We start from the raw sequence: 72089 nt of genomic DNA on the forward strand, positions 1-72089 counted from the left end.
AATTGACCTAAATCTAGATGTGATCGCAGCGACAACCGATGGTGCAGCCGTCATGAAGAAAGTTGGCAGATTATTATCAGCGCACCACCAATTATGCTTCGCACATGGATTGCAACTCGCTGTACTTGAAGTTCTGTACAATAAGAGACAAGAACAACAAGAAGAAGAAATGCAAGCTGAAGTACTCGGAAACAGACCAGATAATGAGAGTGATAATGAAAGTGAAGATGATAACGACGAGCAAGGTAATTTTTCGGTAGAGGAAGAAATCCAAGCAGAAGAGTTGCTACCACAATACAGAGAACTTATTCAAAAAGTGAGAAAAATTGTCAAGGTTTTTAGTTCAAAATCTCCTGTAAAAAATGATCTGCTGCAACAATACATCAAAGCAGAATTTGGCAAAGAATTGCAGCTTATTTTAGATTGCCGAACGCGCTGGAGCAGTCTCGCATCAATGTTGTCGAGGTTCAACGAATTCAAACATTGCATATCTAAAGCACTTATTGACCTTAAACTGACATCATCTTCATTTTCATTCACAGACGAAGAATATATGACTTTGACTCATATTGAACAAGCTTTAGAGCCAGTGAAGCTCGCTGTAAACGTCTTATGCCGCGAGGATGCAACATTAATTACCGCAGAAACCACATTGCGTTTCATGATTAATAAACTGAATCTACAAAACAGCAGGTTAAGCCAGGAACTTGTTGTGTCACTGTCTCGCCGGATAAAAGAACGCCGCACATCAATAACTGCTGTGTTGCTTTACTTGGAAAATCCAAAAAAATATCTAGAAAAAGATTCAAGGTCTGCAAGTGTAGAGGACAATCCATTCTTTTATCCAAGTAAAGCTACGCTAAGAACTGAAATGAAGTGTTTAATTGAGAGACTGATGTCAGACGTGCAACCTGAAACTGAAAACCAGCAAGATGATGACAGTGAAGAAGACATGCCTTTATCGAATCTGCCTTCACATACACTAGAAGAAGAATTAGAGCGCAGTCTCCGTACTGAATGGGTGGCAGAGTCTAGAGCTGCTGTGCGTGTACCCACTCGAGATAATTCAACTGATTTGATATTGAAACGTGAGATGACACTTTTTGAATGTGGAGGGAATAAGGGGAAGTATTTGGAAGCTGTTTATACTTATGTAAAGTCAATTCCGCCTACAAGTGTGGAAGCCGAGCGTGCTTTTTCCGCCGCTGGCTATTTATGCAACAAGATAAGATCAAATCTAAAAGATGAAACGTTAGATACTTTATCATTTCTTCGAAAGTATTTTCAAAAAAAATAAGCTGATTTTAAATGCCTCTAAAACCAATGAATATGTTCTATTTCAAATAAAAATCTAAATATGAAACGTGAAATATTGTGAATATTGTATTGTCTTAAACATCATTATATTTAATTTATAATATAAGTGATAACTTTGCTTCATGTTGATAAGAATAATTAAAAATATTTGTGTGTATTTTCTTTCTTTAAATTACATGAAACAAAAATAATAATAATTAAAATCAATCCCGCAAATCCCGCGGGATCCGCGGGATTGATGATCTTAATCCCGCAGGCTTGCGGGATCGCGATTTTGATGCGGGATTGGATTCTCTAGTCAAGAGTAAGCCCATAACGTAATAAAAAAAAAAATATAAAAAAAACTTACAACTAAAAATATAACACAAGTTAACCTACTTCCAAAAAGGAGGTTCTTAATTCAATCTTTTTTTTTTTATTGTTAGAGATACTGTAAAGCAAACTTATTTTTAGCAACAAAATATTTAAATGTTAAATAGAAAAAGTTGTTAATTTTCTTACATGAACTGAGATGATTATCCAAGGTTTCCATTACTGCTGTGTCTTCCTTAATTATTTATGCACTGATTACAAAACATCTCATCATATTAAAATAAAATAAACACACTGGCACTGGAGTCTCTTTCGTCGTTTGTGTATCAATCAGCCAACAAACAATTTATCGTCCTAAATACCGTTAATTGTTTACTATAGCAATGTCGAGTGTTGCTAGAACATTAGGATAACCACGCTAAGCCATCACTATTATATGTTTACGTGTATTAGATTAATAAATACGCGGCTATACTGTACAGTTGTACACAGTATCAGACGTACGCGCACACGTCCGCAGAAACTGAGCAATGAGCGGCGCCCGCGCGGTCGCACATGCATTTGCACTCAAAGTTATTTCAATACGCGTACAGAATTTGCAACTTCAAAGATTCCGCGACGTCAATAAGGGTAGCAACAGCAAGCGAGACCGTCTACTTGTATTACTGATATTAAAAGCTTTAGACATTGAAATTATATAACAAACATTTTGTTATACAAATAAATAAAATTATAGTGTCTGTTAAATGCATATGGATGTCTACACGGTACACCAAAATACCAAAATAGCATTTTTTATAATTTTTGTCTGTCTGTCTGTCTGTTTGTTCCGGCTAATCTCTGAAACGGCAGGACCGATTTTGACGGAACTTTCACTGGCAGCTGATGTAATAAGAAGTAACTTAGGCTACTTTTACTTTAAATTTTTATTTTATAACTTTCCGAATTAAACAAATTCGCGGGCACATCTAGTTTTGTTATAAAATTGAGTTAGTCTCGATTCCTTGAATTCCATAGTAAAAAATGTAAGCATGTGTAAGTCATGAATTCATGACTCAACTCTTCTTTTTTGCAATACAATGCAATAAAAGTTGATTGTTTTAAAGTATCTTAAACGCATGATAACGCGATCGTAAACTGTTGTACCTATTAATTTAATGCGGACTTCGATCCCATAGTGTGCACTTGTAAACAACGACAATTATAATATTTTTAACCGACTTCAAAAAAGGAGAAGGTTACTTAATTCGAGCGTGTATATATATTTACGTATGTTCGAGGATAACTTCGTCGTTTATGAACCGATTTTAATAATTCTTTTTTTGTTGGAAAGGAGATATCCCAAGGGTGGTACCACGGTAAGGAAACAAGGCTCTAATTATGGAATCTGAGAGAAATCGAGGGGAACCCTTGGAGGATCTCGAAGGAAAGGAGGATCCCTTTTTGAAGTCAGTTAAAAAGACTTCATTTACTTGTTTTCTTACTTTTAAAAAGCACGTCAAGAAAATACGAAATAGTCCGCCGGTTATTCTTTCATTTAATAATACTTGAATTTTTCCATTCCTGTTCCAAGAGTAAGGTCAGCTATGCCGTGAACACGAGATACCTATAATCCTCAACTATCTTTATAAAGCAAAAAATATGAGTTTAGAAACGTTAAAATTAAATATTTTAACATAAAGAGTAACTGTTAGGTGTTGATTACAGCGTCAGGACCTCGTTGTGACGTTATGACAGTCAGGTTCCGCTAGAGATCACCTCTTTAGTTCTAAATCACGAAACTGTACGCCCTATGATCACAAAACAATGAAACAAAGTATCAAAGTAAGACTGACTCAATAACATAATCTCTTAGTTTTCACTGTCTAAATATCCAATAAAAACTCTTGAGTTTCTACGCCTTATTTACATAAAAAATAGGTTTAATTTTAAAATAAATGGTATATAACATAATTATACTACATACAAAGAAACAAAATATTACATATTTTTACCCAGAAACAAAAAAACTAACTATACATGTTTATTTTCGGATTTCATTTCTTCCCTTACAATATCATATTCTAATTTGATGAATACAAACACTGTGGAACATGTCCTATGAACTCTCTCTTCTTGTACAAAAAAATCTTAATTTATCTGAGAATGCACCAAAAAAGCCGATTTCGTGAACATAGAACCGACCATAGATTCTCATTAAGTACCTAAGTAGTCGGAATAATACATTTACACAAAATAAAAATATTTTTAAAAGGCCATAATTCTTCAAAATTCGAACAGAAAAAAGATATTATTATTTTATTTAACTTTTAAAATATATATTTTTAACCATTATCTTTGTTCTGGAGGAAACTTTAAACTTAAAATTGTATGGACACTACAAAATTTATAATGGCTTCAAGAAACTTACAATCCTAAAATTGCTACTATTTACATTTCGATGCAGCATGAGAGATGTTTACGATCCATAACATTTCTTTTCCCTCCAAATTGCATAATTATCTGAAATTGACAAACCTTCTAAATGGAATGTTTTCAAAAAGTTTTTACAACTTATTAACTTTTACTTCCAGCTACTTAATTTTGATGTAATGTTTTATATCTAGACATTAACATTACAAGCATAACTAAACATGAGCATCTACTTTACATAATATTTTTGTGTAAGTTGTGCAACTTCAGCAAAATTTCAAGAAAGCTTAGGTATGTGTTTAAATTATATTCTACAAGCTGACCTGAGGAACTACGTATTGCGTTATTTTTTTCTCTTAAATATAGTAATTACATATGTATATCAGAATAAAATATAGCCTAACTTTCAAGTTGGTTCAAACTGCACACGGTGTGCAAATTTGATTAAAATCGGTTAAGTAGTTTAGGAGTCCATTGTGGACAAATAACGTGACGTGTAATCTTATATATAAAATTCTCGTGTCACAATGTTAGTTAACATACTCCTGCGAAACGGCTGGACCAATTTTTATGAAATTTTGTGTGCATATTGGATAGGTCTGAGAATCGGCTAACATCTATTTTTCATAACCCTAACTTATAAGAAGGGGGGGGGTTCAAGAGGATTAATAACATATATGGCAAAACAACGTTTACGGGGTCACCTAGTTTATATGGCTAATTGGCTAGCAAACACCGGTGCAATCCTGGCATGGAACAAATGTTTGTAAAGACCAATACAGATGTTTGTCGTAGTCTAAATGTTAATTAATTAATTCTTGGGTTTAATGGCTTTTAGTTGTAGTCTAAATGTTGTGTTGTGTGTTTCCAGGTTATATCTTTATACATGTTTCACAGTCTAGTGAAGGTGCAGTAACCACGTTTCACTGGTTATGTACAATTTTGATGTTATTACATTCTTTTTATGATTGTAATTGTAAAATATATCAATAAAACTACTTTATTAAACCTATATTAATATTTTAATACAATATATTTATGATACTAACGGAAGTTTATTAAACCTATATTAATTTTGTAATACAATATATTAATGATACTAACAGAAGTATCACCGCACCTAACGTGCCGACTGCTCAGTCTTAACCGCTTGGACATCCGAATAGTTGTTGGCACGATTACCGGCCACATGGCACTTAATCACCAACTATTCATTATGAAAGCAACGGACAGTCCTCTTTGCAGGGGATGTCTGGCTGCTGAAGAAACAGCCGCCCACGTAATCCTGGAATGCGAGGGAGTGGCCGCACACCGGGCTACCATCCTTAATGAAATAAGGATGCTCCGAGAAGCCTGTGAACGCCCCAGGAGGCTTCTGAACTTCTGGAAGGAGCTGGGCTGGCTGAATTAGCCAGCCCTCTTTTCACGCATAACGGACCACCTTTGTGTCTAAATGCGGAAAACCGAGCCCACAACAATACAATACAATACAATATATTTAGATTAAATAAATCGAAAATTATAGGGTTAATTTCCTTAAATTTCGATATTTATACTTAACAGGCTTTGACCTAAGAATGGTAGTTTGTATAAGTGGCTTTTATGGTGAAAACGTTCAGCTTAAAATTATTTACATAGCTAGAAAAATTTTATATTGACTTTAATCAATAGTAATACGAATGTAGCTCCGCTAAATATAAACATTTCTATATTAAATGTTTCACTGCCATTGTAATTGGCAGGTCTTTTAAAATTGCGACATAGTCTTCAGGACGTAAGTATTTTAAACAATTGAAGCAAATTACAATAGAAGGGTAAACACAATTACTATTCATAAATGTTGTTTAAAATATTTATTCATTTAAAATGTATATTGGAGTTTATTATTTTTAACTATCTATGTGAGGAATTTCTATTGTAGTATAAGCAAATGATTAAAGAATAATGTATTGAAATTAGTAATGTTAACCAGACTTGGTGTAAAATAGTAAACAAATTAGTAAAAAAATAGAATCATAATTACATCATCATAAAAACTACTATTAAATATATATATCAAAAACCATTATTACACGTATATTGCACTCATGTGCATTAATTTAAAATAAATCTACATAAAATTTTTGAAAATAATATATAAGTAAAGAAGGTGCAAATTAGAAGGTGCAAATTTTGATTTCAAACCAACAATTTCTTAGGAATATTTAAACTTATGATTACATAAGTATGTTGAAACTTATTTTAGCATGTTATAAACAGACTTATCACATAGATAAAAAGATTTAAAACAAATTACAAATCACTCAAATGTTGTATATATTGTTTTTATTTTTAATTGTGTAAGCATAATTAAAGTAACGTAAAAGTTAAAACAATCTTGTCAAATTTAAATATATTTACATATTTTGTGTAATACATATAAAATACCGTAATTAGATAAAAACATTTTCTCCCATAATAATGATAAAAAAAACTTTTATAACGATATTAAACGTTTAAACTCAAAGCGCATTAAGTAATTGGCGCGAATCATTACAAGGATAGATATGTATCAAAATGAAATTAATATATGTATAATGATTATTACCTGATCTCTGCATAATGAAAACGATATCGGAGATATTATTTACATCAAAAACATGTCTATCACACTAAATTCAACAACACTTCACGATACTGAACTGTCAACAGTTACACCCACCCTTGGACCGGGTAAAAATTGATTTTTGAATAATATTGCCATTTTATGTAATAAAAGCATCAATAACGTATTTTCTTACAGTTTGTGACTTTGTGAAGTTTGTGAGTTGTAACTTTGTGATTAAAATTTTTATATAAGTTTATTATAATAAAATGTTATGTATGTATTTTTTATTATAACTACTACATATTTTCCTCCAAAAATACATGAATGAATTATTTCCAGTACAATGATTTCGATATTTCTTTTCAATTTAATTTTTTTTATTAAGTATAATTTAGATAAGTAAAAAAAACGACGCGGGTGTTGTGGGCGAATTTTATAAGTGGAACGCATATTTCTCGCAATATAGCGGCATGGTGAAAACTTGATGTTCACAATTATTTTGATGTTGGTACCTAAGAAGATCTAAAAGTTTGCAATAATAAATAATTTTATAATATTAAAATAAAAAATATTTAGAAGAATTAAATAATGGGTTCAAGAATTATAACACTAGAAGCCTTAACGTTCCAAAAGATCTTTAAAAATTTTTACAAATCAAGCATTCCACAGGTAGGTAGATTATTTAATAGGTTTTCTAAATAATTACATTGTATTGCGAGTGGTATGCAGGGTTATGGGGGACTTCCTCCAAGCCCTTTCACCATCTATCGCCCTTAAATTCGTGTCAAACGATTCTAAATCCAATCCGGTTCGAATCCCGTTTGGAATGGATATTGTATTTTGTACAAATATTTCTTTACATTTAGGATGTCTGTCTTGTGGGTCTCCCCACCGTGCCTCAGAGAGCACTTTAAGCTGTCGGTCCCGATTGTTATCATGTATACCCGATAGACGATTGTCCTCATAATAGGGAATATATCCTCCAACCCGCATTGGAGCAGCGTGGTGGATTAAGCTCTAATCCTTCTCCTAATTGGAAAGAGAGGCCTATGCGCAGCAGTGGGATGCTAGAGGCTGGATGCTAAAAAACTTAAAAACTTGTAATAGATAAAAATAAATAATATTAATAACCTTTCTTAGATTAAATTTGAAATTATTTTTCAGATTATGTTGTGTAGGACACATACCTTTACATTCTCTGGCCTTTGGTTTTTATGGCCTACAAATGCAAACAAAAATAGTTCAAATGTAAAGGAAATTAATTTAATTCCATCCATAACAGAAATGGCTGACAAAACATTTGAGATGGGTAAATACGAGGAAAGTTACAATTTACTCATAAAATATAAGGTGATATATAATATAATGTTTACTGACAATATCTTTTTAAGTATGTAATCAAAAAGAGTACATCCAAATATGTGTGTATAGTTGTTGTGGTGATATGGTCAAAATATAAGTAAAAACTCTGACCATTTTCAATTTCATATTTTGCATACTAAAAATGAAGATACATATTTCAGTATTTCTTCAGTACAGATTCAAAATGATGTAGAAATAAAGTGGAGGATATGCCGTGCTCTGTACAATATGGCAAAAGATCCAAAATACAACAAAAAAATTAAAAATGAATTAATTTCTCAAGCTTATGACATTATAGTTGAGGAAGTTCAAACTAACTCAAATAATTATGCTATTCAAAAATGGTATGCTTTAATATTGGATGCTAGAAGCTCTAATGAAGGTATCCAAACAAAAATAGAAGAATTAGAGAATGTCAAGAGACACATGGATGTAAGTTCTATGCACAAATTAATGATAAATAATTAAAATATTTTAAATACTAATTATTCAATACTAAAACATAAATTGTTACAGCTAGCTGTTAAATTAAATCCAAGTGATGCTGGTCTTTTACATATGCTAGGTGAATGGTGTTACCAGATAACAGAATTGCCATGGCATCAAAGAAAAACCGCTGATGCTATTTTTGCTAAGCTACCCCATTCTACGTATGAAGATGCACTTCAGTATTATTTAAAAGCGGAGGAAGCACAGCCAAGATTTTACAGTATTAATCTTCTCAGAATTGGTCGTTGTTACCTTAAGCTTAAAAAAGAAGATCAGGCAAAATATTATCTCAAATTAGCTGCAAGTTACCCTGCAAAATCTGATGATGATCATCGAGCAAATAAAGAAGCGACAGAGTTGTTAAAAAAATTAAAATAATGATTAAATATTTGCTTAAAGTATGACATACATTCCAGAAGTGGATATACAAGGGGAAGTAAGGTTATTATTATAAATGTTCATTGTTTGAATGATTGATTGATTCAACTGTAACATCCCACTGCTGGGCATGGGCCTCTTTCTCACCCTCTTTCTGCCTTCACCCCCTTTTTTCTCGCCCTATTTCTTTGAGCTGTTTGCAATAAAATTGTTAGTTTTACTGGTTTTCTCATTTTTAACCAACGTCAAAAAAAGGAGGAGGTTCTCAGTACGATTGTATTTTTTTTATGTGTTACCTTAGAAATTTTAATTGGATGGACGAATTTCGATAATTCTTTTTTTAATCGAAAGGTGGTGCTTGTCATGTGGTACCATTTTAATTTTATAAAGGTCCAACTAGTACTTTTCTACTATATTATCAACTATGAGCCAAAAAAATCATAATAATCATTCTAATTAACTACTAAATATTATTCTATTTTTTTTTTTATGAATTGCAAAAATAAGAACCTAAAAATAACAAAGAATCCAATGTATGATCACATAACCTGATTCTTGATTGTATTGTATATTTCGTTCAAAAGTTAGAAGTGAAAAGAGAGCGCGCATTTGATTTATCTTATGTAGGAATGGAGGCCAGTAGGGTATAAACAGAATTAACGTAATGTATATATTTTATACTTTTGATAGATAAAAAAATAAGTATAAGTTGTTTTATTTCAAATCCCGAAAATCCCGGAACTTTACAACTGTAATGCCGGGAATTATATCAAGAAAAATGAGCCGGGATCCCGAAAACGGAATTTCCTAATTATACATGCCTCAAACCTTTTTACTGAGTATACCGATTAAGATGATTCTTAAACGGTTTTATTTAGCTCACCCCGTTTGTTTTATTTTTTATTATTCTTGGGTCAAATTTAGTAATTCAAATTTCACCCTCTTCCTGTCAACCGATTAATCTGAAATTTTGTATACACTTTGGATTTTGGTGACAATACAATTACGTTTATTCATTAACATTATAAATTCAAGATGGCCGCCGCTACAAAATGGCGGATAATTTATGTTTTATTAATCCCATCAATATGGGTATCAAATGAAAGGGCTCAACAAGCAGAATACAATAAACTATAAAAAATTGAAATCCAAGATGGCGGCCGCTACAAAATGGCGGATAACGTAGGTTTTATCGATCCCATCAATATGGGTATCAAATGAAAGGGCTCAACAAGCAGAATACAATATACTATAAAAAATTGAAATACAAGATGGCGGCCGCTACAAAATGGCGGATAACGTAGGTTTTATCGATCCCATCAATAAGGGTATCAAATGAAAGTGCTCAACCAGTATAATCAATGTACTATATAAAATTAAAATCCAAAATGGCGGCCTCTACAAAATGGCGGATAACTTAGGTTTTATCAATCCCATCAACATGGGTATCAAATGAAAGGTCTCAACAAGTAGAATACAATTTACTATGCAAAATTGAAATCTAAGCTGGCCGCCGCTACTAAATGTCTGATAACAATTTTTTATCAATCCCACCAATATGGGTATCAAATAAAAGGGCTTGACAAGAAGAATACAGTGCACTATACAACCTCAATATTTAAGATGGGCCTTGCAATAATGAAGCACTAAATGAATTAAACAGAATGCGAAATAAAAACTAAAAACTAGAAAATAAAAATAGGTAAAAAAACTTTTTAAGTTAAACGGTTATATGTTAAACATACATTGCAATGTTTAAGATAAATGTACTAAAAACCAAAAAATAAAAAATAGATACAGTCGTGGGAATTATAAACATAAGCATAGACTAGACTAAAATAAAACCGTGGGGCACGTCAATTGTCTACAAATTATCGACTTAATGTGCGATAGAAGAATCGTTTAATTCGTCGTTAAAATAGGCAGTTAGCTCGCAGACGGTGAGGAAATTACTTACTATTTTCTTGCTCATGGAAATTCCAATAGTTATACACTCCATGTAAATAAAAGAGATGTTTCAACTAGTTTATCGTTGGACATTCACACTGCTGGCTGGCGAGGAATCGTTTCACTGCTCGTAGTTTGTCTTTAATCGACAAAACATATGATAAAAGTACTACTCGCTCACCACCATGAAACCCTAAAACTCGCTTATAATCGAGCTTGCTAGCTTGTTTCCACATTCTAGCCCTACTTATCACACGTCCATCGTTGTCGGTTGAACAACTGCCTAAATAAAGTGTAACATTACAAAACAAACATTTTAATCAACGATTGTAGACAATTGACGTGCCCCACGGTTTTATTTTAGTCTAGTCTATGCATATGTTTATAATTCCCACGACTGTATCTATTTTTTATTTTTTGGTTTTTAGTAGGTATATTTATCTTAAACATTGCAATGTATGTTTAACATAAAACCGTTTAACTTAAAAAGTTTTTTTACCTATTTTTTTTTTTATTCGAAACCGGATGTGATTTGAGATTAGTACTTTTTACTCGTAATCTTTGACAACACGTATTTGCTCGACTATTTTTTCATCTTTCTACATTGTATTACTTGTAGATGTAATTGCAACTAGTTTTTTTTTTTTGCAACCATTCATAATTACTTACGTGATATGTCCTCTAGTGTGATAAGAAAACTAGTGTCTGACTGAAATGGGTTTTCTAGCTGAAACCGAAACTTACCTAGACAAATAGTGTTTAAATAGATGTGTATTGTATTTTTACAATTTAATTGCTGTCTGTGGGTATACAATTAATTATACACAGGCAATGATGAATATTATTGTATAAAGGCATTTAAATGGTGTTAAATGAAAGATAATGTAATAATTAAAGTACCAGTTTATATACAAATCTTAATCTATAATATATATAAAAGCGAAAGGTCACTCATCACGAAATCTCCGAAACTATAACACCTACAAACTTGAAATTTGGCAGGCGGGCTCCTTATAAGACTTAGACATCCGCTAAGAACCGATTTTACGAAATTCGACCCCTAAGAGGGTAAAACGGGGGTTAGAAGTTTGTATGAAAGTTCTGTTTTGAAGTAAGAGACTTGAAATTTAAAAGTGCTCTATAGATAGTGAGAAGGTATTCAAATAATTTATCTTTAGAAATCAACTCCCTTTTGGGGTTAAAACGGGGTATAGTAGGTTGACTCACTCATCATTAAATCTCCGAAACTATAACACCTAAAAACTTGAAATTTGGCAGATAGGCTCCTTATAGGGCGTAAACATCCGCTAAGAACTGATTTTACGAAAATCGACCCCTAAGGGGATAAAATGGGGGTCGGAAGTTTGTATGAAAGTCTTATGTTTTTGAAGTAAGAGACTTGAAATTTAAAATGTATGCTCTATAGATGGTGAGGAGGTGTCCAAATAATGTATCGTAATTTATATATATAAAAGAGAAAGGTCACTAACTCACTCATCACGAGAATCGCTGGATGGTCTATCCATCCAGGTTGGACAAAGATAAAATTTGGCAGGGTAGTAGATTATAGTTAGCAGACGTCCGCTAAGAACGGATTTTACGATATTCCACCGCTAAGGGGGTTTAATTGGGGTTGATAGTTTGTATGAAAAATTTACAGCCTGAAAATAAAACTAATAAAAATGAGGTGTATAGAGAGATTTTATAAAAATAACTATTAAATTATACTAAATTGTGCCTTTTAAAAAGTTACTCAGCTTGATAAGCATTTCAAGTGACTGAAATAAAAAATAATTTGCGTTAAACATCTTAATAGTAATGCATATCTTCATAACCACGCGGACGTAGTCGCGGGCAACAGTTAGTGTATTATAAAACAAAGTTCCTAAAAGTGTATGTGATCGATTGGCTCAAAATCTACTGAACGGATTTTCATGCGGTTTCACCATTGGAGGGAGAGTTCCACCATTGGCAAGAGGAAGGTTTACGGAATGGCTAAGCCGATTTTGATGAGAGTTTCACTGGAGGTTTGCCGGGAAAACTTTGTGACACACTAATTTCAACGCGGGCGAAGCCGCGGACACAGCTAGTATATATAAATCTCGTGTCACAATGTTTGTCCTCAATGGACTCCTAAACTACTTAACCGATTTTAGTCAAATTTGCACACCGTGTGCAGTTTGATCCAAATTAAAAGATAGGCTATATTTTATTTTGATATGTTATGTTATTATTATATTTCAGAAAAAAATAAGGTGATACGAAGTTCGCCAGGTCAGCTAGTAAAATTATATAGTTTTTTTAATGTTATGAATTTTCACCATAACACATGTAACAACTTCTATCTTCTCTAACTAATATCTATCTCCCGCTCAACTTCCGTTCCTCTCGTAACGCTCCCATCACGCTTTCACCAGCTTACTCCCCAAATCAAGCGCGTGTCAGATTATTTTATATTAAGTAATGAAATAGTTAGTTTATAATGTATCTATCTATATAGGAATGTATGTATGTCTATAGAGATGTTCCACATTATTATTGTTACTGTTGCTTGTTTATTTTATTTCTTGTTTGGTGTATACTAAAGTGTAAATAAAGAAATGTGGGTAGGACTATACTTTTTTGTCGTCGTCTATAAAACGAGTGTTCGGACTCGATGGGGGATTCTTGTTTGTGACTTCGACCGGTGCGGAGCTCTCGGGGAAAAAGATAAGTATTATTATGTATTAGTTATGGTATACATATAATTATAATGAATAAGTACTTATGTAATAATATTGGTGATAAATTGTTACAAGATATTTAATTCATTATACGCTTCTTAAAGATAAAAGTATTTAATTTCACTGATCAGATAATAATTCTTAAATTAATAAAGTATGAATATATTATAAATTGTTTATTATTTATATTTTACTTTCTTTTTCTTAACACGTGCGTAAAGAAATTTTACATCAATAAATAGTAATGAAATAATAAAATTTAACTTTTAATGGGTGTAATTGTTTACCATATTTTGATAATTTGATAATATACATCAAAAGATATAGGGGCTAAGATCTAGACTAGGTAAAACCGAATTAGAAAAACCGAATTATGGGGTTTTTGGGTGTGGAGGGTGAAGGGTGTAGAGGAATCTATACAAGGTAACAATGTCACACCTCAAAACCCCATGGTTATGGAGATATCCATGGTTAAAGTTTTGAGGTTAGAAGAAGAATTTAAAGCTATTATAATACCTTTGAGCTCGTACTGTTTGCATTGTGTGACAAATCGACACTTTTAAACAAAATAACGCGTCAGACATAATATTCTAATAAAATTAGTAACATTGCGTGCTAGAATATAGGTTTAGAAATTCGAAAAATACCCAAAACCGAATCGGAGCACCCCACTGTCCACGTGGTCTTGGTCTGTCCTACCCCTAGTGTTTGTTTTTGTGCCGCGGAGGCGCGGGGGGCGCGGGGGGTGCTTTCGCACGCAAGGGCGGAAGGGCTGCACTTCCCGCAGCGCCGGAGCCAAGCGTTCCTCTAACTTTCGAAATTCTTCTTCTAACCTGAAAACTTTAACCATGGATATCTCAACATTTTTGAATATCATATCAAAAATTGACCGCTCCAGCGGGATTCGAACCCGCGTCTCCGACTGACCGTGTCGGCGCTCTAGCCAATTAAGATATGGAACGATGTACCCGCTAGAGCGAAATTTTTGATATGATGTTTTTTTTTTTTTTTTTTCGGTTTAAGCGAACCGTGGCGCCGTCTATAGTGAGTTCTTTACAGAGACCCGTAACTATTCAAAGTTTCATATTACAATGAAAATCTTTGATAGGAGGCGACACCATGCTATTTTTAATATGTACGATTTTATTTTTGTGTTACCCACACATTAGGAATTCTAAACATTTTTGAATATCATATCAAAAATTGACCGCTCCAGCGGGATTCGAACCCGCGTCTCCGACTGACCGTGTCGGCGCTCTGGCCAATTAAGCTATGGAACGATGTACCCGCTAGAGCGAAATTTTTGATATGATGTTTTTTTTTTTTTCGGTTTAAGCGAACCGTGGCGCCGTCTATAGTGAGTTCTTTACAGAGACCCGTAACTATTCAAAGTTTCATATTACAATGAAAATCTTTGACAGGAGACGACACCATGCTATTTTTAATATGTACGATTTTATTTTTGTGTTACCCACACATTAGGTATTCTAAACCTTTTTGAATATCATATCAAAAATTGACCGCTCCAGCGGCATTCGAACCCGCGTCTCCGACTGACCGTGTCGGCGCTCTAGCCAATTAAGCTATGGAACGATGTACCCGCTAGAGCGAAATTTTTGATATGATGTTTTTTTTTTTTCGGTTTAAGCGAACCGTGGCGCCGTCTATAGTGAGTTCTTTACAGAGACCCGTAACTATTCAAAGTTTCATATTACAATGAAAATCTTTGACAGGAGGCGACACCATGCTATTTTTAATATGTACGATTTTATTTTTGTGTTACCCACACATTAGGAATTCTAAACATTTTTGAATATCATATCAAAAATTGACCGCTCCAGCGGGATTCGAACCCGCGTCTCCGACTGACCGTGTCGGCGCTCTAGCCAATTAAACTATGGAACGATGTACCCGCTAGAGCGAAATTTGGATATCTCCATAACCATGGGGTTCTGAGGTGTGACAGTGGTACCAGGGGTAGCGTTCCCCACCCTCTCCCCCCCTTCCCCCCACGGTCCCGAAATTCGGTTTTACCTAATCTAAAGCTTTACCGATATAGGAGTTTGAAAATATTGATAAATGAATTTTTTCAACGACTTTATTGATTTTTAATTAAATAGTTTAAGGCAAAGAGCAGTTGCTCTATGGTTTAAGGTAAGCAATTTAAAAGGACAACATAGTTGAATTGACGCATTGAAAATCCATCGATTAGTATTTTTTTTATTACAAATATCATTATTTTGCATGCTGGGGTGGGGTAGGTATTAGATTAATAGCTTCCAAGAATTATAGACTTGTCAATTATACATATATGGTCTGTGCTCACGCTTGACAATAGAGATAGAGACGTCATTTAAATTTGAATTCTGAAAATCAAGTCGTTATAAACTCGAACTATTTAATATCTATGAATGTATAATATAAACACGTTTATAACTAATTAAAAGTTTATATTCAAAATATTGTAATTAGTGCTGTGTGTTTTGTTTATTAATATAAATGGCCCAGTGCAACTCACACGAAAATCTCAGTGATGATGAAATATTTTTTGGAAAATTATCACTAAAAGAAGTGAAAAAACGTCTTTTGCCTGATAATCACCGTCAAACTATTATGTTCGTATTTATTTGTTTCTTAAGATTGATTATCATGGTGTATATTACTTTGTTAATAATTCGAATTAAAAACCGTTTAATAATATTGTTAACTTATTTAAGGTGCGGTACTGAAACTGTTAGAGTTTCGGATGACGAAAGCGTTAGTATAATTGAAACTCATTCAGAGCCGGATATGTATTCTGTGAGAGACACAATCACATCTCTCGATTACTCTAATGCTAGTTTTGCTTCAAGGGCTTCTATGGGATGGGACATTAAATCCGCAGATGATAGCTTTTTAAAAATTGAAGAAATGGTAACTGAGTTGTGTATTTCCCCAAATAAAAATAAAAAGGAGGAATTAGACAATACTTTAGAAGTAGTTGAATTTATTTTGAATAATGCACCTTTACATGACAATAGAAATAACAAAACTGTTCCAAATGTAAATGAAAAAGGCACAGATGAAATTGTTTCCAAAGTTACTGATAGTTTGAAAAATTGCTCAGAAGTAAAAAATGAAAACGTGAAAACCATAAATACAGCAAATGTGGATACTATTAATTGTTCAAAAAGTTGGACAGAAGAAAGTAATGAAATTGTGGGAACTGTAAATACAACAAATATTGACACAAGAGTTATTATCTGTACACAAAGTGGCACAGAAGTGATAAATGAAAATGTGCAAACTTCAAATACAAACAATGTTGATAGTAATTCCCACATCAAAATTGAAACATCTCATGAAACATCACCAAAAACACCCTCAAATTTGAAGAAACATATTCAAAATTATAAAATTAAAGGTATATCAACTCCATTGACTGAAATTAAACAAACTAAAGATGTTTTTAAGACTCCTAAAAATCCCATACCTAAAAAGAATCAAACACCATCTTCAAAGAAAACACCAGGCAAAACAAATGCTTTTCAACACATAACCAGCCCTGTAGCATCTTATATAAAAAAATGTCCGCAAGTTCCGTTATTGAGAGATGTACACCCAACAAAGCCTCTTCCTGGTACCTCATCTATTCCTAAGTTTATAAAAAAGGCAAATGGTGACAAGGGGAAAGAAAATACTACCCTACTTCCTTCAATTGCTTATAGAAGTGCTAAGAAAACAAAAATGGTAAATATAAGATAATGTACTTTTCCATGTCAAAGTTGTATTATTTCTAAATGTGACTTGAAAGAACACAGCATTAGAAAACTTTATTTTTAATAGAAGCCTTTTTTCATTTTACTTAAACAGAATTATTTTGTTTTGTTAATGCTAACCTGCTGCAGATCAAAACAAAACTTTTTTGTAACATTATATAAAAAGTCTTTAATTTGTTGATTTGTGTTATTTATTTTAAGGTTGTGTACTTCATACATTATTTTTAATAAAAAATAATATTGTTTTATTTTAGATAACAATACCAGATAAGGAAAAACTACCACAAAGTCCATGGGCTAAGAAGATAGCTTCTTCACTGCCAAAACCTATTGTTATTACACATGATCATAGAGAAGTTACTTCTGTGAAAAAGCCAGTATTCAATCACCAAGAGGACAGTTTTGCCAATCTTTCACTTCACCAAGCTGATGTATCTGTTTGTACTCAAAAATCTGCAGTATCTAAATAATTGAAATAATAAATTTTATACTTTGAATTATTGTATGTTTGTATTAATTTATTAACTCTAAAGTTACTATGAACACTGATAGCCAGGGACTATGGAGAACACATAAATTAATGTAATGATAACACAATTTGTATATATTTTTTTATTTTTTACACAATAAAACATAAGTATCAAAACGAAAGTGAAAGAATAAAGTTTTAATAATAGTATAAAAATCTCATATCCACTACTAGAATGGATACTATGACAAGAAAAAGCTTTATTTTACCACAATATTAGAAAATATAATAATTATTAACATTATACATTGAATAATAAACCAGTAATATAAAAAATGTAAAATATATTCATAGTCTTCAGTTTTTAGGTAATTTTATTTATATTGCTCATTTTAAAAAAAATTATTACATTTGAAAGAATCATATTAAAGTGACTAGTAGAAACCCAAATTTAATAAAATTCATGATTTTGACTATGTTACGCTATTTGCAATTATCAAAGCAATATTTGGCAAATAAATCAAGAATATAATATATGACTGCTTAAATATAAAAAAAGTAAATATTTTTTAATTAAATCATGAACATTTCATTGAAATAGGAACATTATAGTAATAAATTGTTGATTTTTCATGTGTCATGCAAAATAGTCAAATCTATAAAATATCTTGTTTTAAAATATTATCCTTTATAATAAGCATATTACCCCTATTTATAATTAATTATCATAACAGTTGGCCGCATCAAATTGCATTATTAGTAAGTATCAATGGCACTGCAATATTAATTTGCATCTGTTACGTAAATGTCTATAAAATAAATCATTGGACACATAGCCAAAGACTGAAAATTACATTTCGAGTACAATAAGACAATCAACTTTAAAAAATTAAGCATACATTTTTTAGTGTTATTAATACAGATTTTTTTGTAAAAGCTTAAAATAAAACATGCTTTACGCTTAAAAGTTAATGCAACTTACAAAGCAAATTTTTTAATTATGACAATATGGAGAAATCAAACACTAAATGTAAAAATATATCAAAAAATACTACCTTTTCATTTCGTTCAACAAAATTGTAAAACATTTTTAGGTTTAAATATATTCATAAGTGAACAAAATTAAGACACATGCATTTAGATTAAAACTTTTAACATAAGTCCTAAGAAAAAAAAAAAAAACATTTAATTCATAAGTTTTTAGTACCATAGATTACATTTATTTGTATAACTATTGTCCTTTAATTTTTAATTGTATTTTATTACATGTATATAAAGTTACAAAATCTTACAACTACTAAAAATGCAAAGAATAAACATTAAGGCAATAGCAATTTTAAAGCTAAATAGCTCATAAAAAACATTGTGCTTAGTCTTAACAACCATATTATATTTGTATATATATTCTTGCGTAGTGCTTCAATAACATAGTTGGTAAACATGATGCTATGTAGTATATAACCTCGTTACATTAATTCGTTTTAAAGATTCATGAACAACCATTATTCAGTATTACAAAATAAGCTGTTCAGTGAGTTATACTCGTGGTAGAGTGTTATGTATCTTCTAAAGGATATTTATAGCATACCAATCCCATCTCGTTCATTGTTTCCAGATTTTTCAAAGAACATGAAATCCTGAAATGCAGGAAATAAAATGAATATTTTTTTTGTACAAAATTAATTTGTTTAATAAACATAATTATTAGTTAGTTAAGTTATTAAGTAAGTAAGTAAGTATTAGTTAGTAAGTAAGTATTAGTTAGTAAGTAAGTTTAGTTAATTCATGTGAATGTGAAAATGAATTAAATGTTAGTAAAAGGTTAGACTATAATAATTATATATTATGTATATTATAATAATATAATTATATATATTCTTTATTGCACTTAAAAAAAGGTACAATAAAAAATCATATTTGTAAAAAAAGGTGGCAAGGGCGAACTTATCTCTTTAAGAGATCTCTACCTATGGTGGTGAGAATTAAAGACCTCGGGGCACAGTAGTACAAGAGTAATTAATATTGATTATAAATCTAATAAACGTATTCAAAATTAATAATATAAAAAAGATACATACATTAAGACATATATGAGAGGTTCATGAATAATCTTAATATATATAAATCTCGTGTCACAATGTTTGTCCTCAATGGACTCCTAAACTACTTAACCGATTTTAGTCAAATTTGCACACCGTGTGCAGTTTGATCCAACTTAAAAGATAGGCTATATTTTATTTTGATATATTATGTTATTATTATATTTCAGAAAAAAATAAGGTAATACGAAGTTCGCCAGGTCAGCTAGTTTATATATATAATGATTAAAATATCTAAGTGTGATTAGGTTTGATAAATTAAATCTTAAAGAGTGTAGACTGATATTTTATTCATTTTTAGTCTACAGAACACTTGAAACATAAAAGGCGTTTATTAATTATTCGACTTTTGCAATGTAGGAGATAATTGCAACATTATTAATTTGTTATCTTGAATTACAGGTTCGAGCAGTGGCGTTGCATGGTTTTATGCCACCCAGATCCCACCCAGCGGAACGAAATAATTTACATTAATTTAATATGGCAACTTTAGGGTAATTTGCTTAATATACTTACAATTAAGAAACACGCTCCAAGTAGAACTGCTTTTATCCTGACATCCAAATCCATCGGGAAAGTTATTCCGAAGTAATCGCTGTCTGTGAACATTTCCCGAGCTAGACCAGACCAATTTTTCGTTATTTTACCAACCTTGGTTTCACCGTCCTTCGAATACACCTGAAAAAAGGTATTTTGCTCTCTTAATAATCTAATTTAGTTAGACCATTATAATATAGTTTGTTTTGATTTGTTACTGATGGACTATTTCACCACTTCTATTAGTTGTAGAGTAATTTTATAGGGTTATATCTTTTCGCAATCATTGAACATAATTATAATACAAAAATATCCTCAGCCATAATTTTCATTTTGCTGTAACTCTTTTTAATTAAGTATAGTTTTTAAATACTTTCCGACTATTTTTTGTACAAATAAGTTTATTATAACATACAAATATTTATTTCTGGTCATTTAATAGTAAATATAGAAAAGTTATAATGTACGTAGCGGAGTACTATAATGCATTAAGCTAACTCTTTCTTTTTGAGAGGTCTCCCCGTTGTAAGTAGGCGCGTTTAATGACTATTTATGTTGATTATTATTTTAATAAATTAGTTAGATTTCCAAAAAATAGCTACATTTATAGTAACTTAGTAGCTTATCTCCTGCACATTACATGACCTTCGTAGCGTAGTTTTAGCAATGTGTGAGTTTATAATAAGGAGTCATTTACCTGCTAATAAGTTTAATCAACAATTCAAGTGAAACATAAACACGATTGAGTTGACAAGTTCAAAGGAATGTATTTTTATTATCGCGTATTTATTTGCACGTAATAACGAACGATTACGGCATAAAATACTGTCTTTCTTTAAGTAAACTCACCCATTTTATTAAGTACAAGGAAATGAAATTTTCTTAGGAGATAATTTTATCTACTCTAATATTACAAGGAAAAAATATTTAGCAGTCTTATTATAAAATTTGAAATTAGGTATTCAACCGGTTTTAAAATTTATTACACAATTACAAATATTCTAGAAAGTATCCGGAAGTAACAGATAATTAAAAATAAGACATTTAAATAAAGGCTAGACTAAAGTTAAAGTAGGTGAAACTGCAAAGTACGCATTGTAACAGTAGTAGTAAAAAAATGTGTGCGTAAATTAATTTAACACGATGATTAAACTTTTTGAAGTTATACTTCTTTTGGCGCGTTATGGAAAAATGATGAGCAAAATTTTTACGATGCGCGGCGCTCACCGTCACAAAAAACCCGACACCCTGAAGTTAGCTAGTCAACGAAGAAGAAGTTAGCAACGTGAAGTTAGCTAGCCAATGAAGTATAACTTCTTACGTGCTTACATACACATCATGATCATTCCTGCCTGTCATATCATCTAATCATAAAAAGTTAGTAATATTCCTAGTTTTTTCAGATTATATAACCATTACTTTAGTATCGTTTAAAATATATAGGTATTACATATTTTATAATTAAAAGTCATTCTTCTGAATGCAAAGTTACCAAAGTGTGATACAAAAATTTAATTTTGTAATTTTTATATAAGTTTTGAAACAGAAAAATTTACAATTCTACTACTTCCGTATATTAAGCTTAGACAAGAGTGAACTGCTTTCTATATACTTTTTAGGGAATATAGCATATCAAAATCGTTTAACATACATTTTTATGAAAGATTCATTTTGGCATTAAGTTTTATTTCTTTAATGATAAGAATTTATAATCCCGACTACTGTTATCGTTTTTTTTTTGTAATTTACATAAGTTTCTAAGCTTTCAAGCTCAGTCAACGGTATTACTAATACAAGTCTCACCCGTAACCACGTCTCACCCGTAACCACGTCTGCAGCCGTGCAGCGTCGCCGAAATATCGGGAGTTTGTATATATATAGAAAGTATTTTTATGAAACAATTAAAATTTTTTGTAGAAACTTACATGAAATTCCACATCACCGCAGATAGAAAACGTACAAACAGGTCCCTTGATGCGTAGAACCACATCGCCCGCTGCATTCTTGATCACATAACAGGGCTTACATATCGACCACTGTTGTTCGATGGAGCCGATGACGGTGCCAGGAGGGGAAGATACCTCCATACTTTGCAGCCAGCATGGACACCAACAAGTGTCACATGCTAGAGGACGGTGCAAATTGATAACCTATGGAAAATACAACTTTTAAACATTACAAGGGTTTGCAAACAAGCGTACGGCCTTGATGCTAAGCAGACTTCGAAGCCAATGGATGGCTGCTACACTAGAAGCACTGATGCGCTTCAAAACACCCTAAGAGCTCTGACTACCTTACTCGTCACAGAAACACAACACTGCTTGACAGCAGTATTATTTGAGTGTTACGGTTAAAGTAAATCCCCAGTTAGACATTTTTTATTAATACAAGTAGGGTGGCAAACATGCATATGGGCCACCTGATGATAAGTAGTTACCGTAGCTCATAGACGTCTGTAACACCAGAAGCATCGCAAGCACGTTGTCAACCCTACTCAGTAGCTCTGGAAACGAAACCTTACTTACCACAGGAACACAACACTACTTGAGTGCAGTGTTACTTGGCTGTGATCTGCTGTAATGTTGAGGCACTTCCCTAGTTAGGCTGTTCCAGATTTAGAACTAGATATTTCATGTTGTGCCATACCTTAATAAATTTACTACATTGCTGTGATTCAAGTCATCTCAATGCCTAGTGTTGTGTGCGTAAAGCCTATAATAAGCATTGACCCATGCAGCATTACAGAAAAAAAGAAAGAAATAATAAATAAATAACAATTTATAGAAATTAAAACTAATACATTGTCAGAACTTCCAGTTAGAGAAAGTCGGGATAAACGGTCGGTCCCGGCGGCCGTGTATTCAGTTACCCGCAATTTACAAAAAAATGTTTACGATGACGATACGTCGTGGTAATTATTATTAATTTAGTTAACTATTGTTATGTTCCCATAATAAATGCTAATGTAATAAATGTATTGTAATCGTATTGCCCATATCTGATATATGTGTAAATATGTTATACATGTTAACTGTAATGCACATGTTTCTGATATCTGTATGCTGAAGGAATTTGTAAATGTTTGGCGAAAATAAATAATTTCTTATTGTATTATTAAAACGTCTACGTTAGTATAGTCAATATGATACTTTAACGGTTTTTTTTTTTCGTATTTCAAAAACTAGTCTGAGCTACTTTATTACAATTTCACTTATACAACAACTTTTTAAAGAAATGCGTCGAAAATAGCCTGATTTAAAGATACAATCTACTTTTAGACTTTAATGCATGTTAGTTTTTATTTACTCTTTTGTACTCTTATCAAAACGATAAGAATATCTGTTGGTCGGACGGAATTTGCTGTCATTGTTTCACAAATTAAAGCACCCACATCTTTGGCTTTTTACGCTCTACCCGAACAAAAAAAAAAAAAGAAATTAAAAAAGTAAAACAAAAGATAATACTTAAGTCATTACTGGTAAACATCGTAAGAGGGTAACATCGTAAGAGGGTAACATCGTTTATTGAGGTAGGGCACAACAGGATATATTCTGCTCAAAATAGTGAGCACTCGACTAAGACTACCTCACCTTCACAGCTAAATACCACTGCTCTCACGTAGTATTGTGTTCCTATGAGTAAGGTAGCTAAAGCTTCTGGGGAGGGTCCGGGGTAGGATCGGCTATAGTCCACGTTAACTGCTTACCACCAAGTAGTCCGTACGTTTATTTGTCGACCTGTTCGTATAAAAAAAGGTAAACATCATCAGTGTCGGATCACCTTCTGGCACTAGGCGGCACTAGCTTGTTGATTTAAAGTAATTTATCAAATTAATTGCCTGTACGAGAAGCGTAATACATAGTACGGGCAATTTAGATCCCAGGTATGTTGCTTACTTTACTTAAAAAAAAAAAAAAATACAGACGCAGGTCGCTACGTATGGTTTGGAAACAGAAACATACTATTTCCTAAAATTTACTCAGCCTTGTTAAATGGTTTCAAAATACCTCATTACGAAAATTATCCATGATCTTCATGTCGAAGGGACGCATTGGTCCGCAACAGTTCCTGGTGCAGCAATCGTTATCTTCCACAGCGTAGTAGACCTTCTGGCCAAGAGAATTCTTAATAGTATACTTGTTGTTCGTCTCGAAACCAACGAAAGCTTCGAGCAGTTCTACCTTCTGGTGAACGAGTAGTTGATCAATCATAGATAGGTATTCCAAGCCTGGCGGACAGTTCGAAAGTCCTTGCGGAATGGTCATCCAGCCTCCTGAAAGATAATATCATTAACACAATTAACATAAAATACTGGTAAGTTTCAGAATGAGTTATACAAGGATATTAATTATGCGGTAGTCGATTATTAAAACATATTCAGTTTTTAAAGATCTAATTGTTAGTAGTACATAATAGGTGTTTACTTAAATTTTAAGTAAATTAAATTAGTAACGTATGTATATTTAATTTAAATAGTCTATAAAATACTTATTTTTAAATAAGCTCATTGACATTATAAAAAAATTTCTAAATTAAATTCTAAATGTTATCCTATTACGTGATAATAATTAGATGTGTTTCATAACACGTTAAACGCCGGCTTGATTTTTTAGTCTTTCTGTATATGGGCCATGGGAGACACCATGTATGTAGTCGACACACAATTGTCACGACATGAACGCGAGACCAAGTCAGCTTAAAAAATATGACTTAGATAATTGTGTTTGCAGGCAAACGAAGAAAAACCGACTTCAATTATATCGACAAGTAATACAACGTAGGTAGACGAAAAATAGTCCAGTAAATACGCATTATCAAAGATTACTCCAAAAGTTGTAATCAGATCTCGATGAAATTAAAATGTGACCACATGATAAACATCGGCTTTCGATTAAATTAAAAATCATCAAAATCGGTACACCCAGTAAAAAGTTAGGTATGCGGATTTTCGAGTTTCTCTCGATTTCTCTGGGACGACGGAGTTATCCCCGAACATACATAATGTATATCTATATTTATACCGTCGAATTGAGTAACCTTCTCCTTTTTTTGAAGTCGGTTAAAAAAAATATGTCATATAGTGTAAGGAAAAACAAGTAATATCTTTAAGAATGGGTATGGTAGTGCAATAAAAAATTATCATAAAATTTTTGTAAATAAGGACTTCAGCAGGCCTAGCATGCACGCCACGACAAAATTTTGTCGACCCCTTTTCTCGTATTATCTCTCTATGTCTACAGTAGCTAACATGCGTGCACGCGATACTCTTCTCGTTACGTCAAGAAGAGATAATCATTAAATTTTAGTGATCTGTGATATTTATCTCTACGGAAGCTAACATGACATCGTAATTTTGTCGAATTTTGTCGTTTTAGGAAGAGAAACTTCTCGTCTTCAATATTATCGACGAGAAAGACGATAAATAAAAAATAAATAAAACCGGGTGCCTATTTTTTGTATACCATGGCGTTTCCCTATTATAATTATATAATTTCGGTATACGAAGAGCGGGAAATGCGAAAAGTCGAGTGAAGTGTGAAATATAATGACACAAAAAACGTATTTGCGCCCTGTTGCTTCTTATTCTAAATAATAATAATAATAATAATACTTTATTTTAGACCAAAGTATAAGTCCATATTGGGTTAGTACAACAAGACAAGACAACATTCAGAATAAAAAACAAAACAAAATTATATTAAAAAAATCAATAACTAAAAATAAAATTAAATAGAATAAAAGTAAAATCAATAATCAAAAAAAAATTCAAAAATTCAAAAAATTTTAAAAATTAAAAAAAAAAAAAAAAAAAAACAAACAAACAATGCGTGATAGAATTACAATTATCTAATGTGCGACGAAGATATAAAGCACAACACGAGCATATTGTTTTACATATATAATTAAATTCATTTACTTACGCCGTTTTATTTTCCATATTAGAGTTTTTTAAATTAGATATACACTTTTTATCTTAGCCAAAAGGCCGAGAACATTTTTAAATAAAACATGTGTCACTCGTTTGAAATTGGTCAATAACCTTGTAAATTCAACTTTACGACATAAGAAATAAGAATGATATTCAGTTGTGATTATGGTTGATAATGTTTCTCTACTCGACAAGGCGAAGTCTTCGGAAGAGAATTTTGTCTCTCGTAGTGCGCATGTTAGGGTAATCGAGAAAATACTCGATGTAGACATTATCTTTCTCTCTCGTCAAGAGATATCTCGTTGTATGCATGCTAGGCCGGCTGAACTGGAGTTCAACTTGTTAAATTCAATTGTTAGTATTATTGTGTTATTATTTGTAGATGCAACCTCGTAACAAAATAATTAACTATCTTATCATACATAACGATACAATACAAAACATATAAATATGATATTAGTATGTTTATGGTTTACGTATGTGGTATTAAATTACAATAGTATATATCATTATATTGAGTTACAATTTAAGGATACAATTGTACGGATCATGATCTGGATATCACCTTATCGGACAAAAAACAATTCATGAATTACGAGTCGAATAACTAATAGTAAAACCACAATACTGGTTAGTAAACTATTTAGCCTAGATAGCTATTAAACTAAAACATTACTAACACAAAAAAAAAAAATTATATTCCCTCCACCACACTTATATAATCTAGTTTGTTATTTAACCTCCTTTCTTCATCAGTCATTAACTGTTCATATCCACTTGAACGGTTCTTAAACAGCTTTGTGTAAAATCTTTTGATTGTTCTTTTAGCACTAGCTACTGTTAATGTTTCAATGTACACACTTTTGTCTTTCACGTCAAAAATCCTGGCACACTTTTTTGAAAAATATTTACAAATTTTATTCGAATTTTCAGAATTTAATTTATTTGTATAATTATCTTCATCGAACGTATCAACATTAAAGTCGATTTTTTTCATTATTTTAAATAATTTTTATATGTGTAATTTTAATATTAATTGCAAGCAGAGACTTCAGCAGCACTATTAAATAACAAGACAGTAGCACTATAATTGTATTACTATCAATGTGACTCGTATTAAAATGTTTTTAAAGTAAACAACTTTATCGCTTTAAAGTAGTAATGATATATACTTAACAATAAGTTAAGCACATTAATCATTTATCCGACTACCGTCTACCTACTTAAATAATGATGACGTTGAAAAGAAACGAATCTTAATTTACTTTTAAATTTGATTATTGAATGAGGAAATTTATTGTTTTGAATATTTTTAGTGTCAAGAAAATTTAGCGTAAAAACGTAGTTTTTTTTTTACATTGGCAAATTATTTTATTTTGAATAAAATAGAATAATTTGCGTTTATGACACCGATTTAAAAGAAAATTATACATATAACGCTAGATTTAAGCAAAAATAACATGATTACAAATGCGCATAAAGCATTTCTTTTGTATTGAATGATCTATTATTGAATGAGACTAAGCTATAAATACTTTATTACTTCAAAATATGTTTTATGTTCGAAACAGAGAACAATCAAGTTTACAAAGAATTTAGTTAACGGTACCAGTAAAGTAATTATGTACTTATTTAGCGTAGTGTTGCTTGAATAAGTACTATTTGTGGATAAATTATAAACCAGTTTCTCCTCAATTAATAAGCAAGATTCCACCTTAACAAACATACATGCATACTTACATACATATATGTAATGCAAGTTAAATAAACCACCGTAAATTTGTCCCGATCATTTTAAGTAAAACTGATCATTGATACTTTATTACAGTACCCTAGTTATTTTTCTTGAAATACATGAATTCTACGTTACTTCTTATACTATTAAGTATTTGCTCGTGAAAAAATTGTCGAAATAGGTATATTTCGTAAATCAGCCCAAACAAATAAGATGGAAGAAATATAAAAAAAAAAAAACGAGTGTGCTTTAGACCACACGACTGAAGTAAAACTTCTTTAGCTCCATCTAACTTATATATATATATATATATATATATATATATATATATATAGGAGACGAAAAAATAGCCAAGTAAATACGCGATATCAAAGATTACTCAATAATTGTGTTTGCTCGCAAACGAAAAAAAACCGACTTCAATTACATCGACAAGTAATACAACGTAGATCGACGAAAAAATATTTATATGTGGCCACATGATAAACATCAGCTTTCGATTAAATTAAAAATTATCAAAATCGGTACACCCAGTAAAAAGTTATTACGGATATTCGAGAGTTTCCCTCGATTTCTCTAGGATCCCATCATCAGATCCTGGTTTCCTTATCATAGTACCAAAGTAGGGATATCCCCTTTCAAAAAAAAAAAAGAATCATCAAAATTGGTACATCCAGTAGAAAGTTATGCGGTATAATACAACGTAGGTCGACGAAAAAAGCGTCAAGTAAAAACGCATTATTAGATATAACTCGAAAAGTAGTTGTTAGATCTCAAATAAATTTAAATGGGACCAATTGGCACACACCACCTTTCGATTAAAACAAAATTTGTCGAAATCGGTCTACCCGGTCAAAAGTTCTGATGTAACATACATAAAAAAAAAAAAAAAAATACAGTCGAATTGAGAACCTCCTCCTTTTTTGGAAGTCGGTTAAAAAGTTGTTATCAGATCTCGATGAAATTTAAATGTGACCACATGATAAACATCAGCTTTCGATTAAATTAAAAATCATCAAAATCGATACACCCAGTAAAAATTTATGCGGTATAATACAACGTAGGTCGACGGAAAAATAGTGAGGTAAAAACGCATTATTAGATATAACTCGAAAAGTAGTTGTTAGATCTCAAATAAATTTAAATGGGACCGAATGACACGCATCACCTTTCGATTAAAAAAAAAAAATGTCGAAATCGGTCAACCCAGTTAAAAGTTCTGAAGTCACATACTTTAAAAAAAATACAGTTGAATTGAGAACCTCCTCCTTTTTTGAAGTCGATTAAAAAAAACTCCAATTTGTTGCAGTCGTTCGAAAGTTATGCGCGTACATACATTTTTATTATATACAAGTGTTAAGATTTTATTAAATGTTTATATACTTTCCGGTAATCGTATATGAGATCAAAATCTACGATGAAACAATGCATGCGATGCATAATTTCATTATGTAGTTTTTATATTCCTCGTTATTGATTTCCAATAAGCTTTCTCTTTTCGATAAAATCAGAAAAAGAAACCGAGTTTCTTTTTGTGTTTAATATCAAATTAATAAATAAATCGAGAGCATACTTACTTTAGAGAAATTCCACTACAGAGGGCTTTCTGTGTTAGTTAAAACTTCTTGCATTGTTTGCCTCACTATATAAAACACTTACTCAGGACCGTGGGTTGACTGGAAGAAATCTCTTTCAGAGATAATTAGTCCACCTTTGCCATAAACATTACTATTATTTTATGTTTCTATATGTATTTTTGAGTGCAATTAAGATTATTTTATCCTGTTATTATATCGCAGAGGATCATCGCGGTGAGAGTGATCCGGGGGTACCGTACGGTATCGTGGGCTGCAGCTACTGCTCTAGCCGGCGACCCCCCGTGGAAGCTCGTGGCAGAGGTTCTTGCCGAGACCTACTCACATGTCTCGGGTAGGAGGGTTCTCGGTGAGAACCCAATGTTGGACGCGATCCTACGGGTACGCCGGATGAGGCAAGAAGCGCTAATGCGGAGGTGGGGGGGAGGACTTGGCGGAGCAGCCGTATGGCACACGCGTAACGGCTGCCTTGCGCCCGGTCCTTGAGCGGTGGATGCGCCGTAAGCGCCAGCCCCTCACCTTTCGTCTGACGCAAGTTCTCACCGGGCACGGCTGCTTTGGTGAATACTTGAGTCGGACGGCCCAAAGGGAGCCGACGACTGGATGTCACGATTGTGGCGTGGCGGTGGACTCGGCTCAGCATACCCTCGAGGTGTATCCGAGATGGCCGGCGCTGCGTCGCGATCTGACGACAGTCATCGGAGGGGACTTGTCATTGCCGAGCGTCGTCATCGCGATGCTCGACGATGACCAGTCCTGGAAGACGATGGTCTCCTTCTGCGAGACAATAATGTCCCAGAAGGAGAATGATGAGCGGATGAGAGTGGAGGCCACCGACGAGACCTCCGTCCGCAGACGACGAACGGGGTGAGTAGGAGGCGCTACTTAATGCGTCTCCAGTAACGCCCCTGTGGCCGTGTCGGGCCGGGATGGGAACCCGGCCAGTAGTGTAGACACGGCGTCGTCGAAATTGTTCAGAGGTGAGCCGGACAGTCCCCATGGAGGAGAAGTCTGGCCTTTTCGCCGAGGCCTGCCTGTCGCTGGAGGGATCCTGTTGCCTGCAGATCCGGGACCCTCAAATTAAAGCGGCTGAAGGCCCGCAAGGGTTTTGGTCGGTATTGCACCCCTAAGTGCTGAAGCCGACATACGGTCTAGGAATGCCTACCGGGCATCCTGGATATACCGTAATACCCGTAAATGGGTTCCCCTGCGATACCAAAACAAAAACATGTTATTATTGACGTCACTCCGAAATAGTCATAGTGTCCACGAAAAAAATTAAAGAATGATAAAGAATTAATGTTGTTAATAATTTTTAACCGCCTTCAAGAAAGGAGGAGGTTACTCAATACGACCGTATATACAGTGAAACCTGGTTAAGCCTGGTAAACCTGGTGGTGGTTAGGTTTGACTTTGATATCTTACACTCTGAGCACAGTTGATGACGCGACTTTCCATAATCATAAACTGATCTCTTGTTTGTAGGTCAAAATTTGAGATAGTACTGACAAACAAAACACGTGCGAAAGAAATTAAAATGTTTATAAATAATCGTGTCGAAACATGTCCCAACCTGATAAATTGTCTCACTTATAAAGGGAATTGAGCTCCAGAGTTCCAATTATAGAGGTAAACATCAAAAAAATCCTGTACATCAAATCTTATTTAACCAGGTTCGATTTATTTATTTATTTATGTGTCTGTGTTCGTGAGTAGCTTAGTCGTTTATAAACCGATTTTGATAATTCTTTTATTTTATTTTTTTGTTGGAAAGGTGATATCCTAAGCGTGGTACCGTGATAAGGAAAACAGGATCTGATGATGGGATCCCAGAGAAATCGAGAGAAACTCGAAAAACCGCATAACTTTTTACTGGGTGTACCGATTTTGATGATTTTTAATTTAATCGAAAGCCGATGTTTATCATGTGGTCACATTTAAATTTCATCGAGATCTGATTACAACATTTGCAGTAATCTTTGATAATGGTATTTCCATTATAAATCGGAACAGTTAATACTAGATCTTAACCTTGATTAAATCAACTGTATTTTATTTTTTATTATCTATTTAAATTTAAAAATAATGTGACGTTATTAAGTATTTAATTCTAAAGAATGACATTATAATATATTAATTAATAGTAAAGAATGACATTGTAATTTAATCTTATCATAAAAGCTGACACTACAAATGATTGCAGGTTTACTTTATTTTTAAACAACTTGATAAATAATAGGTGTGGGTGATGGTTTCCTTTTTCTTAAATTCTAAATTTTGTTTTTTAATTTACGAAATCATCGAAAATCGGCTATAAATAAGTTTTTTTCTTTTAATCTTCTATTATTTTTATTTTTGGTCAATTATTGTGAACATGTTATGACATTTTGAAAATGTTACGATTGTGAATTTATCCCGTAACTATCCGGTACCCAGCCTATCAGGCCTTGTTTTCACTATCCGGCCGGATACCGGATAGTAATTCAGTATCATCATCATTGGCCTTAGTCCGTCTATTGCAGACGATTAAGACGGTGTCAGACAGACACTGTGTCGCCTAGAACACTCTTCAGGAAAATGCAGAGTTGCCTAAGCTCTGCGTCACGCTCTCTACCTCACTGGATAGGCCCACAGGAACGACGAGTCGATACGTGTGGAGCCAGTTCGGCTGCAGGAATCTTTCGCATTTTAGAGCTATGCCACGAATGCTTGACAGAGACCCATTTCCAGGTTTCAAATAAAGTTTTCCTTTTCCAGGACCCTGATGATTTTGAGCCAGGTTTATACCTCGGTCGCCTTTTACAACCCCCACGGAAAGAAAGGCAAGTTTGTGTGTGCTTGCGATACACCAAACAGCCAAGTTCCGCCGGATATTCGGCTATTCGGCAACATGTATTCGGCTATTCGGCAACATGTATTCGACTATTCGGCAACATGTATTCGACTATTCGGCAACATGGTTGGCCGAATATCCGGTATCCGGCCAAACTGTTACCGTTTCATCACTGGTTTTTATTATAATTTTATTGAGTATTGTGTAATTGTGTATATCTATTGAAATATGGAGGGGTTCTCTTGATCTTGTAATGTATTATAGTTGATTCTGAGTTTCCTGATATTTGTTCTTGTTTTTTATTGTTTTTTGTTACTGCTCAAATCAACTAAAATTGTTCATTTATTGACTATGTTACACTTTAGATGTTTTCTGTGTCCCTATTTGTTATATTTATTATAACAATTTTTTTTATCATTGTCTTAAAGACCTAAGAAATTGTTAAATTATTAAGTTAGCCAAACAGTAAATTCCTTTTAATCTAGAATAATTTTATTTTACTAATATAATTAACAAATGCGACGTTTTGAAAATTTGCTAACATTATTGTACAATCATATTTAAATGTGACTAATTGTAAAAATATGTATTACTATGTGATTGATTATTTATTCGAGCGTCATTATTGTAAATGCCGTGCCCATCTGTAATTGCGGGTACACGAACATTTTAACAAAATGTACGTACGCTAGATAGTTTGTTGTGTACCTTGCGTTACTGAGCCTTGAATAAATAAATAAATAATGTATTACTTGTCGATGTAATTGAAGTCGGTTTTTTTTTTTCGTTTACCAGCAAACATAATTATAAAATTATACTAAGGTAGGACCAGTGGCGTAGCGAGAGAAACTCGTGACCGGGTACTATACCTTTTTAGCCCTCCTCCCCGATCCTCCTCCTCCAATCGAAAACAATATAATATTACTAGCTGACCTGACGAACTTCGTATCACCTTATTTTTTTCTTAATTATATCTAATAATTAGTAAATTTTACACACCCACACATACATATATATATGTATGTCCGCACTAGCGCTGTCATACGCAATTAGCAAGGAATTTATAAACAACAAGAGGGACCGATCACGCCACCTAGCACATTGTATCCTGCTATTAGCTTAACCTAGACTCTTTTAATAATTAATTTGTGCAAACGAACGGCACCTGCAGGTGAAACCATCGAATACTAAGAAGTTCGGCCCCCTTCCCGTTAACTTATAACTATCTTTTGTTACCTCATGTTGATTGTTTGTTTTTGTTGATTGTTTTACATTGCTTGGTCTGTATATGAAAGAAGCGGGTACCAAGAGCTCCACTTCAAAACATATCGTCCTGGCCAAAGCCCAGTACTCCATTCGACACCGTACATATAGACACGCTTGGGCCATTACCAGTTTCTGAGGGTTACAAATTCGTGCTGATATTAGTAGACTCCTTTACCAAGTTCTGTATATAATACCCGATGTATCGTCAAGATTCCAGTGAACTCCAAAAGGTAACACAGGCTATCTCACTGTTTGGCCTCCCAAGGATGCTAGTCACCGATCGAGGTCGTATGTTCGAAGCCAGAAGTTTCGTCCAATGGGTATCTGAACTTGGGGACGATTTGAATTACATTACCCCAAGAATGCACAACTCAAACGGACAAGTGGAAAGGTACGTGCGGACGGTCCTAAATATGTTACGCGTCGAAGCAGGCCATCGAAATGTCTCCTGGTCTGAATCTCTCTGGAAGCTCCAGTTGGTCCTGAATATTACAAAGCAGAAGACCACCCGAGCTTCCCCAATAAGCTTAATGATAGGTACCGAAGCCACGACTCCAGTTATACGCCTTCTGGTACGAGATGTTGCCGTCAGTAGCCCCATGAACAACCGAGGAGCTCTGAGAGAAGTCAACAGGAACTGTGCCGCTGAACTTCTTCGAAAGAATCAAGAAAATCAAGATTCTTTAGTAAACCCGTCGAGACATAAGCCACTGACATACGCTGTTGACGATCTAGTCTTCGTCTTTAAAATACTCGCGATCGACAGGCAAGCTGGATCCTGGAATGCGAGAGCCGTATCGAGTTACTAAGGCTTTACCAAACGGGCGTTATGAATCGAAGTTACTCAGCGGTAGCAAGGGAAAATCGACTCAAGCCGACGCCCAATACATGATCCCATGGAGAGGCGAATGGTGCCCCGAGACTTGTGCCCTATTTTTCGATGGTAAGGTTCTCAAACTCTTTAATTGCTTTGCTGTGTCCTTGTTTTGGTGACTGTTTTCAGAAGCAGTTGTGAGAAGTGACGCTCGACGTCACTTACCGAGATGCATAAGGCATCTCGTGGATCTGCTGCTCTGTAGCCTGGCTGCACCCTCACCGAACACCACCGGCGTTAGTCGCCACTGACGTTAGTCGTCAATTGCGTTAATCGCCCACCAATGGTAATACACGGTGAGGATGTGAAATAGTCGGGACGCCGACGATTTTACATCTTTACTTTCGGTATTCACTGTTATTGTTGTGTCTGTCTCGCTTTCATTGCTTTATTAATGTTATTTTGACGTTTGGACTCCAAACTGATACAAACAATATCTTTCAGATGACAACAATGATACTTTGACACCAGAAAGTGAGCATGACAGTGACCAGGGCGCTCTAGATGGACCGTCTATGCCTACTATGCTTGAAGACGAGGGTCAGGAAAGTGACCAAGCGAGTATTCCTTAGAACGATCTTTAAGTAATGTGGTCGAGGACGAACCAGAGTCAGGAGAGGCAGAGTAAGAAAACACATTAAATCAAAAATAAAAAATATAAAACTGCCGCGCGCTCATTTGTCGGTTGTCGCTCGACGAGGTAACATCACTCAAGTACTTTAAGTGTCAGTGTTTAAGTGGGTAGTTGTAAGGCGAATACTCTGTAAGTTAATTTTTGTTATTTGAAGTTCACTGGTGATTATTTTGTTCCATGTGCTAGCTTTTATGTTGCGACTTGGACATTGTTGTTCTCCTGTATTTTTAGCAAAAATTAGAGTCCGGGACCACTCTATTTGTGAGTGTGGTTTGGATGAAGGCACATTGGATCACATTTTCTTCTCTTGCCCAAAAAACCGTTCTTTATTCGACTATCTAGCTCCATCTATTCCCCGTCCTATCGATTTTAAATCTATTCTGTCGCATGTAAATACTCCCTTAGTAGATATTTTAAGTACATTTATTTTACATAACAATATTAAAATGTGATGTTTTTTTTCTAACATACTAACATTGGTTGTGTTTGTCTTTTTTTAGAGGAATAAGTGGTGTGAAGCAAACCGTACATAACCTTGTAGTATCACAACGCTAATCTTACGAGCAGAGTCTTCAAAGTAATTGATGGAAAACACTCTGACTTTGGCAATTCCTATGGGAGTCCAATTATAAAAGAAGAAGAAGAGAAGCTTTTATGTTTGTTTATTAGAATAAAAAAACTGATTGTCACTTTAATAATTGTCGTATGTGTTTTTTTTTTTATAAATTTCGAACCTAGAACCTATATATATATATATATATATATATATATATGTGTGTGTGTGTGTGTGTGTGTATATGTATGTATGTTTTTAATTTAAAAATTTGTTTATTTCTATGAAAGTCGGAGTAGTAGCATTGACATTACTTCGAATTTAACTATTCACATCAATCTTATTGTATTTACCTGGACCTTGGGGAGCAGGCTGTTGTACCACTGGTGCTGGATAGCCGCCCTGAGGGTGCGGGTATCCAGGAGCATATCCAGGTTGAAAGCCAGGCTGGAACCCAGGTTGAAAGCCGGGTTGAAATCCAGAGTGCATTCCAGGTAAGGGCTGAGCACCAGGTGGGAGCGCCGGTCCAGAAGGAGGTCCTGGATAGCCTCCCTGTGGTTGCATCGGATAATCTTCATTGCTTTTATTCATTTCTGCAGGTGGACCATAACCTTGACTTTGAGGGAAGTTTGGACTATATGGAGTTTGCTTGTGTGACATGTTTTCTAAAAAAAATAATAATTGGTAATAATACAAGTTTTTAATTAACTTTTAGAATTAGAACATTCACATTAACTATTCACCACTATCAGTGACAGTGATTAAAACCAATCTAGAACAAGCTAATATTGTATAAAATAAGCATTTATCATACAGCTAATATTGTCCTTTCTAATTATAGTTATAGAGAAATTGCATTTTATTTGTGACCAACTGTTACAAATAAGAATATAGTAGCACACTTTACCAGTGATTGATTATTTTCATTTTAACTTTAGGCATAGTGTAAAAAAACATATATATATATATATATATATATATATATATATATATATATATATATATATATATATATATATATATATATATATATATATTGTATATTATTTGTTAATCTCTGTAATTGTAAGCTTTGATCCTTCTCCTACATGGGGAAAGAGGCCCAGTAGTGGGATATTACAGGCTGAAGTGAAGCGATATTATTTGTTACTTAGGAATTTATAAATCTATACATATAATAAAATGGTAGGAAAGTCAAAACTGTACATTGAATATTTTTTTAAAAGAATACTTGGGGTGTGATTTAAAATCGATACCGAAGCCAAAAATATAGTTTTTAGAATTTTTGTCTGATTGTCTGTATGTATGTCCGAGACACACTCAAAAAGTACTTCATGGATTTACTTCAAATTTGGCACGAATATTATGAAGAAGTCGGGTCAACATGTAGGCTACATATTATCACGTTATCACCTACGGGGAACGAGCAGTGAACCTTTAATTCTTCAACGCATTCCTTAACAACATGTAATCTATCGATGCATATTTGAATGTTGTTGTTATTATGATAATAACTATGCTATAAGCTAGCCTCACACTATAAATAAGGACATTCTGTAGTATATTTAGTACCAGCATTGCATCTGTGCGAAGCCGGGGCGGGTCGCTAGTTTTATATATAAAATTCTCGTGTCACAATGCTAGCTACCATACTTTTCCGAAATGGCTGGATTGATTTTTATGAAATTTTGTGTGCATATCGGGTAGGTCTGAGAATTGGCCAACATCTATTTTTTTCATACCCCTAAGTTATAAGAAGGGGAGATTAAGGGGGTTAATAACATATATGGCAAAACAACGTTATATAAATGCCCTAAATGACTTCATTAAATCATCATAAAATATCAAGACATTGTGCTCAATTACCACTATTTCTTTACATCCTCATTTGTATCTGTGTTATTTACTTTCGTCGTATAAATTAAGCAATATATTTTGATATATCTAGCTATAGCTTATACTGATATTTAGAATTTTTATGGTAATTTTTTTTCTTTTTGTAGAAAGATTTTAATGTATAAGATAAGAAGTTATTTCAATTTATCTATATAAGTATATACTATACATACTATTTCTTAATACTCATAAATAAATACACAAAATCATCATCAATAATTGGCAAGTATATGTTGTACAACATTGAGTATAATGAACTACTGATTATGACAAATACATCTTTATAAATTAAGAAATATATACGTACGAGGCCTGGTTACATTTATGAATGTGCAAATAAGATTATGTTAAAAGCTGAGAATATTTTTAGAATGAGGAGCAAAAATAATATGGTGTAATACTATAATAAAAATGAAATATAGTTCAACAAATTGCAAAGATGACATGGGATAAGGAAGATGTAATAATAATTACAAGAAGTATTACAACCTTCTAATTCTGATATACTTCCTCTTTATAAGGATTTGAAGGCAACTACTGCACTATAAGGAAAATTGTAAAATGATTGCCAGTAAAAGATTTAATAATGCCAAGAAATAAATAATATTAAAAATCAAAAACATACCCATAATTAAATCTCGTCAATTGCAGAGGAATTAACTTAACACTTACATTTTAAAAATTGTCTAAAAAAAATTAAAAAATTTTAATTTGAGTATTACATAAAAAATTATAGCACACGACACAATACTTGACGGTCAATTAGTCTACCAATTAAATGACATGAGGGACTAATTGACCAAAAAAACGACTTGTTACCTAATAATTTAGTCAAGGTGATTATTATCTATGATAAAATTAAAAAATTATTTCATAAAATGACTCATAGTAGAAATTATAAGTTAGTAACAGTTATGAGTAGAATTGTACATTGATATTTAGGTAATTACACTAATGACTAATAATAGATTTGAAAAAATATTTGACTTAAAATAATTTTAATGGTAAATCAAGTATGTAAATATTAAATAATATGTATTGTAGATAAATAATACTGTATGAGACCATGGTTTAAACAATTAAATTTATTTTAATAATAATTTCATTAGAGTAAAAATAACAACTATATTATTGATGTACTAATATGTTTAATAAAGTAGTAAACACCAAATATTGACTATTAGATACTAAATAATGTACAGATAAAAATATCTTAAAATACACTACATCACCGTGATAATAATGTATTAATAGCCATCACAGGCTTTCTAAAACAAGAATTTATCCAATTCGTCGTTATCTTCTTGTAGTAGTGAATATAAACTATCAATTTCTTCATACGTTTTATATTAATAACAATGTAAGAAGAAATTGTTTGTTAAAAAACAATTTTTCAACTTTATTCTTTAATATGTGTTTAATTTCTACCTAATGTAACCTTAGGAAATAATAAAAACATTTATAGTTACAATAATTTTTAAGTACTCTTTTTACTTTCGTGATACTTCTTGCTACAACGAAGTATGTACGAATACAATTTATTTACTCAGCCGGGACGACAGAATTCTATATTAAGCATCCTTAAAAGTACCTTGTGCTATGTTTTGTGCAAAAACTACTTAATATTCAGTCTTGAAATTGTACGTATTCTTTTATAATGCGTTCTTGTATATATTAATACTTACTGTTTATATATTAAGACTGCTGCTAAACGTTTATAGGTTGAAACAGTAAAGTTAATATGATGCAAGCATATTCTTTGCTAATTTATATCTCTAGAGATTTAACAAGAAACAGATGTAAAAGTATTTAATTAATGGTCTAGTAACAAGACACTTAAATATCCACCGGCTAAATTATGACCTAACCACCTAGACTATGACGTAAATAAAAATAGAAAACGTAAAATTTGGAACTAATATTACCATAGAAAAAATTAAAATGTATTTAATATTTATAGTTTTATACTACTTAAGCAAGTAATACTAATGTGATTCCATTTAAAAAATATTAAAATTTATCAGAAGGTTATTCAATGTAAACTAATAAAAATAATATTTTTGATTAACAATTTTTTTTTGTAAGTAATATAAATAGCACAAAAGTTCTTAAACGAATTTCAATGTAGACAACATTAGAGATGAACTTCCTGTAGAGTGTTGTTATATCGTATATTTTTCCTTTCAAAATTACCAAATAAAATCATTATTTTCTACTTTTCTATATTATAAACTCAGTTAAATAAAAGAAAGAAATAATTTTTAATATCACAAAGAAAAGAAAGTTTAAATATTAAAAAATATATATGTATACATTGATATAGAAAAAAAAAATATTGTTTTTGGTATAGATAATTTAATATTTTAATTTTTATTATAATTAAATTGTTTGTGATCATCTTGTTAAAAAAATAACTATAGTATTATTCAACATCTCCCTAAAAATAAAAATGAATGATAGATAGCTGCAACACTGGTATCCGGTTGACAGAATTTCCATTCACCAATCAAACTGTTCCATTGCAATAGAGTGCATTGACCAACCTGCTCCTGGTGCCAATTCTAGCAAAGAGCGAGTCAGTTGGATAGATGTTGCTTCCGTGTTTGTACTATTGAGTGTAAAGTGAATAGAAGAGTACCGAGATGCAATCAAAGTTGTTTTGCCACTCATCTAACTAAAATGGCGTCTATGTTTATCATTTAGTTAACATTCTTTATGTGTTCGTTTCTCAGTGATCACATCCGAGTGAGTCATTAACCAACATAGCAATGACATTTTTATAGCACAAAGTGAGAATACGTTTTTGAAACGTTTGTAGAAGACTGGCAAGTGTGATTTGTACACCATAATAATGCGCGAATTCAAAGTCGTCGTGCTTGGCTCGGGTGGGGTCGGGAAGAGTGCTTTGACCGTTCAGTTTGTGTCTGGATGTTTCATGGAAAAATATGATCCTACCATAGAAGATTTCTATAGGAAAGAAATTGAAGTGGATAATTCTCCGTGCGTTTTAGAAATATTGGATACCGCCGGCACAGAACAATTCGCATCCATGCGAGATTTGTATATAAAGAATGGCCAAGGATTTGTAGTTGTATATTCATTAACAAACCATCAGACTTTCCAAGATATCAAGCCAATGAAGGAATTGATTACACGCGTCAAGGGATCGGAACGTGTGCCCATCCTGCTAGTGGGAAACAAGGCCGACTTGGAACATCAACGCGAGGTTTCACAGGCTGAGGGCTCAGCGCTCGCCCAGATGTGGGGCTGCCCGTTTGTGGAAGCATCGGCGAAGAGCCGTACCAACGTCAACGAAATGTTCGCCGAAATAGTGCGTGAAATGAACGTTAGTCCTGAAAAGGAAAAGAAACCTTATTGTTGTTGTACAGTGCTTTAATATTTAGTGTGTAATGTGGCATTTATTTCTCGTAAGACTGCAAGGGCGAGGAGGGAGTGAGCCCACCTCGGCTGACGGCCGCAACCTCCAGCGGGGCCTGGGCAGCGGCGCGCCGGCCCCGATCGCTGGACTTTCGGCGGTCGTGATGCGCGTCATATCACGTTGTTAATATCTTTGATACATACCATTGTCCAATCGAGGTGCTTTATCTTATATTTTCATACTTTAGTACTGGTAGATACTCCCGCAGTAACCATTATCATACAAAGTAAACAAAATGTTTGTGTATGTTCCGACGGGACATTATATTTAGCTTCAAGTAACGATCATGAATAATTTTGTATCAGTCTTCAAAATCAAAGGTGGAATCAAAAGCTGTATTGGAGTTTTAAGCAGCCGTAACATTTGTAATGTAAAGTAATATTAGTCAACTTTGTATATAATTTCATGAGATTAATGATGTGGAAGGACAAGGACGGTTTTAGAGAATAAAAGGCCATCCAAATATGCAATAATCTAATATGATTGTGTAGAGTGAAGTGCGCTGAGTAAGATTTTACACTAAGTCATATTGCAGATTGTGTTTAATTGTGTAAATTATGTTTATATGAGAAATCAGTAATCAAGGAAATACAGACAAAGATTTGTCAGTTGCGTGATTGTGTTTTAAAGTCTACCAGGATTTGTGATAATACATATAACAAAGTATCTATAATAAAAGTTTTAAGTGGGAGATTAAAAGTGAAGTTTTATTCATCAGACTCCAAGGTAACCAATTTGTTTACTTTAAAGACAATGAAATTATATTGAAATTCCATATTTACAACAGTATAGAACATACAACTTTTGAATGTAATATTTTTTGTTATTTTCTTGTTTAGTTTTCTGAATTTAATAAATTTATACAATCCTACGTCAGACCAAATCATTCTTTGTTAAGTATATCAAAGTAAATATTAAAAATTGAATGAATCATAATTCATTTACTGCAATCATGTTTTTCCAATGAATCATAAAAAACATATATTATTCCTCATTTTTACATATTCACAAATAAAATGACATAAATTATTGTTTAAATAAAATCCTAATAAATAGTTACCATTTTATTTAAACAATTTGTTGTTTTTGTTTTCGACTAAAACAACATTTTAAAAAATTACTCTCGATGTAATTGATTTAACGTGATTCTGTTCTTGAAAGAATTTTTAGACAAAAGCTGTACTAGTTATCTACACTGATCTCATTATTGAAGTAAAACTTCTTTATGGATGCTTGACATGGGGAGTAATCTGGTGAATGCGCCACGAGAGTGTTACGAAAAGTGTAATCGGCCAAGCGAACGGAAGTTGAGAGGGTGATATAAATTAAATTACTAAAGATAGAATGAGAGAGAGTTACGTTTCGTAAGTTTTACTTCAGTTGTGTGATCTAAAACACTTGTTTTCTTGCCAGCTTTTGTTTACTTGGTTTAATTGTTGGTAGACTTTGTTCTAACTTTACCCACACTAATTTAGTGTTGACAATTGATGCACACATGAATTTATGGCTAATATTCATTTACAATTTACTATTAAATTAACTGAAATAACTTTTATAATACTTTTAAAATAAAAGGTACAGTTACTCATCAACAGGTTCAGATTTTTTACAATTTTTTTTTTTCCTGGCTTTAGTGAGACACTAATAATATACTTAATACTATATATTTGAAAGTAATATATGCATCAGCTGATAGCCTGCAAATAAACCAAATGAAGCTAAAAGTATAAATTTGGCAACCATATTTTATAAAAGAGGTGATTTTTCCTCAGTGAGATTGTCCTTTCATTGGTAGTGGTGATGATATCACATTTAATGTCATTTACCGCAATAAAATCAAATTTACTAAATATATAATATCTGTTTATTTACTATAGATATAGCATACCTAATTATGTTAAATATTATTACTATACTAATTTAATTATATTATAAGTTATTGACAATTTGCTTTTTTTCAAGGTAATCACAATTTTTTTTCTAATCCAGATTTGACATTTGGTTTTTAAATAACAAGTTGTGTTGCAAAATACACTACTTAGTATATTTAATGAATATTGAGGCAATCAAAGCATAAATTGAATGCTAATGCATTAGATGTATATGCAGTTCACTTTTAAACCTAAAATATCCAAATACCCTATTGCTTAAAAAAATCATTAATAAATTAAGTATGTATCAGCTAATGTAATGTTACATCCTCAATTACTTAATGGTATTTTAAAATTGTACAATACAAGTGATTACTGAAGTGGCTTGTATCATTCATTCCACAGGGAGATCATGTGATATATTTTAAGGGCTCGTTTCGCCGGTTATTTGACAGATGACAGTATTTAACTGATAAAAGTTTATGATATACTTTTTCACCATCAAATCCCACTATTATACTAGTCACTATATATTAAATAAGTATTATATTAATGGCCTATTCTTCCTTCAGTTGTTTAAATATATTTGTAATTTATGTATTGGATAAATTTTATCCACCACCAGTGAAACAGGCATTAAAACTGATTGGTTTCTATTTTTGCCAGCATTTTATATAGTTGAAAATGCATAAAAAAAAAAAAAAATTATTAATAGATAACATCCACACAACAATTTTTTTTTCAATTTTCTAAATTTTAAGTCTATTTATTAATAGACAAAGAAATCATCTATTTTATTTTTTATAATATATAGATATTAATGCAATTAATTTTGGCGAAGGTCTAGTAAATTTAGGACATCTATTTAGCTACTGTTAACAAAATCAGAAGTTCCCCAAAAAAAAATTCTAATTGTCCTGTAGTACCAAAAGTAGGGGATAATTTATTTTTTGTTTAAATGTGCTTACCGCAGAATCTACTAGTCATTGGTTTAAAAAGACCTCCTGGATATTGAATTATGCAAAGATTGGGCTATAAAACAACGCGTTACGACATCTAGGAGCGGAGTAGAAACTAAACAGAAGTGAAATGCAGCAGATAGCTTAGTACATTTTGATATAACAATAAAATCAAAATACAATAACAGAAAAATGTTCGAATACATATCAAACCAATCATTAAATTTTATTTAGGTAGGTAGTTCTCATTATCACTGAACGCGATTTAGTACACGTGATATAGTAACGTACTTAAAATAGTCAGAATTCGTATGTATTGTCAATTACACGGAACTAACGGGATCCGCTATATAAAGTGATCGCAGACTGGTACGAATAATGATGGAAATGCATACTCGCAAACGGTAGCGTGAAGTTGTCTGTTGGACCGTTACGATGTACGCAACCATCTTCGTTCATACAATAGTTAACTAGTTTATTGCTGTAAATTAACAGACCACAATAGTTCGAATTTTTCTTTTAATGCATACTATTACCCACGTTGGTAAATAGTATGAGTATTTTGTCCCAATCGAGACCGTTTTATTAAATTATTGTAATCTAAGTAAAATATGCACCAAGCCATCACGTATTAGTAATAATTACATATAGTTCTGTACAAACAACACAGTTGTATACAACAATATAGCGTTACATTACACATAGCACACTTGCTTCCTGGTTTACATATGTTAAACTTTAGAATCACTTGCTAAAGAGCCCATAAAGTGAAGGTCATGGTTTGGTTATTCAGTCATTTTGAGCGCTACTGCTGTTTAGGTTCCGTTACCGGCCCAGATAAATCCAATTTACTAGCGCCAACAGCAAATACTGCGTTGTATAATTTATTTTAAACCTCTGCTTATTCTAAAGTTTCCATTTACATATTACAATAAAATATGATTTACTAGAAAAAATGTGTATTAGCTGCCGGAAAATGATTACATCGAAATAATGCCGAATAATAAAACACAGTCATCTAAATATCATAATTATAGACTGAATAATGACACTTATTATATCTATTATTTACTTTTTGCATTTGCATGCAAATTTGTTTTTAAGATCTATCTAAAAAACAAAGGAATACGAGCCGTCCCTACTTTAAACGCTTGTATCTTATAAGCTGTGTTAAATGTTATTTTGTTTGAAAACTAAAAAGAACATTCTCGAACTATAACTATCATGCTTATTTTTATAGACTAAGAATAATAATAATATCAAAGTTCGAATACATGAAGCATATCTTTGAACAGATTAGATAAATAGTTATCCTTGACGTCATGTTAAGGTGTCTGATGTGTGAGTCACTATAGTTATCCTTATTTACGTTTCCTTTACATGCATTTCGGTATTGAATATGTAAGATGTCATACCAATGTTTTTAAAGAAAGAAAATATAGCGAACGTTCATATGCATAATAATACGATGCACTTGAGATCGTAACTTGTTATTCATTCAGATGTAATCGAGTTTCATTGTACCTTTACATTTATATTCAGCTGTTCGTCCTTTCGACCCTCGCGCTGCTTTTAGTCGATGAGTGCCAGTTTCTATTATTATGGTTAGGCTATGAGTTTAATACTATGCTTATTATAATTAACTCTTATAGGGTAAGTGTAAGTAGAGCATATAAATTTCTTTATTTTTTATTTTATATATAGTGGAGTTGTAAAAAGTGGACGGTTTTAACGTCATTTCTCTCAATATAATTGATTTTATTCTCATTATTACAAGTACATAATAATAAATTAGGACAAATTACATTTAATAAGTATATGAATTCATGTAAGACTAATAGTTTCGAGTGTGCCCGTGTTAGTGTAGTGAGAATAAAAGAATATTTTTAGATTTCCCTAACATTACATTACAGCCTATACGGTCCACTGCTGGACATAGGCCTCCACAAGTTTACGCCAAAAATAACGTGAACTCATGTGTTTTGCCATAGTCACCACGCTGGGCAGGCGGGTTGGTGACCGCAGTACTGGCTTTGTCGCACCGAAGACGCTGCTGCCCGTCTTCGGCCTGTGTATTTCAAAGCCAGCAGTTGGATGGTTATCCCGCCATCGGTCGGCTTCTTAAGTTCCAAGGTGGTTGTGGAACCTTGTTATCCCTTAGTCGCCTCTTACGACACCCACGGGAAGAGAAGGGGTGGCTAAATTCTTTAGTGCCGTAGCCACACAGCACGCCGTAGCCACACAGCACACAGATTTCCCTAAAAATATACCTATTTCTTTCTGAATGAGACGCTGCTACCAATTGTTCCAATAGAGATAGTGTTTACAACCTGAAGATAAACTCTGCTTGCACAGTCTCTTTTTACCGATCTTTGACTGTGTATCAACATACAAGTGAGGAACAATTAAATAAATTTGAGCGTTTACAAAATCTTTGTAGTACCCATGTTTATATTTGGATAGTGTAAATGTTTTCGATTTTCGTAAAAACTCAAGTGGCTTCCTATCAGATTTCGTATATAATACTCACATCCTGTCTTCTATAATATTCTATCCTCTAAAGTCCAGTTACACCGATGTACCTTAATGACCACGACTCCGCTCAAAAAAAAAATATCCAGCCCTATTTCTAAAAAAAAGGAGTAAAAACTTTTTTTTACTCTTTTTAACCGACTTCAAAAAAGGAGGACGTTACTCAATTCGACCGTATATATTTTTTTATGTATGTTCGGGGATAACTCCAGCGTTTATGAACCGATTTTGATAATTTTTTTTTTGTTGGAAAGGAAATATCCCTAGTTTGGTACCATGATAAGGAAACCAGGATCTGATGATGGGATCCTAGAGACATCGAAGGAAACTCTTGAAAATCCGCATATCTTTTTACTGGGTGTACTGATTTTAATGATTTTTAATTTAATCGAAATCCGATGTTTATCATGTGGTCACATTTAAATTTCATCGAAATCTGATTACAACTTTTGGAGTAATCTTTGATAATGCGTATTTGCTTGACTATTTTTTCGTCTACCTACGTTGTATTTATTACTTGTCGATATAATTGAAGTCGGTTTTTTCTTCGTTTGCCTGCAAACACAATTATTATAACAATGCAACCGAAAGAATTTTTTCGCGGCTTATCGTTCTAAATCGTAAATTGGTAATTTATATTTAAAAATGTTTACTATATTAGCTTTTATTTCATGGATAAACCACAATTATAACTTTACGGAAAATAAAATAATACTCTTATTTAATATACATATGTATATGAGGCGAATATATATGTATATGTATGTATGTATGTGCTTAGCAGTTATTCCTTTTAATTATTATAGTGAATGCAGATATTCATCGAATCTAGATGTTAGAGGTAGGTATTGCAACGATAATAAATTGCCTGCCAAAAACCGGTCACTTGAAATTTCAATGAATTCATTTTGGTTAGCTCCGTAATTGCGAATAAATATCCATTAAATTAGAAATACTTATGTACTTTATTATTTCTCTTTTGATAAATAAGTACATATCTATATTTTTTTTTTGTCTGGAAAGTTTTCTTATTGTAATAAAAACGTGCAAATTTATGTTTCTTTAAGTTTCATATTATATCAGTTTTGTGGTTTTGGAATATTTTATTTAATAAAAATAATTTTCTGTGCTATTATTTTTTATATAAGTAATCCTTATATGTACCTAAAAGTATATGCTACATATGAATAAAAGAAAAATTTATGAAAGCAAGCCTAAGATCGTGTGTAAATTGTATAACAAGCTGGAAGCATAATTACATGTAAAAAGTCCGCTTTGAATAGCAGTGAACACCAGTGTCTCCCGCGCAACTCTGCGCGCACACTACGGCGTGTGGGGCGTAGACGTCTATTAATAAATATAACGTACGCTCTGGATTCGTTTTATACTTCATTTATCTGTTTGGTAATATAATTCTAAATGCTCATAAACAATTAAATACTCACTGCCTTGACGCTCTTAATTTTATTAGTTGCAAGTACCTATAACAAAGCAGTAAGTAGTCCTTCTTTCACGTTTACAAAAATTATTACATTCGGGGAGGTAATTATGCTATTACTCACATTCATGTAACAAAAATAGCTCAGTAGGATCATCAGGTTTTTTATAGTTTAGTTTTAGGTATATATAGTTTTGGTACCTACTCTAACAATGTCATTGATTTTCACACATGTCATTCCGTTGAATTTACTATGGTGTAATCGACTCTAAAAGTGGGCAACTACAGTCATGTAGTATAAAACGTTGGATAAAGATAAATAATTGTGTTTGCACGCAAACGAAAAAACCCCAACTTCGATTACATGCCATCATCAGATCTTGGTCTCTTTATCATTGTACCACCCTACGGTCAAATTGAGAAACCTCCTTTTTTGAAGTCGGTTATAAAATTAGGCTTCTTAATTCTTATGATAGTCGAAATTAGTTGTAAGTATAATTGAAAATGCTGTGGATGTTGTAGCCTCGACTTCACTGACTAATCTTCTCCATGTTTTCTTCATTGTACGTAACATTGGCGATATTATCAGTGCTATCTTGGCACTAATGGAAATAATTATATTTCAGTGTTCACCCTTCGGTTATGATACTATTGTCAGGCAGTACTTCATACCGGAACAGCTTCTTACTCTGTACCAAGCACAAGTTCGATCGTGTATGGAGTACTGCAGTCACTTATGGGATGGCTCTGCCAAGTAGTAGCTTGCTGCTTTGGATTCTGTGGATCGACGCGCCAGAAGCCTCATCGGTGACGAACCACTGGTTAACTCTAGACTACAAAGTCTTGAACATCGGCGCAAGGTTGCCTGTCTGTCTGTATTTTACATATATTTCGGAGAGTGTGCTCAAGAGCTGCACAATTTGGTTCCAGCATCACCATTCTACCACCGAACCGCAAGGCATCGCTTGAGTGTGCACCGCTACGTGGTTGAAATCCCACGATATCGCACTAAGCGTTTTGCTTCCTCTTTCTTAATACGCACTGCAAAAATTTGGAATACCCTTGCAGCTTCCGTTTTTCCAAATAATTATAACTTGGGTATCTTCAAATCAAGAGTGAATTGGCATCTTCTAGGCAAGCGCGCACTATCTTAGGCTGCATCTTCACTTACTATCAGGTGAGATCGCAGGCAAGCGCTAGTCCATATATTAAAAAAAAAAAACTATTTTACTATTTGCTGCCATCGACTCTATTGGGTGTAAATGGTACATCCAAAATTGAGTTTAAAATACTCGTATTTATTAAATATTTAGGGCCTAGAAGAGAATAAAATGGTTTGCGTCTTACGTAAGCTGAAATACCTACAGTACTGATTTTTTAATTCTGCTGTGAGCTGTGAGGCTAAGGATTTATAGAATAATAATATAAGCTTCATAATTGTGAGCAAAAATTTTTTGAAAGTTTAATATTTATTTAATCAAAATGTAGCATAAAAAAATGTTCGAACATATTTAGAATTTTATTTAGTAATTGTAGTGTTTTTACCAGAGGGGCTCGTCCTAAAGAGCGCTGGTGCAGTGCACTCCCACTTCAAATATACCTGTGTAATTTTTTATCCCATATTTCTTTAATAAAATCGAATAAAAATCGAATAATCTCTGTGTTCGTAAGCGGTTTTTTAGGAAAATGACATAATATAGGTATTATACTAGCTACGCGTCAGGATTGAAGTAGTATGTATACTTAACTATATCAAACATTTTGAATGACATCTAGACATCTGAATGCTACAGCATTTCGCACCTAAAGGTCATTAATTCGGAGTCTACTAAACCAATTAACTTAAAATATCAAATGAATTCTTGCCGGGCTATCGAGTAGATGATTTTATAATTGGCAAATAAAGTCATTTCATTTTAAATTTTTCTCGCGGTTGTAAAGTTCTTATCGGGTATATATACCAGTGATTGAGAAACTTTTTGGTTTACCGAAATAAATCAGAAAATGGAATTTAATTCGAAAATATAAAGGTGTAAGAAATGTACTTTAATGAACAGTCGCTATTGGATGAGCAGTCTTTGCCTTGACGTAACAGTAGTTACGGCAGGTGAAAAAATTGTATTGAAGTAAAAGAGCTATGGCAAGTTCTGTAACTTCTAGATAATACTAGGAGTATTTGTAACGATCGATAAGTGCCTGGTTAGAACAGAACATGTCGATAGGTCGATGAGTTGGGTTTTTCCTAAAACATTAGTGATAAATTAATAACAAAAACACAAAATTATTCTATGAAAATTTTCCAAAATTTACGGTTACTTTAAATGACAAAAGAACTTTTGCATTGATACGACAAGGATTCAATAATGAAATAAAAATAAATAACATAAACCTATGTTCTAGTGTTATAAGCTTAAATTCAAAAAAGGTAATAATTTAGTAAAAATTTCATAATTCTTTTTTTACCATCGAATTCTATATTTAAGATATATTTCTATTCGTATATATAAATCTTAAAGTTTACTCTGTTATTATAATTGATGAGAAGCAGGTCCTACTGACCTATTCTACCTCCCGCTGTCAGTCTATTTGTATCGTCATCCGTCAAATAGCGTTAGCCACACTTGGTGAAACAAGCCCTTAGCAAATTAATTATACTGTTATAATAAACTTGTATAATGTTAGTTAACATTATATATTTTTAATTTATAAAAATTTGTTATCCAGCTGGAACCAAGACATGAATGCCTGCTATACCCCTCCGTTCTCATGATTCAAATGTTCTCATGGAACAATGAATGCGGGTGGAGTTGTATTGCTTCTATTAAACACTTCCAATTCCATAGGTACTTGTGTAAAGTTATTAAAATATGTATCTACACAACAAGAGGTGAAAAAGTTCTTTTGATTTTAATTTTGATATTTTGACGTAAATATTAAATAATTCGTATGTTTTGTACTTATATATAAAGGTAACTAAGTAATTACACAAAATTAAACTCCTTTGCAAGAGAACAATTGCAAAATTAGGAAGTTAGAAGTGGTAGTGGGCTGGTCACTTGTGTAACAGGACCGATAGCCGCTGGAGCAGACGCGTCCTGGAGTGGAGACGGGTGTTGGCAAACGCAGTGTGGGACGCCCTCCGGCCGTCTGGACCGACGACCTCAGATTGCCGATGGTGGCTGGATGAGGATTGCAGAAAACCGGGATTTTTAAGTATACTATGCTGTAAAAAAATACCTGTTATTATTTTTCTTTAATGATATTTCGTGATGTAGAAATATATTGTAAGACAATGAAAACATTAGTAATATAACACATAATTGAATTTTGAAATAATTGCCAGTATAAGGAACAGTGAATAATCAGCTATTTGTCAAGTTACAATAATAGCTGATAAGAGGTAAGTACACGAATGTGTAGTAAGATACTCGTATAATAAATAAAGTAAATTAGAGCAAAGCGCTGATACCATTGTTCTTGTATTTGGGAATATTTGTCGGCACAATTCTAAAGAACAAGTCTAAATTCTAGTGTCTACTGTGGGTTGCAGGCACGCTCCAGCCGAGTCCTTGGCAAGTTGCGCAAACGCCTACCTTGACTTACATTACTTGCACCTCCACCCATTATTACGTATACAATACAATAACGAGAGAAAATAATGTTTTTTTTTCTCTTTAAATGGAAAAGATAATGAATGTACATGTGTCAGGATTATTATGTATTACATACCTGCACTATAAATTTTAATTTAGCCAATTGGTGGTCTATCGCTAAACAACGATCTAACCAGACAAAAATCAGTGATAAGTTTGAGTTACATTTAAGATAATAATAAAAAAAATACATTTATATCAATATACATACTTACTAACACGTGTTAAACACATTTAAATGTAATGAAAAATATGTAAAAACAGGATAAATAACTTTAAGTAATGGCTTGTAATTCGTCTAGTTGGCGAGAACTTGGATCCCCTGGTTATAAATTAAATACGTGTCCTCATACGCTGTATTTGTTTCTAGCTTGTTTTTTTAGTATCAGAAATAAGAAGACTAAATGCCTTATTGTGTTTAAAAATTCATTATCATCATCATCACTTCAGCCTATCGCAGTCCATTGCTGGACATAGGCCGCCACAAGTTGGCGTGAACTCGTGTATGTGTTTTGCCCATAGTCATCACGCTGGGCAGGCGGGTTGGTGACCGCAGAGCTGGCTTTGTCGCACCGAAGACGCTGCTTCCCGCCTTTAGCCTGTGTATTTCAAAGCCAGCAGTTGGATGGCTATCCCGCCATCAGTTGGTTTTTTAAGTTCCAAGGTGGTAGTGGAACTGTGTTACCCCTTAGTCGCCTCTTACAACACCCACGGTAAGAGAGGGGGTGGCTATATTTTGTACTGCCGTAACCACATAGCACTCTACTCATAATCGCTTCAGCCTGTAATAATCCCACTACTGGGCATAGGCCTCTTTCCCCATGTAGGAGAAGGATCAGAGCGTAATCCACCACGCTGCTCTAATGCGGGTTGGCAGATATATTCTCTACTATGAGTAGCGATCGCTATCAGGTGTACATGATAACAACCGGGACCGACGGCTTAACGTGCTCTCCGAGACACTGTGGGAAGACCCACAAGGACTGCACAAACACCCAGACCACGAAAAACACCTGTATGGCCAATACAAATGTTTGTCATGTGCGGGGATCGAACCCGCATCCGCCAGCGCAACGGGTACAATCCATGGCTGAAACCGTTGCGCCCACGCGGCGTCATAACTCATAACTCATAATGCCGTATGTAAAATAAACGAAAACATAATATTCTTCTTTGTTTCGCATGATGATTTTTTAACGCCGTCTAGTTTATCTAGCGTACGCAAGTTCAATAAAATAAGTCCTGTAGCGTTTAAAGCGTTTGTAGAACTAAGATATTTACCGTTAAAGAGCTTTTTTTATAATCTATACAAATAAATAAAATTGGAGTGTCTGTTTGATATTAAAATAACCGCTTTTTACTAAATTCAAATTGATGTATACACGGTACATATACCAAAATAACATTTTTACAATTTTGGTCTGACTGTCTGTCTGTCGGTTTGTTCCGGCTGGACTGATTTTGGTGGAACTTTCACTGGCAGATAGCTTTTTTTTTATGTCACTAGGTCGGCAAACAAGCGTATGGTTTCCCTGATGGTAAGCGATTACCGTAGCTTATAGACGCCTGCAACACCAGAAGCATCGCAAGCGCGTTGCCGACCCAATCCTCAATACCCCCAGGAGCTCTGGTCACCTTACTCACCAACAGGAACACAATACTGCTTGAAAACAGTATTATTTTGCTGTGATCTTCTGTAAGGTCGAGGTACTACCCCAGTCGGGCTGCTCCATATTTTGAGCAGGAAATTCCTGCTGTGCCCTACCTCAGTTAAATAGCTGATTTAATAAAGAGTAACTTAGGCTACTTTTATTTAATATTTTTTATTTTATTTTACAAATTTATTTATTTTATAACTACGAACTGAATAATAACTTTTTTGTTAAATTCCACGGGGACGAATTCGCGGACACAGCTAGTTTCTATATAAATTACAATAGACATCTTTGTTAACGCTGATAATGTGCTTAAGTGTAACAAGTTAAGACATCCTTTTGATCATTGATTTTTTGTTGTCAAATGGGATGAGCAACTGAACACGTGCTTGCTTCGACGACACAATAACAAAATGAAAGACGTGCATTGTGTTCATCGGCCCTCCGCATAAAATGCAGCCACGTGTTGAACAGGTTTCAATTTAGGATAAAGTTTTGGTACAATTAACGTACTAAGCACAATTGAATACGTTCTTCATTTACTCTTGTAGCATAAAATGAACAAAACCTATTTCAAACTAGGGTGCTTAGAGAAACAAATTGTTTAATATGTTTAAATAAAATCATACAAAAAAAAGTAGAAAAAAGGGTACTGTATATAATATGGAGTTTGAATTATTTATTTAATACCTTATTGTTTATTTTATAAATATTTTCTCTATTGTTAAGAGGTAGTTTGTAAGAGAGCATTATTAGTGATAAGGCCGCTTTTGCAATTTTTGAAGTAGCACTTCTTTACGCACGCTTGACTTGGGGAGTAAGCTGGTGAATGCGAGACGAGACCGTTACGAAAAGTATGATCGGGCAAGGCGAACGGACGTTGAGAGGGAGATATACTCGTAAGCTAGTGAAGATCGCTAGAAAGATTTACTTCAGTCGTGTAATCTAAAGCACACTTGAGTTTTTTTAGGAAGAATACTGTTATTTTCCTTATATAATTTCAAATATGCAATAGTGTTAAATAAAAATAATAAAATAAATTAATTAATAAATAAAAACTAAATGACGTCACTAGATATTAAGCGTAGTTAGTTACGTATCTGTTTATCTTTAAGAAGTTTAAATAAGTGTTTATTATTAGTATAAAGGCCATTTATCGCTTAGTCCTTTTGACCCACGTGCTAAGAGAATTCATGATACATTATGCATGTAGGTACTGTGTAGGTATATTAAAGTCAGATTTAATATGAACGTTTTTAACTTTATGGTCGCATCAACAGCTAACTTCCGTTCGATTTAGCTTTGCTTATTGACCGCGTCTGTTATGTTTTCATTGTATTGTAATACGTTGACTTTATTAATATAAAAACTCCTTCCCTTTTAAATACTTCGTTATTACCATCCGCGCATATTTAAAAAACTGTTTTTTTTGTCAGTCGACAAAATTAATTCATGAATGTTAGAAATTCTAAATAAGTACGCATACTTACGTTCAACGATCCATGACACATCTGTGAAACTATCTAGAACAACAATACTGATCATTAGAAGTGAAACTATATCGAATAGTCCGTCACGAAACTTTTATTCGCGTTTAGTGATTATAAGTTAAGCGTGCGTGTGTTCGGTAGTATTTGTAACATGCAATGTCGAAGTGGGTAGGTACTGATAGCTAACTGGTAATAATAACCGCAGTAATCGTGCCAGAAAGTGAAATGAAGAATGTGGTCCAAACGATTTTTACTAATACAGTTACCGGTAGTTATATAGTTACAACCTAACAAACCTATGAGATAATTTGCGTAATCATTTGATGTGACAACATTTTATGATTATTTGAGACATATTTCCAATGCCATCATAACTATTGATACAATACATACGTCTGCAAATTTTATGTAACACATATCGCCCACCACTTGCTATCATAATTTAACAGGCATGATTCATTGTCAGGAGTGGTCAGAGGTCCTTTAGACATGTGCAATATTGACTGCTCAAAATCAGAGCTAACTCTAAAAATATTATGCAAACTCCGCGCGTAACGCAGTTAAATAATACCTAAAAGTAGCTTTGTACGTAAAACTGTTAATTCGTTTATCGCTTACAAATTAATTTTAATTTATTATAGGAATAATAAAATATTGGATTGTTTTTTTTTTATTTGTGTATATTGCTATGAAAAGAGTAAAGCTAGTAATTAATATTACTTCGCGTTGAACTATTTTTTCTATATACATTAATAACAATTCTTGTTATGAGTTTTTGAGCTAGGTAATTAACACGAAAATGATATGTTGGTCAAGTACGTAAATATGTAGTATCGCAAGTCTGTTACGACCGAGTTATCTACTCTTCGGCACGTCGAATTGTAATATAATAAGATAATCTATTGTTCTTCCAATACAATTGTGTTGAGTCATATATTCACATTAGATAAGCCATCAGATTTTACCAATGGCTCGCTTGTCTCGAATTTTTTTTAATAAATTATCTGGGGGCACGGTAGTGCCCCCGCCAAGACGAGCCAAAAAAAAAAAAAAAAAAAACGAAAAGCACTACCTATCTTTTCTCGAAGTGCTTCGTCGTTTTTTTGAACCATCATAACTTGGGTTTGGATTACACCAGATAAACAAAATTCTTAGGATATGATGTCAATAGTAGACTTATTAAACATATAAAGTTTCAATGGCATAGCTCTTATACTTTAGATTTTATTGATGTCTAAAAAACCCCGATTTCGTCACTCACTGATGATCATCAAAATTCTTAGAGTACTTCCTGAAGTCCCAGAAAGCTAAAATTTGGTATGTAAGCTAGTATTAGTACACAAACAACAAAAAAATTATAAAACTTGGAACTTTTACCCCCCAACCCCTTAAACTAGGGGGTGGAAGTTTGTATGAGACTTCCGCAAATTTTGATGCTAGAGGTCTGAAAATTGATATAGAAACTCCTTGTTACTGCTTGTTATAAATAATAATAAAAAAATACATTAAAAAAATCGGTTATTAGTTTATGTCGAAAATTTACATTTTGTAATTTTGGTATTTAAGTTTTGGTGGAGGTCACCGTTTGCATATCAGTTCAACATAAAATCAAAAACAGCGTGCTTAAACCAAATATGGTGAAGATTGGATGATATTTATGGTATAAAATGTGTCGGAGGTAAAATGCAACTATACTATTGTCATAAGCAACTTACAAAAAGAAGTGAAATCCCACCAAAAACATTTTCATGTAAAATGTTGCCAAGACGAGATCATATGGCTCGCACTGTCAAAAAGTGATCAGATCTCATGTAGAGCCAAGCTTCTAACTCTACACGCCCTAACTCTACAAGCCCTAACTCTACAAGCCCTAACTTCACAAACTCTACACCTTAGTCAAAATATGTGGCTTGGCCGTTTCGCTACCGTCACGTGGGCTTAAGGTGAAAAATTTATTCACTGTTTATTACTTTTCTGTTATACAATAGTTCTATTAAAGAAAAATAAAAAGAAGAATAATAAACAGTGAATAAATTTTTCACCTTAAGCCCACGTGACGGTAGCGAAACGGCCAAGCCACATATTTTGACTAAGGTGTAGAGTTTGTGAAGTTAGGGCTTGTAGAGTTAGGGCGTGTAGAGTTAGAAGCTTGGCTCTACATGAGATCTGATCACTTTTTGACAGTGCGAGCCATATGATCTCGTCTTGGCAACATTTTACATGAAAATGTTTTTGGTGGGATCTATATTTACTTAAGCAGCTTCACGTTTACTATACATTTTTGTTCAACAACCTCGTAGTGAGTTAAATATTGTAGTAAACTTAAGTATTCAATAGCACGATGACATTCTTTGAGTGATACGTAATAGTGAATGGTAGTAATGTAATATAATAGACATATAGCGAAATATTTTATTTAGATAAGTAAAATTCTATAAATGTTGAATACAAAATTATCACTAGAGTTTTCAACATCTGCAAATCCGCATTAAGAGTATTAAATGTGTAAAATTTCTTATTTTAATAGGTTGATTTTTTGTTTAGTTTTCCTAAAATCATAAAAATAAGGCGTGATATAGGTAATTTAAATTGTCATTACATTCATCATTATCATCATCATCATTACAGCCTATACAGTCCACTGCTGGACATAGGCCTCCACAAGTTTACGCCAAAAATAACGTGAACTCATGTGTTTTGCCCGTAGTTACCACGCTGGGCAGGCGGGTTGGTGACCGCAGTACTGGCTTTGTCGCACCGAAGACGCTGCTGCCCGTCTTCGGCCTGTGTATTTCAAAGCCAGCAGTTGGATGGTTATCCCGCCATCGGTCGGCTTCTTAACTTCCAAGGTGGTTGTGGAACCTTGTTATCCCTTAGTCGCCTCTTACGACACCCACGGGAAGAAAGGGGGTGGCTAAATTCTTTAGTACCGTAGCCACACAGCACAATTACATTACTTACCTATTAATCTAATCAATATACATATTTCCAAAAGATAATAAATACATATACGGCGGGTACCGCGACAATGTGAGTGCCTTATGTGTCTAAATATGAGCTTTGTGTACTGTTTATTGAGTTTCAGCGGCTGGTGCGGTGCCAAATGTATGTCATCTCTTCCCCTTAATGTTTAGCCTAAAGTTCAATGCCGGCGTAAATGTGGTTTTCAAAGTTGACTGGAAGATAAATAATATTTTACATATTCGTAACGTAATACGTTTTGCATGAATAATAAAAAAATTAACAGTATTTTGTGTTTTTTGTTTAATAACATTCAAATAACGAATTAGATGTACGTTCATTGCTTTGATTGATCACAATTAATAGAACTACGAGAATCTAAGTTGTAGAAATCGATGCTTCCTAGGAGCGTTGTAACAAATGTCATTGGGAAGTGGAGCAACTTTTTTCTTGTCTTTATCCGGCGTTGAATCAAGCGAAAGGTATCATCATACCTACAGAGTTTCCCGGTGAAATCGCGTGTTCACAGGCCGCTAACAAAAACAAGTGATATTCCGCTACAAGTTGCTAGTTGAATTGTATATACGTCACCAGGTAGTTTAGATCGAAGAAGAATCAAACGTGCTTATAGTCCTGACTCACCTTTATCGAGATGACAAATAGCCAATGTTGCTAACTTTTCTAAATTAGTAATAATTAAAAAACCACTATAAATTACAAGAAAGAAATCAAGTGTGAAAAGCACATTGTTGGGTTGTTTTGTAATTACTTTATTTATCGACTTAAAGCGTGATCAAGTCTAATGTAACTAAAACTAGGTATAAATAATTCAGTAATAGCGTATCCTATTCATAATGACGAACAAACATAATATTCTAAAAGCGTTTAGTAAATTTAAATACCTACGTGTTGAATTTTTTATACGAAATAACAGTCGTTGGGCAAAAATAACCCAGTGATAGATAGGCATAATTTTTTGTATAAATTAAAAATGTTTTCGAGTATAAACTTCAGTATGAATAAAAGTTAGGCACATACCCAAAACAAATTGAATACAACAGATAATTTTGTATTACAGATTCATCGTGTGCTCGCAGATCGCCCATAGAAAGTGAACGTGAGAGACTATAGTCTGAGAGCTGTCGTGACGTCATTTTACTGGACATCGTTTTTATGTATTTTTTTGTTTGTTTGAATTCTGAATAAATATCTACTATGAGTTTATTTGTAGTTTCTTGATGAAACTGTTACAAAAATATATTTAAATTATAAGTATATAAAATAGCGAATTATTCGTACGAAAGTTACCGTAGACTTAAATATGGATAAATAATTATTTATTAAAATTGTGTAAATTTATAAAATACTATTACTTCTTTGTGTAATTAACGGTAATTTTTTGCCTGGAATATGTTAAAAAGATGTTAAATGTTACTACCTAGTATGTTAAGAAATATTATGTTACTGTATTGTTCCGAAACATATTTAGGTTAAGTTTAAGATCGGGCATGTAAATTAGATATCTACCAAAATATATTTATTTAATTCTACGCCATTTAACAGTTTGAGTAGGGAAAGGTCAAATTAACCTATAGATACAATGATAACCTTTATACAAAGTAACAACATAAAAGTAATGTGAAACGAAATTTTAAATAAGGTACATAAATGTTTACATTATACAAATGAAGCCACATTCACGTAAAATATTTGTACCATATTTAATAATAAAGTAAAATTTACTGCTACTACTTTTAGCTTTTGGCAAATTTTTGTACGAATGACGTTGCGTAGTTGTCAATATTGGTGTAGCAATTTTAAGAACGTTTAAATGCGATCACTAATCACATAAAATTAACATATTTACATATAAAAATGCCGTTAATTCAAAAATTGCAAAGCCAGTATGGGCAGAGAGGGATTTACGTAAGATAAGTCGGCTTATCAGGGCAGGGACGTGACGCCGACGTAGAAAGCGATTCAAAGAACGTTTTGCGCAATATCACTTCGAGGAGTCAGTTGCATATGATTAACAAAATTCACTCGTGCCTGCAATTTCGTTCGATAATTTAAATTTTAATTTCAAAATAATTATTATTATCATACGCAAAGCATTAAATTGTGCATGAACTACTACTAAGTACATAATTCGAAAATTGGTTCTCTATATAGAAAAAAACTAATCGAATTATTAATTATTAATTTACTTCGAAATGAAACTAATTTGCTCCAGGTACTTATTGTAAATAAATTAACACTGTGAATTTATGGTTCTGAAACTTATTTACTAATTAGTCATTACTTCACTAACATTTTAATTGTATGCTATATCTATTAAGTAAATATGATTTTAATGAGTATTACTTCGACTTAAACAGGAAAATTGTTTCGAAAGTACTCGTATTAAGGACACGTAGTCTATAGCTTGGCATATACACTTATCGTTTTAATTTATTGTTTTAATTCAATATATATTTCGATTTAGTGAAGCATTAGTCAAAGAAGGTTCCTTTTATTGTTGTTTTTATGGTAGATACATTTCAATGCATTATAATAGGTATTGGTATCGTATTACAATATTAGCGCGCATCTAACGAAACGAGATACGAGAATGACGTAGCCCTTCGGTTTACTCCGTATCGCACAGTTGATCTCATCCTGTCGCCCCTTTAATGTGCATTCGGTCTGAAGTGCGAATGAGAGATCAGAGAACATCCACTACGAATAAACAGCCACATTTAAGAATAGGGGCTCAATTATAGGATGAGAACGCGTGCGTGGTCCTTTGCTGTGACTCACACAGTGCTGATTGGTTCATCCGGTTCTCTTGTAGACAGACATCTTTAACTCTTTGACTAGCCCGATAGTGGTTAAGATTACTATTGTAAATTTCACACTTTTTATTACCTTGAGTTGTGTGTTACATGTGTCAATGACTATATTTAATTACGTTTTTATATATTATGATACGTAGGTATCAGTTGAATTCGACTTTGACTTGATTTGAAGAAGTATATTAGTAATTATTATACGAGTATTGTTTTACAATATTGTTAAACTTACGCCGGCACATCATGGATTCTCGGGTTACGGTCAGACTCACTGCTTTTTATTTATTTTTAAATTTTTGCTGTTCGCATCCCTGCTAAGTGTAAATGCAAATGGGTTTCACCTCGTTTACAAAGATGCTTTTATACACTCGACCGGTTGTTTATTAACCTTCTTTGGAATCTGTTATTGATCCGTGTTTCGAAAGAAACAAATATTAAGATCGAAATTGAAAGAATTTGTACGAAAACTCCCCGTTAATATCTAGTACACGAGCGCATTACACGTCATTTATATCTAGTTGAAAAGTATAAACACCCTTTTAAATAAAAATAGAGGAGTATTAAACTATGATATAAAAGTCTACGGAATAGTAACTTTCAAGCTTGAAAGCGTTTAAAACTCAACTGTGTCAAAAGCAAGTAATGTGCACTTTGTGACGTACAGGGCTTTTAATCTTTTCTATAAAATCAGTGGAAGAGTTAAACGTTGCATCATATTCACCGCAACGCGTTAATTAAGATAACCTTTACATGTACGTGACGTTGTGTACATGTTGTCCATCTGTTTCACTGTTTCATATACCCTTACAAAAAAAGAACGAGTTATTATTTTTTATCTATGTTTTTTCTGTATTGTATTGTCATACATAACACAATGCACTCCTCGATGTAATAAGCATCTCGTCTTTTAATATTTATTTTAATAATTTAAATAAAAGCAAAATGTAAAAAAAAATAATCCCTATGTTAAATAAAGTAATTCCTTAAATTAATGTGTTAGATTGATGAATAATGTCGTTATCACTGCCATATTCTGTTTTCATATTCCATTCCAGAACCTTGACATTTGCATGAGTAGTAGTTATACGATAATTATTATTCCTAATTTAGTTTTTAATAATTTGAAAAAAATATCTAGTTTTTAATTAAAGCCAGCGCTGTTCGTGAGAGTAGGTACACCGTGGGCAGCAATATTGCTTACATGCGAGAACCGCGAGGCATAATCATAATTTCAGGTAGCGAGCGTGTTGTTGATAAAAATCAAAGAGTTATGTGAGTAGGCGGTGAATTTTCACGGATCAGCGGGTGTTTGGCACAGTAATGCGAGGTGGTGACCTGCAATTGCAGACTGTCGGCAAACCTGTTCTAGCAGACTGCAAGGAAATTAAACGTAAATGTTTACATTGGAATAGTGGTAAATAATACTGAATATAATACTGAATATAACAATTAATTTATGTTTAAAACTAATTATTAAACAAGTAACCTAATTTATTTACGAAAATTGTGATTTGACTTTAACTAAAATAATCTGAGAGCTACAAATAACATTCATATCATTGATAAAAAAGTACTTAATGTTTTAGATACAGCATGTATGTATTTTTAAGGTCATAGATAACACGCTCATGACATCATCATACAGGCCAACAATCCTAAAATTTATCGCATGTTTATCGTTTAATTACTTTCAGGAAAACTTTTTAGTAATAACCGTACTAAAACAGTCGAAATAGAAATTCATATATTTATCAACACCTATTACATAATGACTTCATTTAAAATAAATATTAACGATTTTGAATTTGTTAATATCATATTGCAACATTTTTGTTATGAAAAATGTACGATTCAGCCTGCAACATTCCACTGCTGGGCAAAGGCCTCCCTCTCCATTTAGGAGAAGTACCGGAGCTTAATCCACCACGCTGCTCCACTGCGGGTTGATGGACATACTCCCTACTATGAGCAACAATCGCTATCAGGTGTCACTCCTATGATAACAACCAGGACAAACAACTTAACGTGATCTCCGAGACACGGTGTGGAGACCCACAAGGACAGACATCCAAATCGGTAAGAAATATTTGTACAAATATTCATCCCGAGCGGGAATCGAACCCGCAAACTGTCGGTGTTTTAGGCGCATATACTCGCCACTACACCAGGGCTGTTGATAAATGTACGAAGAATGTTATTTTCTTGGCTTATGAGTAACGACTTCTTAACTCGACTTTATTAGCATAATAAGGAAAAAGTCAGCGTCTTATTCAAAGCAATCCTCCCGAAAGTGTACACATATATGTAGATATGTTATTAATTAGGGATAATATCATAATCCCGTTAATGTCGTATCTGGATAGCGCTTAGATATTCTCCCGAAGCCCGGACGCCTGCGCTCGCGCACGCAGCCGTGTGATGCACGACACGAATAATAAACCAAACCACTTCCTGCCGAGCGATAAGCGCTTCACACAACGTTCATCACATCACACAAATCATGTATTACACAACCACACATACGTATTGTCCTGCTTGACGAAAACGTATGATAAATGTAATGCCATAGAGTCTCCTTTCCTCGATTCGTTACATACACACGCGAATAAACTTACATACATATTTATTGATTCTGCTAAGTCCATCTCTATTTAAATATAAACGCTGTCAACGTTTACAAGTACAATAGAAATAGTTACCACGCAGGTAATTTGGATTATTACAGCTAATTGTAGAGGAATTTGGCCTTAAGCACTGTTTTATTGTCATAAAGGGAAGACTTATTTCAACAGATTACTGGGGTTCCTACAGTCTACAGGTCTTGTATCTGTTTTTTTATTTACTTTAGTACTATAGAAGGAAAAATAATGCATGTTCTATTTATAGTTTTGTTATTAACTGTTATAAAATGTCATGGGACGACTAATGGGAGTAGAGCTGTAAATCAGAAACGATAAATTGTGAAACCAATGAGTATGAAGGATGCCAATTCCGCGATGTACCTCTAGTCAATAATAAACGCAGACAGATCGAAAAACTTTTAAATGTACGTACTAATGTATCATAAGGTTTCAAAACAGAAACAAAGGAACGCCGGGTGTTGTATTCGTGTTTATTCTACTGATAGACACTTTACCGACTCCAGATTAAATTAGACCAGCCATCGCTCCATACCATCCTGGAGAGCGAGACTAGCAGAACGTCCTTCCTCACATTCGCGAGAAAGGCCGTCAATACAGCCGCAAAGAGGAACAGCACGCTTTCTCCACCACTGGCTTTAACACCTACGCAGAATGCCAACACCGTCGTTCTTACAACACACACTCAGACACACAACACACAAACACAAATAGAACAAAACCGTGTCCAACAAGTAACTCAGCAGGACAACATCACGGCTCCGCGGATGTCTCCTGGCCGCACCCTTCTGGGCCAAATAACTAGGACCATGTCTTCCTCACTGCAGAACCTGTTCAGGAATAGAGCCAACCAAAACGCACCTCCGCAACCGACTCAGAGCAGGATGACACAATCCTCGCCCAGTGAAGTGAACGGAAGTGGAGAAGTTGGTATTAGGACCAGATGCGTGGCTCTATTCATGGACAGCGAAACGGAGAGGATGGGAATAAGCTTCTGTCGCTCTGAAGAACGCAATCAGCTGGCGATTTCGCCGGGGCTCGCCTTACTGATAAACGGTAGCACCCAAAAGACAAGCATAAAGCGCACAAAAATCACAGCGCTAGCGCAAGAGCAGGAGGGCGACCCGACCTATCGTTTATTGCGGTTGAAAAACAAAGAGATCGCACTTTTCGAATGGGGAGAGACGTCCGCCTTCGCGCAGTCCAGCTTGTGGCTACAGCGCTTGGGCGAGATCCCCGGGGGAATCCCCGGAAGAATCAGTGTCGATTCGATGAGAGTCGGTTATGATAGAGGCAACGTATCGGATAGGTACGGTTGCCTAATGGCTTCTAAGAACAGTGAGGTCATTGTTTACGAAGACAGGGGGGAGGATCTTGGTTACTTAAGACCGAAATCCAAAACACCTTCATCCCCTGCATTGCCGACTGTCAGCGAACCCGCACCTAGTGGCTCGGAGCGCCTACAACAAAAGATCGAGAACCAGAAGGTTGAACAACGCAAAGCAAGGGCCGCACCTGAGTCTAAGCCGAGCTCGATGTCATTGGCGACCTTTATCCAGGCAACCATCTCCCCGAAACAAGGTAAGCTCCCGCATCACCCCTCTCCCAAAAAGGCTGGACAGGGAGAGCGACTATCGGGGACGCTGAGCGGGTTCACCAAAGACGACAGTCCGAGGCACCCGGAGGCGTCACTCGCCGCTCGAACTAGGGCCGATATGGGACAAGTAGAACCACCAAGACTTCGACCTGCGTCCACACCGTTTCAACATGCAGAGAACGCCCTAATCGAGTTCCTGGCCATAATAAAGGCAAACCGCGAGGTAAGCCTGGCCACCTGCAAAAAGATCATGCAGGCCTACCAGTACGATCACCAAAGGCTACTGGAGGTGGAACTCGAGGAAGCCGAAGCAGCCATATACAACAGCAAAACCCGACAAATACTCAAGGGCAAGATGTCGGGTAGGTATATGGCTGCATATAACACCACAGCAGGTTTTGTGAGCGCGGTCGAGTCTGAGGGGAGTGACGAGGAGTCTCAAACCTTCGACACACCTGAAGGGGACCCGGTGGTGGTAGTGGCCAGATGCACGAAAGTAATGCTGGGCGACCGGATGCTGCGGATGGCGAAAACCATCTCGGGCGACCGGGAAGCCGGTTTACCGTCCGTGACCTGGGGGCTACCATCGCTGGAGTGGATAAACGGTGTACCGGGATGCGGTAAGACAACTCGCATAGTCAGGGACTTCGATGAGGACACGGAGGTCGTGATTACGACCACAGTCGAGGCGGCCAAAGACCTAAAGGAAAAACTGGCGCACCGCTATGGCAACAAGGCCAAGCAAAAGGTGCGCACTATGGCATCCGTGCTGGTAAATGGTTTCCGTGAGGGCTCAAAAATCAAACGCCTAACGGTGGACGAAGCCCTCATGAACCATTTCGGAGCCATAGTAATGGCCGCCCGACTATCGGGAGCAGAGAAGGTAGTCCTCATTGGAGATATAAATCAGCTGCCGTACATCGACAGGGACAACCTGTTCGAAATGCGGTACCGCAGACCAAACCTGTTAACAACCATCTCATGTGAGTTGTCATGCACGCATCGTAACCCCAAAGACGTCGCCTTTGCCATCAGTGAGGTTTACAAGACCGTGTACAGCTCAAGCACAAAGATCCGATCTTTGCGAGTGGAGAGCCTCACGGGCGCGCGCATTCCTGTAGGAAGGGACCGGACCTTGTACCTGGTCTTTACGCAAGAGGAGAAGAGATTGCTGACTGACCAGGGATACGGGTCTGGTGAGGGATCGCGCGTCTTAACCATCCATGAGGCGCAGGGCCAGACCTATGAGGACGTCGTTGTCCTCCAGACGAAGACAAGGAGGCTCAAGATTCACGACAGCGTCTCGCACGCTGTAGTCGCGGTGACTAGGCATACCAACACCTGTGTCTATTACACCGACGACCGTGACGACGCAATTGGTCGCTTTGTGACGAAGGCAGCGGAAACTTCTGAAAAAGATATCCTCGAGCACAGCCTCAGGATGGCGATTCACCACAGGGATGCCGCCGTCATTGAGGGTGTGCTCGAAATGTTAAAATTGTAGCACACCTTACTTGTAGGAATAAATTGTATAAGGAAAAAACTTAGGAGTAAGAAAAAAAAAAAAAAAAAAAAAAAAAAAAAAAAAAAAAATTACTAATAATAACATAGGTTAAGTGTATATTGTAAGTAGGCCAAGTAGGCCATAAGTGTACATATACGTTAGCTAGACAATAAGTGTACATATATTATAGATAGCAAGTAAGTGTATATATAAACATAGATAATAATAATTATTATAATAGTGACAACAATAATTAAAGTAAGGCGCAATATAATTCTATGTCTTTTTGCATGTAAGATATCAATTAAGTTTAGCATAATTTTGGTCGGTGGACTCACGTCTGCATTAGGGATACTAAGATAGAATAATTAGGTCTCTTAGTGTAAGCTGCAGTAGTGTAACAAGTAAACGATCAGTAATAAAACTTAAAATCGGAATAACAAAAGCATGGGCACTTTAAGCCTGTGGACATAACTTTATTTAAAAAAAAAAAAAAAAAGACACTTTACCGATGACTGTCTGTTTACCTATCTTGGTAGTCCATTACGTTTCTAACGTCATTTAAGTTGAATCATCGACTAGTCTGGTGATCGGTTATGCACTGCATATGATTGTAACCGACATATTTCTAAGAAATGTTTCTCAGTGAAGTATTCGGGATTCGCTGCGGTTTTGACGGACATTGTACGTTAAAAATTTAATATGACCTCTATGCAGAATTCGTTACTAATAATGACGGCAATTAAAGTATTCCAAGTACGTGCGAGTTTGAGCATTAACACAGAATGAAGTGAAAACACAAGTAATTACCGCTAGAGTCATATTATTTACGTAGAGGCACCAATGTTCAGTTGGACTGTTTACCAAATATGACTAATTGATTATTTGAGGTAGCGCAGAATATTGTTCGGACATTTTTAAAACAATGGACCGTGTGATTGGAAATATCTATAGGTTATATTTGTATATATGTACCATATTCCAATGAAAAGACGAAGACAGAAATAAAAGATTTTTGGTGAATGTCTCGAAATTATTTTATCTTTGGGGTTTATTGATAAGAGTAGCAAAACATTTTATTTACAGAGATAAACGGATAAGACGGATAGATATGAAAACTTGTATTTTCTAGAACAAATAATTTATGTTAAATTCAATAAATTACATTGAATGTAACAGATTGATACAATTTAGTGTAAACTGTCTAAATAATAAAATTTTCTTGGCATTATTGAATAAATTCCTGCGAGGAAATATACTTCTCCCATATTTATGCTCTACTAATTTTCCAGAAACTAACAATAAGCAATAATTGTTTTACTGGGATTCTTTATTCGCTTGTAGGAGGGCTGTAAAATTTAAAAGTCTTAATCGTTTAACTTTAATTCCTAAATAAAAACATGATATACGGTACAAATTTTCATATCAGTTATATAAATAAATATTATTATTTAAAACAAAAGAGACAAGTTTATAATATTAATTAATTGTGTAAACCTCAATTACCGACAGTAACTTAAAAATGTTAACGAATGAGCAATCTTAGTTATAGTACCTATATATTATTGGGTAACGGCGAACTAATTCACACGTCCAACTTTCGTGATGAAAAAAACCAACTATGGCCAGATATTTTGTTTGCATTGACTACATCTGTTCAGTACTGCTACATTTTATAATAAGACATATGAGAAACACATCTGTTTGTAAATGTGATAGTTGTAATTATAAAACTGTGTCGTTGCAAAGGTGAATCAAATAATCTATATTTATTAATCATGATACATGAAAAACAGAAATGTGAAGAGTGGATGTTTTTTAAACAATTTGCTCGTTGAGAAACATTTCTGTGACTCTAATTTTAAAAATTAAGTGGAATGAATTCGTTTTGACCTTAGTATAAAAAGTGAATAAATATGTAGTATACGTAAAAAGCAAGTTTTGTAGATTTAGAGTATATATTACCAGTCGCAACGAGGACGGGATGACACATGCCTAACAGTAATTCGATTTTTACACGAACTAGGTACGTGCGTGAGCAAGTGATGCTCCAAAGGAAAACCTCAGTTTAGAAGCATCGTACATTAATTGTGCACCTATATTTATTCGTTTTAAGGAAACAAAGCGTAATATTAACTTCCTACTTAGTGAAATATATTTATAAATGTATATTATATAGTAGAAAGGCACTTTTTTGTTCCAACTACTTCAAGATTAATGTTTAATCATTAGGTAGGTATATGTTGTATTATAATTGTAACAATGAATAATAATGAGAAAGAATAATAAGAAATACGGCGAATAGAGATACATTTACAACAGATGATGATCTTTAAAAGTTTAACGTGAAAAATAATAATTTTATCTTGTTAATAACAAAAATAGTCTGTTTATAGCAGGTATGCCTATTTAAACGTAGTATTGTTAGTTGGTACATCGTTTATCGCATTTAATAAATTCGTCAGAAGGTGTCGTAAGCGAGTCGACGCATTGATCTGTACAATAATATTTAACATGTGTGCTTTCAATTGATATATTTTCGAAACCGGTCGTGGTTTTCATAACACGATGATAGACTACATTAAGTACCGAGCGGGTTGTCTGGAGCGAGTGTTCCGCAAACTTTTATATTCAAGGCACACCTAAAAAACAGATAGTTATAGAGCTACGTCATAGAAAAAACATGTTTATTTATTACCAAATCACACGCGTGATTTACTTTGCTTAGGATAATATTTTGACAAGTCGTTAACGGGACACGAACTAATGATCATGTAAACTTATGTACCATAATACGAAAATTTGTCGAGACTCTCAATTAGAAGTTTCGAACATGTCAGTGATAAAAAAATAAATAGTCAATAAAGTATGTAATTGTGTTGTAGGTTGTTGATACCTACTGCCAACAAGGGTTTTCGATTTCTACTAGATTGTGAATTGCAGTGTATTACGATTAAGTACTGTGCAGTCATAGCATACGGTACAATTATGGCATAAGTACATTGTGTATAAGTGCAGTTTAAAATAACCATTTTCCGTTTCTAGCCATCCCGTAGATCAATTTGTTGCGAAGCCCACGAAGGTGGTTCGTTACCCTACTGTAAATGTCAAGCGCAGCGTTCACAGCACCAAATTATATAACACTGGCGCAACAATGAAGTAATAAATACACTCATTTTAAATGTTAAGCAGAACTTAAGAACGACTGTGTCTTCCGAAGTAAAATTATCTGAAATTTACATTAATGTGTCGTTACTAGGTGAAGGCCTCTTCTTACAAAAGGTGTAACAGAGGTAGGTAGAAGTTAGTCTGTTACGGTACTTTCTAATGGAGTAGTGAATAATTATTTACCCAGGGTAACGATCGTTATCAGAGTTTTAAACCAATGGATTATGTGCTATAGTACGATTTGGAGACCTCTAAGGACAAACATTTAAAACAAGGAAAACTAATATTTGTATTAATATAAATAAACGCGGATCTTTATATTTTTCTTATGGATCTTTCGTCATAAGTACAATAAAAAGGCCCCTGCATTGTTTACAAACAGCGCAATTGTTATCGTAATTAACTCTTAGACTAACGATTGCAATTTTACCCTAATTTAGATTAAGCATTTTAGGCAATATACACAAAGAATATAACATCATATAACATTTACAAACTGTGATAATCTAAACGAAAGTTAGATATTTTTTACTATAAAAATCAAACAGTCTGGAACTTTTTTGGAAACATCAATTTAGCTAGCGAGTAAAACAGATGGTTCTCATACGGGCCGAGTATCCGGGCACTGTAGCCCGATTACTTAGACGCTTAGTACAAAATACAAAAGTTAACATGATGAGAGTGAGTCATAAACAGTGAAATGAATTATTTTCGTATAATATTAATATATTCTAGTTGTAAATTTTAGTTAACAAACCTAATATTAATTGATTGACATGCTTTTTAAGCGGTTAGAGCTCGCGTGTTCGATCATCGATGTATATTTTGGACGTGATGGCCGCATTGACGTAAACCAATTCAACGGACGTGGGAAGCGCTGCAAAATCCTTGTATCTGTCGGCAAATAGTTTTACGGTGCATTAAGAGGCTATTACACAATTTCGGAGCCAATTAAAATAAATTCAAAGTCAACTGAAGTCAATGAATAGAAATCGTTGTCTTGAGTCAACAGAAATTAAGAACGTCTAATGCCATATTAGCCATCATCACTACGAATATGTACATCATTGAAAGTGTAGCACTACTATGAATTTTATATAAAATTAATGCTAAAAATCTCACGCTCCATGATTTCTTTAATAAGTGGCGATATTGCTTATTATCAACAAAGGTCGTCTGAATGAAAACAAAAAGAACGTAGAGAGTCATTGTATTTGAACAAAGCGTGTGAAGTCAAAGTTGAAAGTGTGCGTTTGGTGACAGGATAAAATAAAGTCTGCGGCAGATAACTGCAAGTACACAATGAGCTGTAACAGTTTACGTTTAATTAACTTCCAAGTATCATCGTATTTCATCGAACAATGTCAATATTATTCGCCGCAGGAACTGTGGTTCCAGGTTTTGTCATTGTTTACCGCCTAGCTTATGTATTTGAAATATTAGGTGAACATTATTCTTTGGCATTGGTCTCTAAAATTTGTATAGTGTACCATAAGTGAATCGTTAAAAATCACAAAGGGTAGTCTAGAAATATTATTATTATTATTTATTATCGTTTATTCAATTTGAAATACATAAAATACCAGAATAATAGCAACAATGAACCCCTAAATCTATACAAATAAATAAAATTGGAGTGTCTGTTTGTAATATTAAAATATCCGCTTTTTACTAAATGCATAATATAGATGTATACACGGCACATATACCAAAATAATATTTTTTACAATTTTTGTCTGTCTGTCTATTTGTTCCGGCTAATCTCTGAAACGGCTGGACCGATTTTGACCGGACTTTCACGGGCAGATAGCTAATGTAGTAAGGGGTAACTTTTAGGCTACTTCTAGTTTATAAATGTATTTATTTTATAACTGCGAACTGAACAATAACTTTTTTTTTAATTCCACGCAGACGAAGTCGTGGACACATCTAGTAGATTAATATGACAATAAGACTCTGAATCAATAATTCCCAATTGTTAGTTCATCGCCAGTTTAATGTAACTAAACAATCGATGAAAACATACATTCCTAGAAATAATATTATCATCGTTCAGTCCGAAATGTTGTCACAGAAACACACGGGCAATACCGCTGATAGAAATCAGTTACGTTAATATTTATAACACAACTATAAATGCATTGATTATCACGGCTAGCTACTCCGTAATGGAATTATAACCTTTTTAGGTATCACGTGTGAATAACCCGGAGCTTCAAACAATTTTTGTAATAATAGATACTGCAAACATTCATTTTATAAATATAGAATAAACGATATGATAAAGAAATACGATTACGCAGCAGTGGTTGAATATTTCTCGCAGTTGCATTACGTTCGTTGCTTACTATTGAAGGTCGAGAATCCGAGCGGCGTTAGTGCGTGTCAGCAATAACAATTGCTTTGTCACTCGTAAGCGACGTTCGCAGTATGTTAGCAATCACGGCTGTTTTTTAGTTTTATTAATACTTTTCCGCATTTGATAAAAAGGATTATTCACTGGTTCACTTCAGCATACCGTAGTCCTCTGCTGGCTGGACCATAGCCTCCCTAAGTTCGCGCCAAAAATCCCGGTTTTCCGCAATTCTCATCCAGCCTTCATTGGCAAATTTACTTAGTATTCACTGGTAATTTTAATAACGTTTTA

General features: G+C 33.8%; 4 protein-coding genes and 1 long non-coding RNA gene across 5 annotated transcripts; 4 read left to right on the forward strand and 1 right to left on the reverse strand.

Annotated features, from left to right (window-relative positions):
* Window positions 1–7093: 7093 nt before the first annotated feature.
* LOC123656322 (regulator of microtubule dynamics protein 1-like) lies at window positions 7094–9077 on the forward strand. The gene is made up of 4 exons (XM_045592025.1): window positions 7094–7297; window positions 7793–7978; window positions 8168–8422; window positions 8507–9077. Exons 1-4 carry the CDS (start codon window positions 7217–7219, stop codon window positions 8855–8857), a joined length of 873 nt encoding a protein of 290 aa, XP_045447981.1. The 5' UTR covers window positions 7094–7216; the 3' UTR covers window positions 8858–9077.
* A 6933-nt stretch (window positions 9078–16010) lies between these two features.
* Window positions 16011–17788, forward strand: LOC123656346. The gene is made up of 2 exons (XM_045592043.1): window positions 16011–17256; window positions 17540–17788. The coding sequence occupies exons 1-2, from the start codon at window positions 16027–16029 to the stop codon at window positions 17753–17755; spliced, it is 1446 nt and encodes a 481-aa protein (XP_045447999.1). The 5' UTR covers window positions 16011–16026; the 3' UTR covers window positions 17756–17788.
* A 94-nt stretch (window positions 17789–17882) lies between these two features.
* LOC123656334 (phospholipid scramblase 1) lies at window positions 17883–38491 on the reverse strand. The gene is made up of 6 exons (XM_045592034.1): window positions 38331–38491; window positions 36163–36474; window positions 24398–24663; window positions 22316–22540; window positions 20370–20531; window positions 17883–19391 (listed from the first exon to the last, which is right to left on the reverse strand). Exons 1-6 carry the CDS (start codon window positions 38332–38334, stop codon window positions 19332–19334), a joined length of 1029 nt encoding a protein of 342 aa, XP_045447990.1. The 5' UTR covers window positions 38335–38491; the 3' UTR covers window positions 17883–19331.
* A 1717-nt stretch (window positions 38492–40208) lies between these two features.
* LOC123656358 (ras-related protein Rap-2c) lies at window positions 40209–41843 on the forward strand. The gene has a single exon (XM_045592053.1). It carries the CDS (start codon window positions 40557–40559, stop codon window positions 41100–41102), a length of 546 nt encoding a protein of 181 aa, XP_045448009.1. The 5' UTR covers window positions 40209–40556; the 3' UTR covers window positions 41103–41843.
* A 12940-nt stretch (window positions 41844–54783) lies between these two features.
* LOC123656369 lies at window positions 54784–58927 on the forward strand. The gene is made up of 2 exons (XR_006743530.1): window positions 54784–54910; window positions 58782–58927. It is a non-coding gene; the product is annotated as an uncharacterized LOC123656369 (long non-coding RNA).
* Window positions 58928–72089: the final 13162 nt, after the last annotated feature.

Source organism: Melitaea cinxia, chromosome 1 (genome assembly GCF_905220565.1).
Source record: "Melitaea cinxia chromosome 1, ilMelCinx1.1, whole genome shotgun sequence".
NCBI lineage: Eukaryota > Metazoa > Arthropoda > Insecta > Lepidoptera > Nymphalidae > Melitaea > Melitaea cinxia.

Bases quoted from the DNA above. Each gene is read 5' to 3' on its own strand.
- LOC123656346 (XM_045592043.1), top strand. From the start codon at position 16,027: ATGGCCCAGTGCAACTCACACGAAAATCTCAGTGATGATGAAATATTT. The intron at 17,257-17,539 runs GTAAATATAAGA...GTTTTATTTTAG, and splicing joins GTGCTAAGAAAACAAAAATG to ATAACAATACCAGATAAGGA.
- LOC123656322 (XM_045592025.1), top strand. From the start codon at position 7,217: ATGGGTTCAAGAATTATAACACTAGAAGCCTTAACGTTCCAAAAGATC. The intron at 7,298-7,792 runs GTAGGTAGATTA...ATTATTTTTCAG, and splicing joins ACAAATCAAGCATTCCACAG to ATTATGTTGTGTAGGACACA. The intron at 8,423-8,506 runs GTAAGTTCTATG...AAATTGTTACAG, and splicing joins ATGTCAAGAGACACATGGAT to CTAGCTGTTAAATTAAATCC.
- LOC123656334 (XM_045592034.1), bottom strand. The intron at 22,541-24,397 runs GTATTTTGAAAC...TATTTTCCATAG, and splicing joins TGGATAATTTTCGTAATGAG to GTTATCAATTTGCACCGTCC. The intron at 19,392-20,369 runs GTAAGTATATTA...CCTGCATTTCAG, and splicing joins TTGGAGCGTGTTTCTTAATT to GATTTCATGTTCTTTGAAAA.
- LOC123656358 (XM_045592053.1), top strand. From the start codon at position 40,557: ATGCGCGAATTCAAAGTCGTCGTGCTTGGCTCGGGTGGGGTCGGGAAG.